At 35.8% G+C, this 61,457-nt stretch overlaps 2 protein-coding genes across 3 annotated transcripts in view; one reads left to right on the top strand and one right to left on the bottom strand.

Annotated features, from left to right (window-relative positions):
• The window catches only part of LOC121371764, a 47,255-nt gene extending 20,895 nt beyond the window's left edge, over positions 1 to 26,360 (top strand). The window contains exons 2-6 of the mRNA XM_041497896.1: positions 2,147 to 2,280; positions 3,171 to 3,227; positions 6,567 to 6,673; positions 10,382 to 10,547; positions 24,625 to 26,360. Coding sequence (XP_041353830.1) covers positions 2,147 to 2,280; positions 3,171 to 3,227; positions 6,567 to 6,673; positions 10,382 to 10,547; positions 24,625 to 24,729 — 569 coding nt within the window. The 3' untranslated portion in view covers positions 24,730 to 26,360. The remainder of the gene's footprint in view (positions 1 to 2,146; positions 2,281 to 3,170; positions 3,228 to 6,566; positions 6,674 to 10,381; positions 10,548 to 24,624) is intronic.
• Positions 26,361 to 33,182: 6,822 nt separating this feature from the next.
• LOC121371763 lies at positions 33,183 to 61,210 on the bottom strand. 2 transcript variants are annotated; one of them, XM_041497893.1, is made up of 4 exons: positions 61,055 to 61,210; positions 49,503 to 49,994; positions 47,611 to 47,954; positions 33,183 to 36,040 (listed from the first exon to the last, which is right to left on the bottom strand). In XM_041497893.1, exons 2-4 carry the CDS (start codon positions 49,987 to 49,989, stop codon positions 35,735 to 35,737), a joined length of 1,137 nt encoding a protein of 378 aa, XP_041353827.1. In that variant the 5' UTR covers positions 49,990 to 49,994; positions 61,055 to 61,210; the 3' UTR covers positions 33,183 to 35,734. The 2 variants fall into 2 exon arrangements, with proteins under 2 accessions (XP_041353827.1, XP_041353828.1); XM_041497894.1 differs by lacking the exon at positions 61,055 to 61,210 and adding an exon at positions 60,714 to 60,884.
• Positions 61,211 to 61,457: the final 247 nt, after the last annotated feature.

The raw sequence follows: 61,457 nt of genomic DNA, 5'->3' as shown, positions 1-61,457 counted from the left end.
CAACGGGAAACACCGACAACTCAGATTGATCATCCTGCCTCTGATACTGAACCTGTTTGTTGGAGATGTGGCTATCCCGGCCATTTATCTTATGGATGTCGTGTTAGATTGGATCATCGCAGACGTCCTTTAAACTATCACAGGCCTATGGGAAGGGGGCTTCCATAGGTGAATGTCAGCGCCCCACGGAGATTCCTGACGGTTTAGTTGGTGATCCCAATGAAGTATATATTCAGGTGGAGAATATTTCTGTTTGTGCTTTGTTGGACACTGGTGCTAATGTTTCAATCATGTCTAAATCGTTTTATGATCAAAACCTGTCACACATACCTCTAGAGCCTTTGGATAACTTGTTGAATATTGAAAGTGCTGGTGGTGATTTCTTACCATATTCAGGATTTGTGAAAGTTCACATTTCATTATCAGGCTGTGGAATAGATGATCAAGGAAAGTGTTGTTTACTCCTAGTCGTTCCTGACACAAGGTACAACGCAAGAGTTCCAGTTCTTCTAGGTACGAATATCTTATCTCGTTTCTTGGATGACTGCAGAACGACGAATGGGACCAGATTCTTACAGAAAGCAGATTTACACACACCTTGGTATTTAGCTTTCAGAAGTATTGAAATGAGACTCGGTTGGTGGCCAAAGAAATGTAACGCCTGAAACTTACTTGTAAGCGTTCTTCTACAGCTGCTGGCGAAAATGAAACGGTTCCCCCGACAACATAAATGTTCCCTTCATTCACATTAAAAAAATATAAACTAAACACGATTCGGACAATTCCTTCCAATATAACTAAATGATCCGTAAAAATACACACAGCAGCAGCTGGAGGAAATGGCGTCGCTTATCAAAATAACGTCATTTACCAAATACGTAAGTATGAAACGAAAAAACGATGTGCACACTTTTGTATAACCCACTACGCGGAGTCATACAGTGTAGACATCGGGGATGTTTTCGGTTGCATGAACCAAAAAATAATTGCGGTGAATTCTTAAATAAATAAATATACATATATAGATACATACATACATACATACATACATAGATACATACATACATACATATATCATTATATATATTAGTAGTAGTAGTAGTAGTAGTAGTATATTATCATCATCAATAAAATTAAATGTAAATTATGATGAATTTTTACAACAAAAACATGTAAAAAGCATATTTTGTTTCCACAATATATATGGACAAGCGTTTTGACAAGCATCAGTCTCAAAAAAATCTCAACGGAATTGTGTAAATGTGTAAAAAGACTTGAAATATTAAAACGTTAGTCAGGAAAGTTTTTAAATCTCTAAGTTACTTTTCAGTAAAATGTAAACTACAGTTATTATGTCTAATATTACAAATATGTATTTGATTGGACACAAAGTCATAATAATTTGTTCTTACGGATGTCAGGAATTGATTTTTTTTTATTGATTACATCAACTGCATACGGTATTTTTTCAAGAAGCATGTGATGTAAATTATACAGTAAAGTTAATTTTCTTCTGATTTTAATATAGTTCTCAAGTTGTTTCGTGTTTCTAATTGCAACATGGAGCAGAAAACATTGGCCTGTCCGGGTATAAAATGGGTAGCGTAGGCTGCTGTTGGAATAAAACATTTGCGAATTTGGTGGCACACTAATTATCACACACTGGTCTACAGTGTCAATAGTGGCTAAATATACAGTAACCATATCATGGGGAAATTGTTTATATCCTGACATAAAGTACCTATATATATATATATATATATATATATATATATATATATATATATATATATATATATATATATATATACATATATATATATATGGGCGCCTCCCATACACACACCTTTTAAAAATTCTAGTTTGTGTTTGCATTCTACATTAGCAAATGTTATTACAGAGTTTTGGAGCGTGATTGCATTCATTGGATATGATCTTCCATTACTATCAGTGAGAGGAAGTGTGTGTGCCGTAGTTCAAATTCCAATCTATGGAATGTTGTTGTACTGTTCAATTCAATTAATAAATGTTTCATTTCATGACTTTCATTTTCTCACTGTTACTGGTAGTCGACCTTGAAATGTATCGCTGCTTAAACTATGATAAGTGCGTTTAATCATTGGCAACATAATACTTGTTTTAACAGGAGTGGTGTACTGTGTTGTACTCAGTGAAATTTTGAAGACTGTTGAAAATTATATGAAGAATTCAAGATATAATGGAATCAGTGCAACGACGTTTTTCTACTACTTAAAATATATGTGGACGACTGGTCTGGTGGTAAGTCAACTGACGGTTTGCCTTTTTTCTGTATACTACATATTGACCACTAATAATAACGAAGTACATGTTTGCATTCATGTTCAATAGTCTACCTTCGCATTTCCAGCATTTGCCTTCATCAGTATATCAAACTGGGCATTGTAGAAGTACTGTTTGATAGTAATTTGTTAAAACACCCTTTAAATGCTATGCAAGCTGGCGTTGGATTAAATCTTAATAACAACTTTTTATACAAGTTTTATCATTAGTCATTATTCATGCCGATTCGCTGGGCTTCTTTCAAAGCTAATTTTTTTAATATAGGCCTGAGTGGTATTTGTCGGAGATTTATATATTTCCAACACTGCTAAACCCTGTTTCAGGTCAGAGGGATGTTAATAGAAAACTGCATACTTCGTCAACCATAATATTATAGCTGACTGTTAATATATGAAATAGTAAATTATTAATCATTTAATTTGTTCTGGCTGCCACGCTGTACAGTAACGAGTTGTGAAAAGTAAATGATTAATCATTTAATTTGTTCTGGCTGCCACGCTGTAGAGTAACGTGTTGTGAAAAGTAAATGATTAATCATTTAATTTGTTCTGGCTGCCACGCTGTACAGTAACGTGTTGTGAAAAGTAAATGATTAATCATTTAATGTGTTCTGGCTGCCACGCTGTACAGTAACGAGTTGTGAAAAGTAAATGATTAATCATTTAATTTGTACTGATTACACAGCATAAGAATATATTCGTTTTATTGATAACATTACATTCACATACTAATATTGTTTTTGGTTTTTACTTAAATATTGTCTGAATTATTTCATCACTTATTTATGTTTAAACATTTCTTTATTGGTACATGTAATAACATTTGTAAACTGATCTATGGTTTTTCAGTATGTTTTTCCTGCACTCGTTGGTTTGATTGGCAGTGGTCTGAAGTCGAAGGGTGTTGTAAGTAGTCCAGTCTTCAAATAAACAGCTGTAACTGAAAACCCCCCACAAAACACGCGCACACACGCACGCACACACACACACACACACACACACACACACACACACACACACACACACACATACATATATATATATATATATATATATATATATATATATATACACCAACAACAATGAGTGCTGGACTTATGTGGGAGGTAACATTATTTTATACAGAGTTTGCGAACTGTATTGTAATAATTAGTTCAGTCGGTTGAGTGCTCGCTTGAGGTGCTTGCGTCTCAGGATCGAAGCACCTCGGTGAATCCATTCAGCTGATTAGGTTTTTTCTTGTTCCAGCCAGTGTACCACAACTGGACAAAGGCCGTGGTATGTGTGCTCCTGTCTGTGAGAAAGTGCATATAAAAAATCGCTTGCTGCATTAAAAAAAATGTAGCGGGTTTCCTTTGATAACTACGAGTCAGAATTACCAAATGTTTGACATCCAATAGCCGATGATTAATTAAGGTGCTCCAGTGGTGTCGTTAATTTTTTATTATTAGTATTGTACTAAGGACAAGCTTTTACGAACAAAAGCAACTTTCAGTATACTTTATTGATTTACTTATTTTATTTTGTTTACAGTAAAGCACATTTGTTTAACGATTCTTCAGCTCATTGTTCAAATAATGTGGTCATTCTATCACCTTTGTCTACAGAAGGTAAAAACAAATCCTTTGCTCCCACTACAATTTTTTCTTATTGTCCGAACCAAATTGTTAACAGCTACGAAAAATTACTCTCCTACCTTTAATTGCCGTTGGATTTTCTCCAAAGTTTGTCCAGACACAAATCTTGAAAAAAAACAATACAATGACACAGATTCCACATACCAGATGATAACCATGTCACCTATATCAACTTCGCTGAGAGCGCATAGGGAAAAAAGCATGTACTTTTATATCAGCTGCCATTTTGACTTTTTATGGAATATTCTTCAAGAGGGGTGAAAGGATAGGACTTAATCTAACAACCTCATAACATGTTATGATATAAAAGCAAACGTGATGACGTCACATTATATTTTATTTTTTTATTATTATTATTATTATTTTAATGATACCACTAGAGATCATCGATTTCATATTAATTGTGTCACATTTTTTGGAGGCTTTCACCCCTCTTGAAGAGTATTCCATAAACAAGCAACATGGCAGACGGCAGAAAACTGCATACATGTATTTTTCCCTATGCAATCTCAGCAAAGACAATACATGTATCGGCGACATCGTTGCAGTCTCGTGTGTGGAATCTGTATATTTGTAGTGGGTTTTTTGCGATTTGTGTCTGGACAAACTGGAGGAAATCTAACGGCAATTAAAGGTAGGAGAGTAATTTTTTGTTGTTAACAATTTGGTTCGGACAATAAGTGGCAAATATCCATATAGTAATGAAGTTTGTTTGTTTTGTTTAAAAACACCACTAGAGCACATTGATTTAATGATCATCGGTTATTGGAAGTAAAACATTTTGACACAGTCATAGAGAAGAAACCCGCTAAATTTTTCTGTTAGTAGCAAGGGATGTTTTATATGCACCATCCCACAGACAGCATAGCACATACCACGGCCGTTGATATATCAGTCGTGGTGCACTGGATGAAGCAAGAAATAGCCCACTGACGGGGATCGATCCCAGACCGACCACGCAGATATTCGAATACTTGAAAATACTATTCGAATAATTCGAATTGCAAATTAAGGTCGACGACAGTCACTTTTCGAACCCTTCTTTTGGGTCCGTACACAATAAATATTGCATATCTTACCGTAATTTCACTTGATATCCATATTTAGGAAAAGGTACAATTTTTTAATCACAAGATTTTCTTTCAACACATTCAGCTGCATTAGTAATGTTCAAACAAAAAAAATTCAATAGCAATTTTGCATTAGAATTTTTCCAGCATTCTTAAAACGGAAAAGTCATGTACCCAGTGTATGGTTATTGTAAGGCGATTCAAAGTGACGTCATTGGAATACTGACGTCATTCAAATTCAAAATTAGCTATAATATTACAATGCTTCGCCACATTAAAATAAAAACTGGTCTACTAACCTTGACCCCCAAGCGGACAATGTTGTTTACAGGTCACAGGCACTTGACACATATTAGTATATACATGAATAAAATTAATAAATTTCTTGTATATCAGTAAATTTTATATATTTCCGCAATATTTTGCTCATATTCTCTTCATACATGACACATTTATTGCCACTTAACGTGTATTTATATATATATACCAAAAATTTCGATCCCTACTTGACAATTATTGTATAAATCAATGTAATATATTTGAAGATGAGTATACCAAATTGAAATGTGTATAATGTTGATTTATCTAAATTTCCACAATAATTGAATTTACTGTCTTAATGCATGGCAACTTTATTGTCATTAACCAGTAATTACATATACCAATAATTCCAAAACATATCTTTTGTATAGTAGGGATCGAAATGTTTGGTGCATGTAAATACACGTTAAGTGGCAATAAATTTGTTATGTATGAAGACAGTATAAGCAAAATGTTGGGAAAATATATAAAGTTTACCGATATACAACAAATTTTGAATTTCATTCATGTATACCAATATGTGTCAAGTGTCTGTGTTACAGGTTGGTATTTTGTTATTTTTCATAATTCTGGACAAAATATTAATTTTAAGTTTCAAAAGATGAAAGAAATAAAAAGTACCTTTTGTCAAATATATCATATCAAAAAATTACCGTTGAATATGTTTTATTTACTGTGTACGAAGCCAAAACAAGGGTGCGAAAAGTCACTATGAGTATTCCCCAACTTAAAATACAGCAATAAAAATATTATGTATCAAATATGTAAGTATTAGATTTTAACGTTGGTGGTTTTCGAGGGGTAATAAACTAGTGGGGGTTTATCCATTACTGAAAGGTAATGGACAAATTTTCAATGGTTTAACAGTGCAGGCAGGTGTATTTTACTACTACTACTACTGCTACTACTGCTACTACTACTACTACTACTACTACTACTACTACTAATAATAATAATAAAAACAACATCAATAATAATAATGATAATGAAAACGAGTTTACCACGCTGAGTATAAAATATGCAGTCATTGCTCTAAACAACACTGAAATATGCCTATTTTGTCTGTGAGAAAATTACATGTAGAATCTCCTTGTGTTGATGAACCTCTATCCTAAACCTGTCTAAGTTAGCGTGTTTCAACAATAATCATACGAACATGAACTATCATCATCACTGAGCTAACATCAAGCTAAAGTCATCTGTATTTTTTATTTCAGCTCATTGGCTACATGATTGTTGGTATCCTGTCTCTGTTGATCATGGGCGGCGTAAACATCATGCACATAATTGCCACGATAATTGGACAATCTGCTTGTGAATGGAGGTTCTTGTTTTTCTTTCATAATTAATGCTGTGTTCGGGTGTGCTCGAAAATTGATATATACGAGTTGTAAACTCATCATCCAGGCGCATTACACCGTGTGACAAATACATAGTTAACATAGTAGAACAACGCATTAACGTTGCAATATCTACAGCTAACAAAGAACAGCGGGGACGTAATCCAAAATGGATAGAAAGTATCGAGAAGAAACATCAGTTTTTACAAAACTCTAGATAAGTCTTAAATAAATATAGCAAGGTTTTTAAATAATGGTACATTATACAAAACAGCATAACTTTAACTTCCATTTAGAAATGGTGGATTAATTAGTGTTATAATATTTTGGTATATATTTTCTTCTGATGTTTTCAGTATTATGATTGTTACAGTTAAGATATATAGTGGTATTCTTCTCCGATATGTGTATTGCAGAGTTTACGTAATCTATTTTCTTTACTCAAACCATCTACCGGTTTCGATTGGTGATCTTAAATTTGAAGTAAGCACCTTTGTTACAATCCTATTTTGATCCAGTAGTCTAAAAAAAATAATTTCAAAGCCAAATGTGGTTCAAAATAATGGATAAAACAAAGAGCCTGTTTTAGTATGCTGGTAACAGTATAAACATATACGACTCATACACATTTAGTTAAACATTCCTAAAATATAATTATCAAAAATAACGTTTAATAGCATCTCGTGAACGTATTCCCACAGAAAAAAGTTAAAGAATAAAAATACCAACTTTAATTAACTTGCCACTTGCAAGGAATATGTGATTTTGGCATAATTTCTGAAATAAAATATTGATTATATTTTAACTAATGTCTATACTATAATAATATACATTAAATGTGCGTATTTTCGTTTATTTGCGTTTTTGCTATAATATATTCTATAATATTTTGTTGAGAACATTATATATATTAAAAAACACCTTTAAAACCGAGACCCAAAGTTTTGCCAATTTTCATATTGACCCTCAATTACTTGTAAAACAATTCTTAACCTTTAATTTCTTACCCATAATAAGACTAAATAAAAACTATCACAGGACAGAGCTCATTGGAATAAACACAGCTTTGATGGCATGCATTCATGAATCACCATCAAAACTGTGATTATATCAGTGCGAGTTCAGCCAGACCGACCAGAAAAAAACCGTCCGCTAGACTGGTTTATGCACTTGACGGTAAACCAAGTGATCGCGAATGGTGAACATTCCCAGCCCCACCGGTGACACCCGCCATGAGTACTGCCACCACAGCTGTCAAGTGTTTATGGGTGTGCATGCAAGTCACAACCTAGGACTTTGGCTTTGGCTTGGTGATTTTAGAACGTCTCCTAGAGAGCTTGTACAATAATGCACACAAACGTTGTTGGGGTTTTTTGTTGAAAATGTTACGTTTAATTCCTATTCAATACTTGATTTCTTTACATTACGCGTGCAAACAAACCCAAACCCCGACATATTTTATATACAATTCATCATCTAAAATGCACGAAGTTGACTATTTCCATTTGACAAAAATATCTGTATGTTCTGAATGCAGGTTCTTTCTTCTATAAATATCTAAGGCTATTTGCATAACAAAAGCATCACACTATAGTGTGTTTCAAACTAATGTTCTTTTCCACCTTCCTAGCGGAATATATTGTAGTATGACCTATATTTATAAAATAATTTGGAAACAAGTCAATAAACAATTCAGGTGCGGATTCAGGCGGGGAGTCCAGGTGACCCCCCCCCCCCCCCCTCCCAACTTATCCCATCCACCTGTTCAGAAACAACAACGGGTTTTCTGTCCCCGCTATTAAAAAGCCTCTGCATCCGCGCCTGCTATGTCATTAATGTAATGTTCTGATACAAAAATAAATAAGTTTGGGTGTTATTGGGGATAAAACACTGTAAAGTAACTATAAGATAGGTTGATACATTTTGACTGTTAGGTTGTATGTCCATGAATAATATATAATATAATATCTAAGTAAGGAAATGTTTTATTTAACGACGCACTCAACACATTTTATTTATTTTTTATGGCGTCGTACATATGGTTAAGGACCACACAGATATTGAGGGAGGAAACCCGCTGTCGGCACTTCATTGGCTACTCTTTTTGATTAGCAGCAAGGAATCATTTATATGCACCATCCCATAGACAGGATAGCACATACCACGGCCTTTGATGTACCAGTCGTGGTACACTGGCTGGAGCGAGAAATAGCCCAATGAGCCCACCGACGGGGATCGAGCCCAAATCGACCGCGAATCAAGCAAGCGCTTTACTACTGGGCTACGTCCCGCCCCCTTATTATTTATTAATGCACGTTCCCTTTGGTGAGGGGGGTTGGGGTGAGGTCTTAATCTCGTGATGTTCATTGTAACATATTGCACATACACGTAGCCAAAACATTGTGTACCCGCGATTGGTTGGTGGAGGCGTGACCCTCTGCCCAATCCCACACCACCTCTGGCTTCGTATGTAGGTCTATTTTATATGGTTTTATATTGATTGTCCGTGTTTTGTAATATACGTGTATATTTGTTCAATTGATAGGTTGTTTGATAGTGACTAATAACATCTTTATCAAACAAATCGATGAGTTTTTGGTCAGGTTCTTTGACAATGCACTCTGTGCTCGGATTGGTAGCGTTTAAATATTTTTATACTTCTTTTCACTGTTGAAACCGAAACTTTAAGTGCAGCGGCAACTCGTTCGACAATTCGATAAGGGGCATATCTAGGTCTACCACGCTGATATTCGTCTTCAAAATAATCAAAAACTGTCTTAATACAAGCTTTTACATCAACTGAAATGCTTTTCGATTTATCCATATTTTACTCAAATAACAATAATGTATGGAATGTCCAGTATACATTTTCTGTGAACTTATATATCCTTCTATACTTGTATTTCATATGGTTTATAAAATTCTACAACTGCTTGAGCAATCATAGATTGTACTTCGAAAATAATGTGTTATTGACCATCGACTTGATATTTACCAGCAATATTATCGTATTTTGGACATTCAGGGCCGTTTCTAGGGGATGGGCAAGTGGTGGAACTCCGACAAGTAGTCGTCAGAGGAACCGCTACATTTTTCCTAATGCAGCAAAGGACTTTTAATATATATGCCACGACCGTATACCAGTTGTGGTGCACTGGTTGAACGAGAAAAAAAATTCAGTTGAATGGAACCACCGTGGTGGTTCGATCCTGTGACGTAAGCACCTCAAGCGACCCCCCCCCCCCCCCCCCCCAACCGACCGAGCTAAATCCTGCCCCATATATACATAAAACACTTAGAATGCGGATGTACAGTTACATGTAACTTTATTCACCCTGATCATACAGATGAAACATATTGGAGAAAAACCTTTGCATGGTGTTTTCTTTATAACTTGGATTATTTGTTTGTTTGTTTGTTTGTGTGTGTGTGATTGTTTTTAAACATTTTGACTTGAGGACTACACATATTTCATTTTTACCAGTATTATTAAATAGTAGTGAAATGCTACTGATATTGTAAAATAGTAGTTGTATAAATGTATAATGAAATACTACAGGTATTATTAATATTAGTTTGAGAAATCCTACAGTTGATAAAGAAAAAAGGGTTCATGTTTTCATTATTAGCAAGTTTGTGGTTATTGCTGTTTTGACATAAAATGCTTTGAGTGATCGTTTATTGATTTGCAGTTACTACTTCAATACACCTTCGTCGATTGAATTGGAAAATTGTAGAACTTATGTAGCACTCCAGTTGAAGTATTCCATAGCACTGATAGTGGTTAACGCGATTGGCTGGTTTGTGGAGTTGACGACGATCATCATGGCGGGTATTTATGCCTGTTGTTCGTCTGAGGTAAGTGAGTTCAAGGCGGTGGGATACGGGTTGGGTGCGGGTGGGGAAGTGGTAAACAATAAAATCACAGTAATATAGGTTTTTCTAGTGTGTGAGAGGGAGTCTCCATTAGCTTTTAACGTACAGTCCAATATTAAAGGACACTTTTTTCAATTGATTACGTAGCTGAAATTTGAGATATATGATGGGTAAGTAGACTGAATAATTGATCAAGCACAGTATTCGAGAGTAAAACATTCTTTATCCATCTCGAATGCAGAATATAAAATTTACAAATAGCCGTCCAAGGCACCAAAAAGCCTCTAAAAATATTTTTCAAGCATGTTTTGTTAGCAATTGGTATCCATGCTTAATAACGTCTATATAGGTTATAACTCATAAGATGTGTGATGAGGGTAAATATCCACACGATTTTCCCCTTTAAACGTCATTTTTCGTTAATTTATAGGGACAGACCCTAGTTTTTAAACACTAAGGCATATTTTTCACCTAGACTCTAGTTTCAGCCCGTACAAATGGGCATTAAGTTTGGTTAATTTACAAACCTGTAACAAATTTGGATACAACAGAGTGAAGCAAGATTTTGTGACGTTGAAATACCCTTACAAATAGAACAAAACGCGACTCCATAACCGTTACTTCTCAGACGTACGTGTGTTTTTTAAAATATAAAGCATGCATTCTGTGGTATTAGAAACACCAGGACGACCAGAAACACTCGGCTGTACCATAACGGATAATCTAAACAATAAAATATAAGTAATGTTTGATTTCAGTGATCATAAACGGATCTAATAGTGAACAATATGTCTTAGTGTTAAAAACTAGGGTATGTCGCTTTAAGGTTGAAAAGTAAATGTTAAACTTTTTCCGTCTGAAGGCATCCTGGCCACCGTGGACAATGACAACAAATCACAACCGTAGTTATGAACATGGTCTAGTGGTCAGATTATAGACATATTCAAGGCACATTATTTAACGCGAACGTCTTTCTGCTCGCGTGTTGGATAATCGATTTTAAATACATGCGAACTGCTAAAGATTTACGTCGTGAACCGATACATTCTAAAATTAAAAGTTTACAAACTTCATGATTGCCAGAATTTTATTCACTATTTAAATATAATCCATGTAACCAAACAATCAGTAACCTTGGTAAAAACCACACGAGCCTTCTTCTGGTTACCAAATATTCTGAAATAATGTTATTGTCCCCTGCTAATACTGGAGTCATTGGTTCAAATCCCACAATACGCTGGTTCGGATGTTTCTCAGTTACCATCTGCCTGACATACTCATGCTCTCTTACGATATCAGTCTATTCTAGCTCAATTACTCCAGACGCCACGTCATTGTGCCGCATGAACACATGCACGTGCTTTTGAACTGGTATGTAGCTCAATGCTAGAGCTTCCATCTAAGGTGCGATCTGTCCAAGAATGGACCCCTGTTCAGTTCAACTATTGTTATTTCCCGTTACAACCATGGACGTCATTTGAGGAAGAAAAGTGGAGGGGGCCGGGGGGGCGTTTATGATAAATATTTTTGTTGAGCAACCGCCGTTCACCCAGAACAAACAGATGTTTTTGGTGCATTCTTGGGCAAAATCTGGTAAAAATTATAGAAACTTAAAGAAAATCCTCTGAAATGGCTGCAAAATGGTATTTTAGAGCCTGTAGATTTCAAAATGTACTGAACACATTCCCCCCCCCGGCCCCTAATGTCTTGCGCCTTCCATGCTCGTTCATTTCAAGAATTCATCTGCGTCCCCTTCCCCTAAAAACACAAAACAAATAATAATTTTAAAAATCAAAAAAAAAAAATCCTAGCTACGGACCTGCATTCTGGTCGTGATAATGTGTTATGTATACTAAAATACATTGTAAATACTGAAAATTAACATTTTACTAAAAAAATATTTACTTTGCTAAGATTTATGTATACGAAGATGATCGTTTCATTTCCATTTAAATGTAGCATTAGATATTATTATAATTGTGACGCAAACGATCTTCCATTTGTAATGACTAACCGGTATTTTTAATACATGTGCTCAATGTCGGTTTCCACGTAAAGCATATATCATTTGTATAGATTACAGTGGTTAACAACCTATCATGCTACCGTTTTATTTGGAGCTTTACGCATTTTAATTAGACCAACTCGTGTTGTAGGCATATATAAGAACATAATGAACATAATGAGCAAAACGTGTGTGTGTGTAAAGGGGGGGGGGGGGGGGGAATATTCTCCCGTCCCCCACCAAATGACACCAATGTTTATCGGCTATTGGATGTCAAACATAATATGATCATTATAGTTTAATTTCCAGTTTTCAACATTATTAAAGAATTATAATGTCGGTTTGTATAACAACTCGGAACATGGCGAACACATGCGCTTGTGAAAGTTTATTTCAACACAACAGTTTGACTTTGTTCAGTCTCGTCTTTAACTACAGGACATAGACATAGACCTATTTAGGACGCAAATTGAAAAATTGTTGTGGGGGGAGCATGTCCTGACATTCCCCATCATTACACACCTGAATTCACCGGTCTTGTCAGTTTCCACCGGCGAATGGAATACGACTTTTATGTCAACGAGTGCTGTGTGAAAATATGGTTTTCACACATCACGAGTTGACATAAAAATTGTGTTCGAAAAAAAACACCATGAAATGGTCTATTTATTATATACATCTTTCCTAATTTCAGACAATATCGTTCGGTTTTTGTTATAGTGGCAGATAACAACAAATTGTGCACTTTTGGTTAAAAGCATGAAACTTTGCACATATATACCCATTAGAAGCATTTTCAGATATGGACCTAAGTCGGCAGCGCCCCCTGGTGGTCAGGGAGGATCTATAAATGTCTCCCACCTCCTTTTAGTTGGGCAGCTAATATCCAATATTTGACTAACTGTGCACTTTTTGTTAAAAGCATGAAATTTGGCACATATATACTTTCACCCATTACAAACATTTTCAGATAATATACCCAAGTCAGCAGCATCCCCTTGTGGCCAGGGAGGATCTACAAATGTCCCCCACCCCCTTTTAGTTGGGAAGCTGAAAACAAAGTGTGCACTTTTCGTAATAGCATGAAAATTGGCAAATACATACCTTGACCCATTACAAACATATTCAGATATGGACCCAAGTCAGCAGCGACCCCTGTTGGACAGAAAGGATCTAGGAGAGGTTAGGGGGCTTGGTACAAGGGTGAGCATTATTTTGGCGATGTGTGTACGGTTGTCGACTATACCTGAGCACAGAAAGATCCTTGCAAAGTGGCAGTGCAGATAAAAAGAGGAGTAGCGATGAGAAAGATAGAAATGGTTAAAAAGGTCATGCGTATTATACTATAGATTCCAGATTAAAAGAGGAGTAGTGATGAGAAAGATAGAAATTGTTGAAAAGGTCATGTGTATTATACTATATATTCCAGATTAAAAGACGAGTAGCGATGAGAAAGATAGAAATTGTTGAAAAGGTCATGTGTATTATACTATAGATTCCAGATTAAAAGCCAACTAGTTATGAGTAGGGCATCCTGGGTGGGTGAAATGGTTTCCACTGTCTCCCATTTTGGCAGTACAGCACCTTCTTTGCTCTGTCAACATGTTCTAGGTTATTGGTCTTAACTCCATCCCTGACTTGTTTTACATTTCCAAAGGAAGCAAAAGTACTGCAGGCCCGTAGGCTTTTTTTTCAATATGCCCCCGGACTCCCCTAAGCAACTTCGTGCCTCACCATAAGCCTAAACGACCCCCACTCTCAAAATCCTGGCTACGGGCCTGTAGTGTCACATCATATATATATATCATAGTGTCTGCTTTTTCAAACACCTTCCCTCGCTTTTCTTTTGAATTTTTATCTTTTTTGCTGCTTGTGATATGTGTCCCATACCACATTAACTATTTTAGAATATTTGGGTTTTTTTACAAATACATTGATGGCATTTTGATCAAATATCAGGTTGCTGACAGGAACAAGATTCCAGGAAACTGACTTTTACATTATCCAACCATCAAGCAGGAACATTTTGCATTCCTAACCACCACAGTTGCCACTATAGACTACCATGAAGACAAGGAAATAATGGTATTATAGTTATTCTTCAAGGAGCTGAGCATTCAATGCCACCATGTAACCACGAGGAAACAGACATTAGGCTTTTAATTCATGTTCAGGATGCTATTCTGAACGGTTTTGTCAACAGTCTGGTGTGCGCTGTTGAAACACGTGTGCTTATCATTCTAACTGGCAAGTTCCATCATTTGATTACCTTGAATCAAAATGTGAGTATTTGGGTTGCCTTTGGTACAGGAAAATAATTTCTATTTTATACATCAGTGGCACATATAACGTCTTGAGTAAAAATACATTCCTGACCCTACCTCTAAGAGTGACACTACCTCTGTTTTCTTTGAAAAAGTTTCAATGACAGCCTGTGGTGAAACAAACTGCTACCTTGGTGTAACACGTACCTTTATGTGCATGGTGCTCAACCCTTACACATTCATAGATAAAGATGCCTAATGCTTCCAGCTACTGGGATGCTTCACAGACGAGTGACCTAAAACATGTTGACAAAGCAAGGAAGGTGATGCACTGCTAAAAGGGGAAGACAATAGAAACCACACCACACACCCAGGATGCCTTACTGCAGCACTCAACATGGGTTGCATACCAAGCTGGTATCAAGTGATTGTGTTTAAGTGACTGTGGCAGTTGCCAGCGTTTAAATTCATGGTTTTGACATTAATTTCCCTGTGAGGGCCAATAAAATCTATGATAATGTTAGTCAGCAGGATACTGACACAAAACAACTTTAATTAGCATACACTCTCAAGCTCCCCACTATACCAAAGTATTTGATCTTGTGTAATACCCCTTCCATACTCGACCAACTCCTCTTGAGGAATAGTAATAGGAAGATTTTTTCTGCATGCTGCACTGACATTGTTTAACCATGATGACCAAGCAACGGAAATGCTGAACTCTCGGAATAAAATAGTTAACATCTTGACAAACAAAATAGCAAATACTTTAGCTTGACTGTTTTGTTTCTTTGAATACTATGCTTTGATGTTTTTGAAGCATTTAGATCAACTTTCTTGTGACAAGCAAAATATGCTTGTGCATTCGAGATAAAGAGACAGTGAGGCGGAGATATACAGTGGTTGTACACAGGTACATGGACTTTGTTACGTGTGATATACTGTAATAAATACAAAGATGGTGAAAAAGAGTGAAGTATGTGGACCTGTGTATATCTACCGAAGTGTACCTTTGTTTGCCTTCACTTCTGGAACTTTGTACTACGAATTCTGCTAATTCACCAAACATGGCACTCTGCCGACACATACGTACTTAGTATATGGTTCCCAATAGTGCATACATTGCATACCACTTGAAACCAGAACACGTATTTGAGGTTGTGCTTATTGGTCAGCATTTTGAAGCAGTGTTCCCATTAGCATATTAAAACGTTTCAGAACCGTTTTGGAAATGTTTTAACAACAAAAATGTTTGGTCGTTCCTATACAGTGCCATTATAACGTTGTGAAAACATTTCAACCAAAAAGCGTCTGGATAATTTTCACACCGTTTCAGCTAAAACGGATAGACTGGAACAGTTTAGGTATTAAATGTGAACGCTTTATTGTGTTTTAACTAAGGCGTTTGCATCTTGGAATCAAATATGACGTAATACTAACAACGTATTGGGTGTGAACGTTAAAACGCTTTCAAAACGATATAAACTCATGAAATAGTTGGGAACGTTTTAGAAGTGGTTTTAATGGGAGCTCATCTTAATATACTGAAACACAATGAAAACGGAAAAACAACTTTTCATTGCAAATAACGACAAACTATTAATGAATTGATGAATAATGTAATACGACATTAATTACTGGTATTCATGAGATACATTCACATGGAAACATGGCCAGTTATCATCAGTAATCGAGTTGCATTCGTAATCGAAAAGTTCAACACACACACACACACACACACACACACACACACACTCCCCCCGCCATATCAAGGTCAGTATCTGGTGTGTCCACCATTGGCCCGTGAGCATGCGTGAAGGATTGGCACAAACATCTCAAATAAGCAACAGGAATGTTCCTCCACTCCTCCTGCAACGCCCGTGCAAGCTCAGCGACGTTACGCGTTGGTGGCTGGCGGTGACGTACACGACGTCCTAACTCATCCCACATGTGTTCAATTGGGTTCAAATCCGGTGAAACGACGGGCCAGTTCAAAACGGTGATACCGGCTTGTTGCAGGAATGCCTGGGTAATTCTTGCAGTATGTGGACGGGCATTGTCTTGTTGAAACAGAAGGGGACCTCCTGGTCTTCGGTGACGGCGCAAAAGTGGCTGGAGAACTGGACCCATATTCACAAAAAGGTGTAAATTTACGTCTACGACTAGCACTTACGTCTGCCGTAGATTTACGTTTACGTGCAAGAAGCACCTTATTCTCAAAGACGGTCGTAAATGTAAACGTAACTTAGTTTGACGTAAATCCACGATTTAACACTCTCACCGGACAAATTTAAAAAAACAAACATTAAAAACGATGGCTACCGAGTAAATAACAAATGCGCAAAACGCAATTTCGTTTGTCTTCTGCTAAACAATAAAATCGCGAACGGCAAACCATGACATTTTGGTATTGGTGAGGGTCCGCGTTTTGGTACGAACTTGAGGATATTTCTTAAAAAGGAAAAGATAATTCAGGAGAAATTGGCCGAGTCAAAAACATCCGTTCGATCACCAACAAAAATATGTTAAATCCGTGGGCGTTCGCCATCGCAAACTGCTTCAATTATTGAAACTGCTGCCAGTTTTCGTAAATAATAGTAAATAACGGCGATCGTGCTTGATTTATTATATGAACACGACTTACGTGCAGCGTTAGTTGTAACTGGAGGCACTTTTATATTTACGTCAAACTTTACACGTAACTTACATTTTCGTTGTTTCGTGAATAGCTCTTCAGTCGTAGATTTACGTTTACGTGTAAAACTAGGCTTACGGTGTTTTGTGAATATGGGTCCTGGTCTTAGAATAACGTCAACATAACGCTGAGCTGTAAGGGCATCGTGGACAATGATGAGATCACTCCTGAAATCACAGTTGATTGCCCCCCATACCATCAAACAACCGCCGCTAAACCGATCATGTTCCCTCACACATCCGTCAGCGTACGTTCATGGAGTATCCTGTACACACGTGCTCTTCCATCGGCAAAGGAGACAGAGAAACGGGACTCATCTCACAAAACAATGTTCCAGTAAAAGGCTGGTGGATGATTACCATTCTGGAGAGCAAACTGTACTTTCGCAGAACGATGTCGTGGTGTCATGATGTTACCGTTGTACGGGCGTCTGCATCTGAGTCCAGCCGTTCTGAGTCGACGGATGACCGTCATCGGATGGATAGGCCTTCCATGACGTCCTATCGTGTTGCTTGCTGTCATCGTAGCAGTTCTGAACCGGTCACGGTGGTGTCGTCGAATCTGCCGATCTTGGCGTGGGGTCGTAACGGGACGTTGACCAGGTCGAGGTCGGTCACGGACACTCCCGATCTGTTGATGACGTTCAACAAGTCGTGCAATAGTTGATGGATGGACTCTGAAGGTCCTAGCAACTTGGCTTTGCGAAGTCCCCCCTTGAACCATACCCAACGCTCGCTCCCTTTGTTCTCTGAGTTGTGGCATTCTTAATGTGACGAGAAATATGACACCGTTACGTGACTTTTTAGTTGGTATCAATAAATCACAAAATTGGGGTCAGAGGTCACAGCTTGGGTGAAAACACATGAGAAGTTGCTCTCCCACAAAAGTCTGTTTTTGCTAAGAACAAACTATATTATAAAGACAATTTATATATGAGAAGACTCGTGTTCCTAGCTGGAATTTGGTGAGAGAACTCTTATTTTTGAAAATAACTTTATTTCCTTGGTTTTATTCATCTTCTACATGCTTGCTTTGTACATATATACAGTCATGTATTAATCAGTGTTACAGCCCCCAAACCAAACCCTTGATCATTGAGTAGTGTTCACCCAATCAACTAGATGTCTCACTGTGGTTGACAATGTGCTGTACAAGGATAGCTTGGTCTACAAGAGTATGAGTTCAGTTAATGACCGAAAACGAATGATAAGCAGTGATTCATGTGAGTCGCCACCAAATGCAGATACAAGACAAACTCAAGAACTTAAAGTCAGACAAGACAAAACAAAACAAAAATCGCATATATTAGCTACTTCATTGACAAGTACTCAAAAAGATATGGATCCAGTGCTAGCTGAATTACACAAAATAACTGAGCAACAAGCTGAAATAAACAAACAACTTGACCTTACAATAACTAAAAATGATTTACAAACCAGTCTTGCTCAAATAAAACAGGACATACTTTCAACGCTTCAAGAAAAACTTGATAAACTGGAAGAAAAACTTTTTCAGGTACAGCTCAATAACGATCAACTAAAAAAGGATAATGCAAAGTTGAAAAAAGAAAACGTGGAACTAAAAGAAGAAAAAAAAGCCGCTAACCTATCAGCAGGTATAGCGCTTATCCGAATAAACAACATGGAGCGGCATACGCGTAAAGACAGTATTCGTTTGTTCGGATTGAAAGATGACAACAAGGACGAAAACGTTACAGAAACAATTTTTAAAAAAACGTGAAAGTGTTGGAAATAATTGGTATGAACATTGCAGAGGCAGACATTAGAATTGCACACAGACTAGGCCCCTTTAATCAGTCTCAGTGTAGACCGATTATTGTAAAATTTGTGTTGAGAACGCAGAAATTAGAAGCCTTGAGAAATAGGAAAAAATTAAAAGGTACTGGTATAGGGCTGAGCGAAGATCTGACTAAAGAAAACTATCAAAAACTGCTGAAAGTAAAATCTCACGAAAACATAGAAAGTGCATGGACAAAAGACGGAGTGATCTTTGCAAAACTAAAATCGGAGGAAAGAGTAAAAAAGATACTGGAAATGAATGATTGTTTTTGTAAACGCCATGTATTCCCGGACTACCTATCGCAGAAGACTAGCTAGCTTAGTTCTTTATTCACCAATATATATATATATAAATAATTGACACTTTGTGTGTATGTTTGTAGGCCTGTGTTTTCGTGTACATATCGATGTGTGTGTGTGTGTGTGTGTGTGCATGTTCATGGGTGAATGCTCGTAAGATAATTGTGTGTACTGATGTTACTATACTGTTATATCTGTGTATACGCGGACTTGGGTGTGTATGTATGCGTCCGCACCCGCACCTATACCTTTGCAGGGTATACTAGTTATATACCCATGTGCACTTGTCTATCTTTATAATTATGTGTGTGTGGGGGGGGGGGGGGGGGGGGGGTGTTGTTGTTTTTTGCTTTTTTTATGTATTGGCATGTGCATTGTGGGGGGGTGGGGGTGAGTGTGTGTGTGCACGTACATGCATGCGAGTGTTAATGTGACCTTTTGGGTCAATATAATGGAGGTAATCCCATCAGCTAAAAGAAAAACTAATTTATATACTTTTTGCACAAAATATACTTAATCTGTTAATATCAGCCTCAAAAGGGAACATTGATACATGTATATATGTAAATGGAGAAAGTCGGATATGGTGATGGTTCCGTATAATAACTTAAATTACTGTTTTTATCCGATAGTATTAGGACCATCTCCATTATTATCTTTATTAATATTATTACTACTGAAAACGGTCTTGCATCTGCTTATAGCTATTAATGGATATGTGGTGACTGTTGACTTCTTTTTTTGTAATTTTTTTATTTGCTGTCAATATGATCAAGGGTTAGGAGACTCTTTAAATGGCCTACATGGTTATTTTAATGTTTAATTTACTTCTTTGTCCTTTACTTTTCATTCCCTCTCTCTCTTATTTGTGATTCCCTTTTTTACAAAACTTTCTCTCGCTAAATCTCTGCCTTGTTCAAAAGCAAGAGGGTATAAACGGTACTTATTTCATTTCTGTCCTCTGAAATTGTCATTTTCAAGCAAGCTAGATACAACATCATTAAAATATATATACAATCATATTAACCAAAATGTAACATGGCATATTTACAAATCATGACATTGAACTGTCAGGGACTCGGAGATCCTGAGAAACGAAAAGATGTTTTGAACTATCTAAAATGCAAACACTTTGATATTTACTGCTTACAAGATACACACTTTACTCAGGATTTAAAACCTTATATAGAAGCTCAATGGGGATACAACTGTCTGTTTAACTCTTTCAATGGTAAAGCTAGGGGAGTTGCAGTAATGTTAAATAATACATTCGAATAAAAAATACATAAAATAAAAACAGAAAATTCAGGAAACTTTATAGTACTGGATATAACGGTGAACAAAGAGCGAATAAAACTTATTAATATATATGGACCAAATAACAATAACCCGGACTTCTTTTCTAAGATTTTACTAAATATAGAAGAATTTGATAATGAGTATTATATAATATGTGGTGATTTCAATTTAGTACTTAATCAAGATCTTGATACGAAAAACTATTTACATTGTAATCATCCCAAAGCACGTGAAAAACTCCTAGAAAATATAGAAGCATTTGATTTGAAAGACCCTTTTAGGGATTTATATCTAATGCTAAGACGATATACTTGGAGAAAATCAAACCCATTAAAATTGGCAAGACTAGATTTTTTTTCTCATTTCAAATAATTTAATACCACATGTTGTAAAGGTTTTAACTGACAATAGCTACAGGTCAGACCACTCCGGTGTAATATTGTATTTGAAACTAAATACAATCCAAAAAGGTAAAGGGTTATGGAAATTTAACAATTCACTATTGACGGACAAAGATTATGTAAAAATTATTAAGGATGTAATAAATAATATAATTTCGCAATATGCTGTTTTAATTTATAATGCAGATAACTTAAACTCTATTCCAAAAGACGAAATACAGTTTGTAATAAATGAGCAACTTTTTCTTGAAACACTGCTGATGGAAATTAGAGGGAAAACAATATCCTTTTCGGCGTTTAAAAAGAAGAAAAATAATGAGTTAGAAACTAAACTTTGTGAAGATATAAAAGAATTAGAAGACAATGATAACACTAACTTTAAAGTATTAGAAGAAAGAAAACATGAATTAACAGAGCTAAGAAAAGAAAAACTCAAAGGACATTATATCCGAGCACGGGCAAAATGGATCGAAGACGGGGAAAAACCAACTAAATATTTTTGTAACATGGAGTCTAGAAATTACCATAACAAGCTAATATCAAGATTAGAATTAAGTAATGGAACAGTAATAACAGACCAAAAAGATATTCTAACCGAAACTAAGTGTTTTTATCAAAAACTATATTCTGCGTCATCGGAACAACTACACACTTTGTTTATCTTTCCTCTTTTTTTCCCCATTCATTCCATCTGTCCATTCTCTATCCCCTGGCCCCCTCAGATCAAAACCATTATTGTATTCATATTTATGTATTGTTTTTAACAAATTCAAATGTATGTAACTAGAAGGTATGAATATATACATATATTTTTGTAAGGCAATGATTCAAGGCTCCCCAATCTTGACACTGTCAACTGATCTGGGGGCAATAAACTCATTAATAAAAAGTTAAAAAATTAAAAAACAAAAACAATTCACAAAATTAACTACACGTAAATTTACATTAACTTAGTTAACTTTTGAAGGAGGTATATAATATTTTATTTAACAAAGCACTTAATGCAATTTAAATAAGGTTATTATATATGGCGTCGGACATATGGTTACGGATCACACAGATAATGAGAGAAGAAACCCGCTGTCGTCATGCGAAGAGTTACATTTTCCAATTAGAAGCAAGGGATCTTTTGTGTATAAATGGATGTTTAATGACACCTCGGCACACAACAAAAATACAGATTGGCCACGGATATTTTATAACCATCACCATACAGACAAGATAGTACATTCCACGGCCTTTGTTACATCAGCTGTGAAGTACTGGCAGGAATGACAAATAGCCTAATGGGCTCACCGATGGGAATTGATCCTAGGCCGACCGCGCAAGATGTGAGCGATTTACCAATGTAGATTCCGCCCCTAGTTAACTTTGAATACACATGTATATGTAAGGTAACTATTTTGGCGGATCGCCCTATATAAGACATGCATTGTACAGGTAGGCATGTTTACAGTGGATGGGGGATAAGGGAAGAGTGTTTAAAATACATTTCAAACGAACGGAACTTTTGTTTTCTTTCTTTTTTCCCAATTATTTTGCTGTTGTTTGGTTCAGGAATTAATTTGCTTAGTATTGCAATTTCATTTTCCAAATTTCTTCTTTTTAATTCTTTAAAAAAAAAAACATTTCAGTAGTGATGTTTGTCAGTACCGTAACGGAGGTCAGTACCGTAACGTCTATCTCAGTACAGTAACAGGGAATAAAATCATTCATGTGTGCTCCAAATTTTATTCATAAAGTACTGATGCAACATCTCGTTTCAAAAGAAATACTTTAATCAACGGTGAAAATGTTCTACTGCATCAAAACTACCTAAAAAAAAATCTTTTAAAAGTGTCACTTTAAATTTCATATTTTTTATTAAAGCCATTAGAAGACCAAACAAGAAGCTCATCTTGTAGAAAACCTTTCAAGATTAGTTAGGGATAAACAGTTTTGAAGATGTATGTTTTGTTATTAATTTGTTATTAATTTACAATCATGTTATGCTACTGACAAAATGAGCGGGTTTCAACAAAGTCATTTATTTCTTTTTTAAAGAAAAGTGTGCTGCTAAAACTGACACATATGATCCCCTGGCGTTTATTCTATCAATTCATCCAATAATTTAAACAAAAATAGTAACTTGTTATATTTGAAAATACAAACCTGAATTTGTGACTAATCTGATAATAACCCATATATAAATAATTCCATTTTATAAATACTGTTTTGTAATAGGCGTCTGGATTGGTTAAAATGCTATCACGTGTTGAAAAAAAAAAAACGTTCATTCTTCCATGAACGTGAAAACTGCACTTTTTTGGTAAACAAATAACAATTGAATGTTATTACTGGAACTACTTTTTATCAACCACGGAATCCCTGAGGATGCCATCGTTTCTATTTTTATCCCAATATCGTCTGCACTGTGAGTGACAGTGACAAACTGACAGACGACAATCACAGTCTGCCAGCCACCGCAATTCAGTTTTTAAACGATTCCGGTTTTGAACTGAGGTACATAATGTATATGGCAGGCCACAAAAACGAAGCTTCTATTAGAAGTTATAGCAGAGAATGCTCAACATATCAGAAGAGAGACATGAGCGCAGCTCTGTCACATTTGACAAAAACACATTCGACAACTTACACGAGTGAAAACACATACTTTCGTGCACAATTACGCGACATGTCCTTTCCGAGAATAATATCACACAATCACTAACTTCCTCTGAAATCCACACAAACAGTAACACTGAAACCACTTTATTCCTTTCAAGTCGGTCTTCACATTCACATTTCACCAATTTAATTTTTGACAACTGCAATTTTAATAAAGTAATTGATAAATCTTCTAAATAATTTTGACGCTCTCCCTTTATGTTAATTAGTTCAAAATTCATACTTTTACTGCTTTACAACAAATCTTCCATAAAGTATATAGATCGTTCAATTCTTAATTATCGTTTGAATTTTTTTTTTAAACTGTTTGCGTTATCAGTTGATGTTCGGTTATTTTAAATTTTATTTTTTTTAACCACATTTGATTCAGAAAATAAAAAATTATAAAACCTTATGTAAATCATTATAATGAATCGGAGATTTGACGGAAAAAAATAAATGTAATTTTCTAAGGAAATTCCCTTATTTGTGTATTAATACAGTTGTTAATTATTGTGGAATAGAGTTCGATTGGGGCTTTTAATATAGTTTTGTATAATGCCAATATTAATGCAAACGGTTTTGGTGTTTATTGTTAGCTCCAGATGATATTTTTGGCTCATATCTGCATATCTTAATCATCGTTTCAGACGACTCCAGGCGTCATATTCCAGCCAGTTGCTGCCACTCATCACATTGAGATGTCTTCTGTTACCATCGACACTCCCACGGCGACTGTTAGTACCATTTCGTGAAAGGAATTAATGTAGCAGTGATGAAATTAAATTTTGAACTTGAATTAGAAGCAATATTTTCATACCGTTCAACTGTACTGCTTTTACTGGACTTGTCATACATGTATTAATATTTAGTCAAATTTAATTTCTTTATTTCTTTTTCTTCTTCTTTTTTTTTTTTTTTTTTTTTTTTTTCTTTTTTTTTTTTTTTTTTTTTTTTTTCTTTTGTCGTCTGCTTTAAGATTAATTAATATGTGTTTCACTTCATATGTAAGCGTACGAGCAAATTCTCAAATTCGGGCAAAAGAAATAGCGATATTCGGGATTTTTTTCCTTTTTAAAAAAAAAATTTTTATACTGTCCCCAGATATTCTTGACAGTGTCGGAGTTTAGCAGCCCGAGCTCACTGACTTATAGAAACCTTTTCACCTTGTAGTTCCAAAATTCTACCCACAATATTAGTTGTAATCCATGTAAAATGCGTAGTTATTCGTTTGCTACTCTATATGGTATGTACTACTAAATCAAATCCCACAGACACCAAGAGTAACATGTGTGGCTGCATGCAGTGTATCAATCGACATATACACCATAGATACTACAATGCCTCACCATTGAAGAAAAACAATCTGGGGTTAAGCTGCTCATTTCACATATAATTTGACGACCCTAGTTCCGCACAAAAAGTGTCATGCTATTTTTAATAGGACCCTGTACACCTTTCACGCACAATGGTATTTGGTGCACTGACACTAGTCCAAATTAAATTACAGGAATTTACTGGCCAGATGAACCAATATTTTATCACAAATAACACTGTCACCATTTATCACCAATGGCAGGCCTTGTGGCACTAATTGCGCTATCAAAACATACGTGCACCTCGAACTTTGACCCAGTCGTATGTTATTTGGTGTAGTACTGCCATATAGCACTCTAGCAGTAAAGCTAATATGAATAAATATTGTTATCCAGGGCCCAATTTCACAAAACATCGTAAGCCTAGTTTTGTAGGTAAACGTAAATTTACGACAAAACCACAATTCTGATTACTTTTATAGTACAACAAATATAGTTGGAAATACACATCATTAATTTCTTTTCCTCCTTAAAATGCTCCATATTCCGTATTGATGTAATTGTCTGCTTGAAATAGATGCCAAACACGTGTAAATATATGCTCGGTAAAACTGTTAGTCGCAGACGTAAACTTTTAGTTTAATTCAGACGAAAATCATCCTGCCTCCACCCTGTTACAAACATGGAAGCCCATACGCCTATGTATATGATTTTATTTTTGTAGTATTTTTACAGAAATTATTGCTCATGCTATTTAGAAGTGTATTTAAATGGATGGGCTGGAACTTACATTGCAACATACAATGTGACTTCCAGCTATAAATAGCGTCACCCAAAGGTTTTACGTCACTTGATCACCGATTGCTCAAAATGTAAGGTTATCTTCATTTTTGATTCCGAGTATTATGTGTGTGTGTGGGGGGGTTCCAATATTTTAAATACACAGTAATATTATCTAGGGTTTAATTTAGCAATAATTATTTGTTTATACTACTGGTGACTAATATTTGTAATTTTATATATTTGGTTATAAAATTTGTTTACGTTATTAGAATAAATACGTAGCGGTTTATATTTGTTTATCATTTATGTTTTTTGAGAAACTAGCTTTAAATAAGTCGGTTTCGCTACAGTATACATGAAAACAAATCCAAATCCCAGCATATTTACATCAATTATATCATTCAAACTGTAGTAACAAATACAGTTAGCATTCTTGAGACAATCAGTTATGGAGTGTTATAATCGACCACCACATCAATAGAGCCCAGCCGATGGTCGCAAAGACTAAACACGTAGTAGAGGTAGTATTGCACCCGGTAAGAGGGTAGCTGCGGGGTCCGTGGGCATAAACGTCAGGGTGACAAGTGAGGTGGCTGAGGAGAAACTAGTTTTAACAGGGTCGTAGATCCCCAAGGGCGGAGGAAGCCTCTGCTGCAGAATATTAGGGGCAGTTCAGTGGTGGATAGTTTCCTTGATATTGCCATAGCTGCAGACGGTAGATGTAAAGGCAGATGAGGTTGCACCTACAGTCTACGAGGAAGCAGAAAGCGGAGGGTGCTGTAGCTTCAGAGCTAGTCAGTGTTGTGGTCTGTGTGCACATATCCTTGGTGCCAGTACTGGATGAGTAGTGTTGGGTGGAGTCCAGACTAGATACCTAGGAAAAAGTTATTGTTCTAGCAGATAATATATGGGGTTGAAAGTAAAACGAAAGACCATTCGGTCAACATGGCGGGTCGTGAGTTATGAATGGAGTGGGACCATTCTCGACCCGGTCCGGTTGACCTTGGGTAGGAGGGGCTTTAAGAGTCAAGTGTATGTGACACCCACCAAGGATGATGTATTGTTGAGTTTAAATATTTCTGGGTTTGTAGGCAGATCGAGAGTGGAGTTGAGCCACAAGAATAGCTTTTGTTGTAGTGATATATTGTACTATTGAGATTATGTATGGGCTTATGCTTAAACCACAAACATTTAAGCTGTTTTAGAGAAAAGTAGAGTTCTTTGGCAGGGTAATTGGTGTAGACGGGATGGAGATTCTGATAACGGAAAAAGATGAGTGGGATCATTTAAGTAACTGAGATTCTGTGAGTATGGATGTATGTTTAAATCTCAAACATTTCAGCTGTTTTAGACAAAATTAGAGTTCCTTGGAGTAGTAGGTGGGTCTGTTGAGCACCATGTATGCAAATCAGCTAGGTCACGTGACCGTTTCTGATTAGCTAACCTCTAAGGGTGGGGTGTGGCCTAATGACGTTACAGCGTGGTGACGCTGACCTCTAGGCGTGGCTTCGGTGCTAACTAGGTTAATGACTTTGGCAGCTGTTAGCGTCATGACCTCGGTGACCTGGGTTAATCGGTTTGGCAGCTGCTGTCAGTGGTCTATACATGAAACGGAAATCGTTAATGGTCTGTAGAGTGGCTTATGGAGGGGTTGTCTGATTGTCAAGGAAACCTGGAGTAGATCGGTGGAGCGGGAGATGAAGGCTCTTGAGTGAAGTTGGGGCCAGGTGACGAAGCTTGCAACGGACAGACAACATTGGCGTTCTTTGGTGTCGGCCTTGTGTGACCGCACACGAAGAGGATTAAGTAAGTAAGTAAGTAAGTATCTGATTGTGTAGCTTTTGGTGTACAGGAAACAGATGGGGCGGAGCCATTCAGTCACGTCAAAGCCACACAGAGCAACGTCAGAGCCATTCAAAGCCACGTCAGAGCCACACAGAGCCACCCCAGAGACACCTCAGAGTCATTCAGAGTCACCACAGCCACACAGAGTCATGCCAGAGCCACTCCAGAGTCACACAGAGTCACTCCAGAGCCATTCAGAACCATGTCAGAGCCATCGTTCTAAAATACTTATAAATCCATTACATTTAATCTATTTGCTTCAGTACCTTTGATAAAATGGGTGATGTTAGAAAAGACTGTCCAGTACCTGAATGCACACAAAAAAAGGTTTGCTGAGACTTCCAACTCATTTATCTCAAGTCCACAAGTTGTTGGTCAGAGAATAACCAATTAATACAAGTGAGTGAAGCCTACTATCCCCAGTCGGCCATTACCTGGAGTCCTAAACCTGTGATGGGTCTTACACGCCCTTGGTTGTAGACTCAAAGTTTAGTTCCATTTGATCCTGTGGACCCAGGGGTGCTGGAAAGACTATATGGGTGTACAGACCTTTGCAAATTTTAAATGGTATGAATGGAAAAGACTGGCGTTTGTCTTCATCCCGGATTGCCCGCGTCAGATGAAGTAGAAGAATTTGCTGCTGGTGAACATGGACTGATTGTGCTAGATGAGTTAATGCGAAAAGTGTTAGAACACAAAGACATGGAATTGTTATTTACCCAGAAGTGCCATCACAAAAAAACTGAGCGTTATATTTATTACCCAGAATATTTATGCTCAAGGGAAGTCTGCCAGAACCATTGCAATCAATACGTGGTACCTCGTGTTGTTCAAGAATGTACGATATATATCACAAATAATGACATTGGGACGTCAACTATATCAAGGTCGAGCGAGGATATTGATAGAATCTTACAGAGATGTCATGAAAGAAAGAAAGAAATGTTTTATTTAACGACGCACTCAACACATTTTATTTACGGTTATACGGCGTCAGATATATGGTTAAGGACCACATTGAGAGAGAAAATCCGCTGTCGTCACTTCATGGGCTACTCTCTCCGATTAGCAGCAAGGGATCTTTTATATGCACCATCGGTACGGTTATAGAATATGTCCGCCACCTAAGTACAACCATTTACTATACACTAAATAACGAATATGTGATTTTCGATAATTTTAATTACTCTGATGATTACTAAAATAAAGCCAATAGCCTGTTCAGACATTTGTACATGTTTTTAGCCATCATAATGTTTCCGAATCGGTCATTTTCAGGCCTCAGACCACAATTAATTTCGTTATATGTTTCTATGTAGCCTTAGTGGCTATAACATTTTTATTAATATCAGCAGGCCCGTGGCTTTTTGTATGTACCTTTGCCTGCCTGGGGGACACATACCCTGAAAATAACAACCCCTGTTGTCCAGCTCTTTCTCCCAGCATATTGGTTTAATCAAACACACCCTCTAAACCAGGCCGGAGTATACCCATCTTACACAAAAAGCACTACTTTTGCATGGGCCGGAATTACCACAAGTCTTCAATATCAACAAGTTACACATGTTTACAAACTACATGCTCTCCCCTGTCACTTCAGTCAAACAGTTGCCACTTCATAGCTGTCTGCCATGAAATAATCACAGTCAAACAGCAGACTACTTGCGCGGTCAAATTTCCGGACTTTGGACAACCAAATGGGAAAATAACTGTAATCTGAGGCCTATCAGTCAATTTTTTCCCAAAAAAACTGGCCCACTCTAATGCATTCCAATGATATACATATTAAAGCAATGCTTAGTAAGTATCGGGATGTCACCTTTAAAATGAGAGTATATAGAGGCTGTGTTAAAACACCTACCACAGTGCCTTGCCATGGCCAATTTTAGCAATGGAAACTTGAGGGACACCAACTTCAAAATGTAACAACTTTATCAAATGTTGGAATTCTTTCATCCAATAAACAGCTATTTTTTCTTCTACATATGTTCTATCTACACAGTGTTGTCTTGGAAAGATTTTGAAATATTTAAAGAAAACAAAATCAATCATTAGATTTTACTTAATTTTTAATGAAATATTAAACTTAAATTCAAATTTTTGACAAAAATTAAAATACTTATCTGTAAAATTTTGCATTTTAGATATCATAATTGGAGGCTCATTAAAGATATGGTGACTGAATTCATGGTACCTTATTAGAAATATGTCAGAGGGATGGTGAAAGTCACAAAATTGGGGCCATTTGCAGCAAATTTTTATACACTAATTTGAGGGAAAATTAGACATGATAGGCCTCAGATTCAATTTTGACCTGCTATATTGACTGAAACAGCCCATATAAATGCATATTAATATGAATATGCCCAACAGATGTTACTTAGGTATACACCATAATATGTTGTTTTGTTGATGACAACTTTGAAAATGAAGATTTTGGCACAAAATTCTGATATGAGAAGATAACTGTAATCTGAGGCCTTTTACATCAAGTCAACCGCCATTTTGATTGTCGACTTCTTACAAATGCTACGCTATTCCGTGACCTGTCTATTGTTACAGAGGAGTGTTGATAGCCTACATGTCTACAAAGTGATTAGGGTTAGCAAGGGGGGCTGGGGGGGGGCTGCCCCCCCCCCCCCCCCCGTAAGTCTTAATATCCATAGTCACGAGTTAACTTCTGTTTTATTTTATTTTAGGAACTTCGCGTTATTTTGTGTTTTATTTCAGGAGCGGTAAGGGTTACGGTCGATTGGTTAGGGTTTTCTGTTTCATTTTGTTCTGCACCATCCCACAGACAGGGTAGTACATATCACGGCCTTTGATATACCAGTCGTGGTGCACTAGCTGGAACGAAAATAGCCCAATGGGCCCACCGACGGGGATCGATCCCAGATCGACCGTGCATCATGTGACCGCTTTGCTACTGGGCTACGTCTCGTCCCGAGATGTCATGAAGACTCCTTACAATTATTTGGTGATAGATATGATTCCAAGGTTTATGATAGACACCAATTTTTCTCAACGAAGATGCAGTAATTTATGTCCAAAAAGTATAAACAGAGCGAAACACTTCATAGCGTGTCAAAATGTCTCACGTCATCAAGGAGAACCTGTCATTTCTCCAGTTCCTGATCTGTGGAAAATCGTAAAAACAGAGGTCACTGCTTTTGAAGAATACTACCAATGATCAGTTAAAACGTTTGACAGTCATTATTGCCAACGTGTTACGTGAAAATATCCCTCCCCAAAAAGGCATTTAATAACTTGAACAAATACAAAAAGTATTACGTGTGACAAGACAATTTTGACCAAAAAACCCCAGAAAAAACTATTACAAACGGGCTTGATAGATCTCGTTTTAAAGAGTATAGCACCTCTATTAAAATTATAATGCAGCACTTGTCAAAAAACATTCTGATACCCGTGGGAAAATATGAACGTCTCATGAAGACCTATCAACCCAGTCGACCTGCAGAGATTCAAGATGGAGGGGGTCTTGAATGGATGGATTCAGAAGTGATTCTTGGCACTTTACCTAAACCTTACAGTCAGAGGGGTCGTAGACTACTGCAACACTTTCAGGATCATCCAGAAAAAACCCCAAACACTTTCTTGGAATCGGAAACGTCAACTGGTTTACAAAGAATCAAATCATTAACGATATTGCAAATCTGTTAAAGGATTCGCAATACCTAAACAAGCGTTTTCAACCCCAGGGGTACAGTGAATTACATGAGGCCTTGAAAGACATTAATGTACTAAAAGGACTAACTGGAAATTCACAGCGCTTGAATGACATGCAGTCGGAAGACATCACTACAAGGACACTCCCAAATGTTTTCCTACCAAAAAGAGAAACAAGACGACCTCCTGATAAACCCGTTAAAATAAGAAAAGGTTTAAATGGATGCCATTGTAAAGTTGTTAAATGTGGTGTGTGCTCCTTAACCTACATGTAGCAATTTTTCATTTTTGGATTTGGAAGTAAGTAGCCTAGACTGCTGCTCAATAAAGCAGTCCACAAATTAGAATGTCCGTTGTCCAGTGACAAATTCACGATACAAGTGATGAAAATAATTTGAGAAAACAACACTGTTTCCGATTTTGCTATTCGCTTTCCTAAAAAGTCCAAGTGACACGAGAGCTTTGTCGTGTCAAAGGTTCTGTCTCCACCACATCATTCATCGTTTTGCTTATTCAACGTGCTGTGATTTCCTTTTATACCGTCTACCTTAACACTTCAGTTTCTAGAATCCACGAATTGTACTTATTGGGCCAGTGCAACCATTTCACCAACACCTCTTTCTTTTTGTTTCCAGTTCTCTTTTTCACAATGTCTTGAAGTCGATTCTTGGTCACCTGTTGCAGCTCTGGGGCATAAAAGGTACCTTCAATAGGATCTCCACCCCAGTCGGTAATCTTGTACAGGTGTTTATCTTGAGACCAATAGCTCGATAAATGGTAAAAATTTCACCTGACCATTTTTTCTTGATATTCTCGATCGAAACTACCACGGAGATGATTGATTCTTTTTCACCCAGTTTGAAAATAAACTTCTTTTTTTCCTTTTCTACATGTTTCTTAGATTTGATACGAAACTGTAAAAATCTTATCTCTTTCTCATTCTTTTGATTGACAGTACTCGGTGTTTGACCCAACATGCGATGTTTGGTATGATTATAACTATATACAATACGATCCAGGACATCCATGTACTTGTAAGTAACGTTTTTCACCATATATCGGTAAAGTCGCATTTTAATTGTTTTGATGACCCATTCAGCATAACGCGCTTTGATTTTATTGAGAGAGAAGATTTGTGCTATATTTTGGGATTTTAAATATGTTTTGACCAAATGATTTTTGTATTCTGGCCCTGAATCGGACTGAAATAGTGATGGTTTGCTTGACTCACCACACCAGCAATGTATTTGTCTATACTGACATAGAGGTTAGCTCCAATATGACAAAACAATTTCGCACACAGTTCCAGCCACTGCTCGAGATTTTGAGCAATGGTAAAATAAACAGTCATCTTTATTTTCATGTTTAGGTCTTAGGTCCCATGTGTTAATGTCCTATAATAAACGGACGTGGAATAGAGAGTAGGATGATCTTCGATCTCGCTTTGTCCACATGATCGCGTGCGGGCTTTTCAATTGTTTTATTCGGTTTAGTTTCACCCTCAAAGCTCAGGTCATATGGGTAGCTTATCAAGTATTTTTTCGTTTCTCGTTTTAACAAACAACAAAACAACACAATCCCTTTTGAATTTTATGCCACCGAAGAAATAGCATACATTCGTTAGGAAACACGTATATTAAGTCAATAAGTATTAATTCTAACTATTAAAAATACTAAATATAAATTTAAATGTCTATTATATGCCATAACATACATGAACAAAAATAAATAGTTGAAAGGAATTCAAAGACAGCAATAGGCGTATTGTTTTAGGAAACTGTAGCAGCAGAAAACGGAGATCAAATTATTGTTATTTTTGTATTATCTCTAGAAGATTTTTTTTAATATTTAATTATTTTTTTAATATGTAAACATCAGTTTGCAACATAACAAACATGGAAATTAACACAAATTAAATATATTTTTGATTGGGTTTCACTTTTGGCTTTTTTTGGTTTCTTTATAAATATTTTAAATTTCAAAAAATAAAAACTTACGAACCTAACTCAAACATTTATGAAATATGGCATTTTGTTCATTTAAAATAATTTCAACTGTACTCATACTCCAAATATGTATACTATAAATATAGATGGATCAGGAAATAATTTCAGTAAAACAAAGAACATTTTTCAACAAGGCGCCATTTCACAAAATGTCATATTATTACAAGTAAAATAATTTGTGTATGTCAGTAGATGTACGTATCGTCTTAAAACTTGTTTCACACTAAAATAAATTTCTGCATCATTTTTAATTAAGGAAAATAGTTATTATTTATATATGGCCAAAATAATTCGTCATTTTTTGTAATATTTTATACCCGTCCCATTAAAGCTAATTGGTTATGTGATGGCTGCTACAATATTTACGCCAATATCTTATTAATGAATATTAACGTCAAATAGGGATGCAAAAAGGGACGGATATTGCGATTACTAAGCATTATAAGTTTAACGTTAAAATTACGTGAATGCCATGCACTATCACTAGCTATTACTACTATGTCTCTAATTCGACAAATTCTCACTACCTATTACATACTAAAATATAATAATGGATATTCACTGTATATTTATATATGCTCAGATATATTTATGAAACGGGAGATGAAAACGCTTATCACAAATCATGCATGGCACTAACTTTAAAATATCTGCGATAAACAAATATACATAAAACATACACCCCAAAATCTTTTATTTGTTTAAATCGCGACAGATGATCTTTCACAATGCATGTGTGACCTTCCCTTTACTAATGTCTATTACTATCTATCTTAACGTTCACTGTAGTATTGAACACTCATCATATTTTCCTACCGGTCACCCGCATACAACGGTAGTTTAACTAACACACGCAGATAAACACACGCACGCACGCGCGCGCGCGCGTGCATACACATTCTTACAGATTTATGGAATATTGAAATACATGATTGTTTGTCTTTTGAAAAAGATATCACACAGTTGCGAGAGGTATATAGTAGTATAATGTACATTGAAAGACTAAAGCACTTTAATAAAACATTTAGGAGAAGAAAGATAAAGAACTGCACCGTCACCCACGAGTTGGAGGAATTTACAACAAAAGAAATCGAAACCAAACACCTCCATGCGCTAACTCCCCACATCCCCAATCTTTGCGCCGATATTGGTTTCCGTTGTTTTTGTCAACCACATTCCAGCGTTAGGAGTCTACTAAAAGACGATTGGTCTCCAAAAACTCACTAGGTGAACAGCCATAACAAAATATTTTCGACTAAGCCGCTAATAATATTTTGATGAACCGATACACTTGGCATTATTTTTAACAAATAACACTACCCGTCTACATTCTGGCGGGGAACTCACAAGTCGATTCAGTAAAGATGAATTATTATGTTCCTACCAGTACACTGTTTACAGAAGGTGTTGTTAGGATTTACAGATTCTTAAAAAAGTAATTTAATACTTTTTTAATAACACTTTACTGCAAATTACAGTAATGTTTTTAAAGCAGCAACAGAGTCCTTTTTTACGATAGCATGTATAAGAGATAAACGCCATTGAACTGAGCTGTAAAGGCGTTCTTTACTGGACTATAATTGATCATTTCTGTAAGAAAGAATTTTAACCAGTAAAATCAAATCTGTTGCGAATTTCGGATTGAATATTTATATTTTATATTTAATATCTATCCCTAAAACACCATATTGCTGTAAATAGTACACAAATCCTATAAACACAACTATTAGTGAGCCCTGTCTGCCAATACATATAACGACGCCTTTAACCCGGGTAATTAAACACCTTTTCTCACACCTAAACTCCTGTCGTCCCCTGCAGGTTATCTGTTAACACAAACCAACACACACTTTTAAACTAGTAATCAAATACCGATTCCACCCAGCACTTGTAGACATTATGCGTGTATGCTATGAATACCCACCGATTACAAATATTAAATAATCTCAATCCACTAAAACCGGTATTGGTGGATTTGTTTTTTGTTACGCGATGCCCATTCCAGAATAAGGTTCTGCCCGCTTCCCTATATTCTAGTTATTGTTTCTTCATTCTTTTCTGGAAACGTCTGATAACTGCATTGGTTGTTGCCGTTTTTAGTGTTTTGGTAAAAATGTTCTTTCTTAGAAAAGTTTTTCGATTTGTTGGACTAGGTTGTGTAGCTGATAATATATCGCTTCATTCCGTAATTCCCGCAAAACTTGCCGACTCCTGGGAAGTGAATCGATATTGAGTCCACCGTCCCTCAGATAGTTCAAGATGTGCCGGAAATGTGTTCCATCGCGGTCAATAAAAACGGAGCCGTCTTCCTCTCGCTTCAGTTCATGGCGACCGCTAAACATGGCCGCCAGCATAGAATCCGGGTCACGGGTCAAGGTCAACACTGACGTCGTGTAGACGTGACCTCCAACGTCAAGCTTGATGCGACCCTACAAAACAGAACGACAAAAAAACTACATCAGTCATTTATATTTATTTTACACATTATGATTCACCAACGATAAAATTACATAAATTTGCGCAAAAGACCCCCAAAATATCCTTCGCCAGACATTTAGAGACAAAGAGACCTAAACAACAAATTGTTGTCGAGGACTCTGGTTCATAGACATTACATATGCAAGTACGAAAACATTCTCAAAATTACATATGAATTAAACGGGTAAAAATTAGCAAGCGTCTCAGAAATTAAAGAAGTTAACAACAATAAAGAATTAAACACAAGGGTTTTGAGCCTTATAGGCCTACTGCAAATTGCTTGTGTATGGATCGACTCATCAACATTGTGTGCCACACTTAATTTTGTTATAAATCTTGAAAATGTACCCAGCTATTCGGATGAATCTAAATATCAAATAGGCTTGAAAAAAATGGAACCATCACCAAGTATATTAGGTAGTACTATACCAATTAATTTCCGGCTGGGTCGAAGTTCGAGGTGCACCGAACTTTTGATAGAGAAGTTAACACCACAAGTCCTGTGATTGGTTATAAATGTGAGTGTGTTGGTTGCAAAAAAAATCTGGGCTAAAAATTTATACAATTTTAATTAATCTAGTACGACTGTGTCAAGTAGCCTTGTGCTTGGAACATGTATGGGGTACATGTAAAAAAAAAGTTCTAAAATTTTGTGAGAAACTAGGGGTGTTGTAAAAACATCTGGTTATACCGAAAATGAGCCATGAAAGGTACCATTTTCTGCAGTTAATACTTTGAGGTAGGGGTTGTAGTACTGATATTTATGGGTCATAGTTTGGTTGATATATTGCATATAGTGTTTTTAAACACAAACGTTAACATGGTCGCCTATGGGATTTGAATTGGTATAGTCCAACCTATAGTTAATGGCGCCAGGATTTAAAAACAACAAAAAATGCGCATGAGTAAGGGAGATAATTGTGGAACAGTATGGCGAACCTCGGTCCGCCTCTGTATGATCGCCATCCCAGTACTGCTCAAACCCGGAGCGAGATAACGGCCCAAAAAGCCATTAACTTTTGTTTTAGATAGGCAACCCAGATAACTGAGGTGCGTACAAGAGACAGCGACCTTGAACCTTAAATACATGTAATTGCCACGGAATAAAAAAAAAAGCTAATAGCCATGACTTCTTGTTGATAAGACGAACTAATATGATTAATAACATTTCTAAATTCCAACCTTACATTTTGGGACATTACTAATACTCCCAAATTGCACAGAAAGAACCAAATTCTCTCATATCTCTCATTATGGCATCGGATAAAACAATGCATTATCTTCTTTGTTTTACAAAGCCCAAGAAACCAACACCATCAAATTATGGTGTTTTAGGTCATTCTGGGAAATCAGCTAGTCAGTATTAAAAATTAAATCACATTGTACAGTACTTTGGCGTGATTCGAACCTGTGGCACCCATTCACATACCTAACAGCGACCGTAATCTTTCGGCCACTGCAACATCATCAACAAAACATTATTTACAATACAATAAAATGTCAAATTTGCTAGTCAGTTTTGCATATTCAACATTATTTGATTCAGAATTCTCCTCCACTGGTTACTATGCAATTATGTATATATAAGCATTTTATCACAACTCATTTTCAATCTGAATCGCTGGTGACTTGCTTTGTTACCATATAGTGCAGGAAATGTTAAATAATAGAATATTGAAAGACGATAGACAAGCGAGCTACCATTAAATTAACATATTATTAAACGAAAAATACCACCCTTTCGATACGTCGTTTGTTTCGAGTATTTTCGTGTTCGGGGTCTACATCAAAAAAACGTCTCGAACGTAGTACGGCGAGTTAAGAAAAATGCGACATAAAACAGTCAAGATGGCAGCTTCCCAAATAGACAAAGGCCTAAACTAGCAGGCTGAAATGAAAAGAGCTGAAACAAAAAGAGCATGTACGACAAAGATAACATGGCATACCATTAACAGTATTGAGCGGTCAACAATATCTTCTTAAAACAAACTAAAAATTCAAATTGTATATGTCGATGTTGTCTGGAATGTTTACTGTTTTAAAAACTTGTAAATTGAATTTCAAATGCAGATAAAGATAATTAATTTAAAAAAAACAAAAACAAAAAACAAGAAGCGTCAATGTATAAACAAAAAACAAAAGCAAAACAAAATAAACAAAACAAAACAAAACAAAAAAACAAAATAAAGAACAAAAAAAAGAATAAAAGTATCTTAGCAAACACATTCTAAACGGTAACCAAGATATTGATTGAAGCATATTTTATTGCATAACACACACACACACATACACATACACACACACACACACACACACACACACACACACACACACACACACACACACACACACACAAAAGGATTGGGCACAAGTTAACCAAGAAATCTTCATTGATAAGCGGCATGATAAAAACTAATTCAGCAGTCGCAAATATAATTTATAAAACAATTAAAAATACCGAAATATAAGATTAATAACAATAACAACAATAAACTAATAAATAATAAAATAAAATTCAAATGTAAAAATAAAAATAAAAATGAAATGAAATAAAATAAGGTAAAATATAAATTTAAAGTATATTAAAATAACCCAGGAAAAAACATACATCTGTGGAAATGTGTCGGATACCGGCACTGCTTACCATAGGTCAAGCCGGGATGTTCGGATCGAGAGAAAAAAACAGTTTTGCTTGACGTACTGGTTAGGGACACAAACTTACTTTACTGTTCTTGGGAAAGTCGTCAGCATTCATCTCGTAAAAATTCCATAAATGTCTGGTTCTTACTAAAATTCAGATACTGTATTAATAGGTCATGTATTTCTTTTCTTGCTGTTGTTATTATCATGTTTCTGTATGATTCTTATATGGAAAATAAATTACTGATCAACAATTCTTGCCAATTTTTGTTACGGATGTTTTTTTTTTTTTAATACAATATTAAATTTAATCTTCACAATAGTTCATTTAATTCAATAACCACAGTTTATTTTATTTTTTTTATAATGTTTTAAAGGGACATTCCTGAGTTTGCTACATTGTAAGATGTTTCCGACTAATAAAATATTTCTTCGATTAAACTTGCATATTAAATATATTTCTTTTTAAAAATATCATTGTCTGGATATTTAATGTGTTTCTGGTCTTCTTAATATTTGTAAGAAGCCCAAACTGGATTTTGTCTTCAAATAATTTCGTACGTACAAAAAAATATATTTTAGGAAATAAAATGAAATTTAACCTAGTACAAATATTAGAACGATCAGAAACGTTTAATATACAGCCACTAATATATTGTGCCAAAAAAATATTTGATATGTAATTACAATCGTTAATAAAGTCTCTGTTAGTCGATAACGTCTTAAAAATTGCAGCAAACTCAGGAATGTCCCTTTAAGATCGCAAAAACAAACCGTCATGACCTTGTATTCATTGTTGTAGTTAAGACCCGTGATTATAAAACGTCTGGACTTTGGCTTTAGACCAACACAAACAAACTTTAGTCTTATCTCACTTTGTCAGTGTGAACACAAGTCTAAACACTTTACTAACCAGAGCCCTTGGATACCACACTATGATGACCCTTTTGCAAGTCTAAACACTTTACTAACCAGAGCCCTTGGATACCACACTATGATGACCCTTTTGCAAGTCTAAACACTTTACTAACCAGAGCCCTTGGATACCACACTATGATGACCCTTTTGCAAGTCTAAACACTTTACTAACCAGAGCCCTTGGATACCACACTATGATGACCCTTTTGCAAGTCTAAACACTTTACTAACCAGAGCCCTTGGATACCACACTATGATGACCCTTTTGCAAGGGGCGGGATCTAGCTCAGTCAGTAAAGTGCTCGCCCGAGGTGCTTGCATCGTAAGATCGAATCACTCAGTGTACTCATTCTCGGTTTTCCCGTCCCAACCAGTGCAACACGACTGGTATATTAAAGGCCGTAGTATGTGCAGTGCTGTCTGTGGGATGGTGCTACTAATAGAAAAATGTAACGGGTTTATGAGGACTACGAGTAAAAAATGTTTGACTTGGAATAGTCGATGCTTAATAATAAATCAGTGTGCTCTAGCTGTTGTTAAACAAAGCAAACTGTAATGACCTTTTTGCAGTGTGACTTTTGTTCTCTAGCTCGAATGACGTATTAACCATTGAAAATGATCAGTATTGTCCTAGATATTCTGATGCCACAGTTTGGTCATTTTGGAGTTCTATCCTGGCATCAAACGTGCATGATGAGTGTTAAACATTCAACAAGGAGAAATCCGACACTCCTATCCGAAACACAGTTTCCGACAGGGGTTACACATTTCTTCTTGTCGAATTTGGCGCAGATTCCATTGGTCAGTAATCATAATGCATAAGTGATCTGATCATAAGCTGGAACAAAACCTCAAATTCGGGCAAAAATATAGATATATATTTCGGCGAAATGAGCTTGCCTAAAACCTTTTCTCCATGTATTTCCATCATTCTACCCACAATATTAGTTGTAGTCCATGTAAAAATGCGTAGTGAATCGTTTGAAACCTTATAAAGCTGTTTGCTACTAATACTATGAATAAATGTTGTTATTCAGATTCGGGCATTTTCATTAAATTTGGGCAAAAATCCCCTACAAAAATGGAAGCTCACATGCCTATGGATCGGATATCGATTTCAGAGTCCATTTCAATATGGCAACTTTTTAATGTTTGTTATACCGGTTACTTGTATAGCAACAGGTTATCATAATGTTAATGAAGTTTTGAAGTTTTCATTATAAGAATGTTTAATAATCAAATGCAATACGAAAAAGCACGGTTGGATACAATTTGATTAGCACTTTAGCACTCTCATCAGGGTGCTGATACGGGTGATGCGCGGTATAATATGGTATATATACCGATATATCTTATGTAGAAGCTACGTAATTCGATCCACCCTACCTGTACCGACGCACTTCCAACTTCAATAAACGTCAATTCTCGGTTCTTTGGTTTGATTGGTACTCTCAACATCTCGGTTCACAGTTGTCAAAGAAAGTGACTAACGCGTCTAAATGAACTTTGGTCAACAAGTGACACTTGTTTCGTGGTTTAAACAATAAACGTCAATATCCATCATGTTTGTTTGTTTTTGTGGGGGGCGGGGGGGTTGGGGGGGGGGGGGGGGGGGTTTGGGGGGTTGTTGTAGTTTTTGGGGGTTTTTTGGGGAGAAGATGGTTTAAATAATAAACGACAATATCTATGTTTTTGTTATTGATGATTTACATAATATACAACAATATCTGTCATGTTTTTGTTGTTAGTGGTTTAAATAATATACAACAATATCTGTCATGTTTTTGTTGTTGATGGTTTAAATAATAAACATCAATATCTGTCATATTTTTGTTGTTGGCGATTTAAATAATAAATGTCAATATATCGTGTTTTTCGTTGTTGGTGGTGTAGTTTTCGTTGTTGCGTTGTTGTTTTCTTTCTTTTTCTGTTTTTTTTTTTTCTTCCGTTTTTTTTCGGGGGGAGGGGTCTCTCTTTTTCTCTACTTTTAGAAGCCTGCCTTATAATTCAACGTTCATCAAGATAAACTTCCGCTATACAATCGACGTTTATCTTGATAATTAAGTTTTTGTTTAAGGACACCACTAGAGCACATTGATTTATCAATCATCGGCTATTGGATGTCAAACATGTGGTCATTTTGACAATCACAGAGATGAAACCCGCTACATTTTTCCCGTTAGTAGCAAGGGATCTTTTATATGCACCATCCCACAGACAGGATAGCACATACCACGGCCTTTGAAATACCAGTCGTGGTGCACTGGCTAGAGCAAGAAATTGATAATTAAGCTACAATATCAAAATGTTCACAATACCAATCACTTTTTGATACGCATGACTTGTTGAAATCTTCACTGTTATTCTGCTCCGAAATGTGTTCTAAATATAGTATCGTTTCCTCGGTATAATAATGACCTGTAAAATTGCTTGACCTGTTTTAGTCCAGATTTTTTTCAGTAGTCATTGCCCAACATCTACTTTATTAACTATGAAATTTGTTAATTGTGTGGCATGGATTTTCTGTTTATAAACATAGTTAAAATCGATCAAAGTGCGGGGCGGGGCTAGAACAAATAAAGAGGCCAACACATGATCAGCTTTTAGGATGAATGTTTTTACAATCATCTAATAACTTTAAAACGCCTTATACAGCAAGACCTGGGATTCTGAGAGTAGACAAGTTCAAGAAACGGTTCAGATTTTACTAGTTCTTGGAATTCATCGTTGTTACTTACACAAACATGGGTGTTTTAGACGCGTCGACGTGATCCCCACTTTTGATTGCGAACTCCATCATGACATCGTCCCATGGAGAACCCAGGCGCGGATATCTATAGTTGTTTTTGTTTTGGGTTTTTTGGGAGGGGTTATGGTGTATGCATACACATATACACACGCAAATACATGCACGCATATATAAATGTCGAACCGCGAAAAGGCACAACTGTCACAATTATTTTGACTCATGATAACAGTACTTTAACACGACCTTTGTTAGTTTCAAATGACAAACGCTTTGTCAAAAGTAATATTTTGGAAGCTATAAATCATCAATTCTTATCGTTTCTTTGATTGGAAGACGATAACAAATATTTTAAGTTGTGAACGGATTTAACAACTAAAATCTGTTCTTGTGACAGGTGCTACGATGGAGCAGGATGTGTTCACCTTTTATCGAATATCTGGTATCATCACTAGTTTCTTTCAGTGATTATGAGCGCATACAATCATGAATTTATCAAAAGTTACCTTCGATTATCTGCATGGTGCAGATAAATATGGAACTGACGATAATTGTTTTTATTGTTCAGATTCTGTGGTGCATGTATTTTTTCATTTGAATGCATTGTCATCCCCCGTTTTAATAGGATAACAGACAGACCGAACGTAAGTATGTTTACCTCTATCAAGGCACGACCTATACGCGTTTTGCAGTAATCGTGTAACTATATTCTTAGCCTAAAGGCATTCACCACACAAAGAGAAACATTTTAAAAGAGAGCAATGCTTATTGATATTGTGTGACATCGTGTGACATCGTGACATTTTTCTTTTGCATTTCTAACCTCATTACAGTGTACAGAATTTCAGAGATGTAAATAAATCTGAATGACAAAACCGTTATCCATTATCAAGACCATATCTCTGCACAAGGCAAACTAGTAGTCGATTATATGAAGCTCTTTCTAGTGCCTCGTCTGTAGGAGGACTGCCACTCCCGAGGAGATCGTCTGCTGGACTGCTACTCACAGACGTGTTTACTAAATCAAACCTAGGACAGAAATGAATACAGCTGTGGTGCATGCACTCATGAATCACTGTCAAAACAGTAATGATATCAGGTGTTCGCGAAAGTTGAACATATCCTGCCCCACCAGTGGCACCTGTCATGAGTACTGCCACCACAGCTGTCAAGTCCGTCATTTCATCTAAAACGATATAACATATGTGCAAGTTTCACCAAAGAGAGGAAAAAGCATGCACAAATAAATTCGCTATTAGACGAATTTCTACTGTTCAAATCAGTGTGCTTCTCAAACTTTGAAAACCTCGAAATACTTTGCTATACAAAATGTATGGTGTGCCAGTGTTATAATTAGTGGTTGCCTTTTAAAAGGGTAAACCGGAAAACTGTCTGGGCATTTCACAACCAAATGAAACATAACGGTTTATTCATTTTAACAAATTCCAAGGGGACTATCGACCACTCACAGATCTTACCTGGAAACAAACACGTTTTAAAAATAATATAAAAATCGTTTAAAAGATCGCCTTTGAAACATTTATTACATGTTTGAGTATCCATTCTTCGAAAGACACAAAAATACCACAGTACTGCAACTTGATGAGGACAACCACATTTCACCGTAAAAAATCCCATACGAATCTCTGGTTCTGTTTTGAAGGAGATGGCCACTATTCACTAAACATTGTAGTAGTTGCCAAGGGCCTACTCCAGTAGGGTAATAAGCACTTCTTTGGTAAGGGGTATTCTACACGTGAAACCAAACTCAAACATTCAAAGACTAATAACAAATTACCCAGCAAGGGACACCTCATTATCTTTGTTTTTAACTGGTAACATAACAAACACATGACTTGCAGACTGGTTTCTTCTTCAAAGGCTGTTGTTTTAATCCTACAGCTACTGGAAGGAAAATCACATAAACCTGGTTCCTCTGCGAGTAAACGTTACCCATTTCCTGATGTTTGACCTGCACATTTGCGACCCAAATAAACACCTCACTGACCTGTTGCTCACTTGGGTTGGAAAGTGTGTTATTTTACATTTCTTGATGTTTGACCTGCACATTTGCGACCCAAATAAACACCTCACTGACCTGTTGCTCACTTGGGTTGGAAAGTGTGTTATTTTACATATGGCCTGATCATAACCGTATGTTTGAATCACTTCCCCAATATGTCAGATTTGTGTAACCTGTGTGGACCCAATCAATATATTCTTCAGAGCTACATCTTCAACACCACGGCTGATCATAACGATCGGACAAAATTTCATATTACCTGAAAAAGCTACAATTATTATCATAAAATGTTAAAATAAGTAAACTTTTTGCACATTATTTTAAATGAATATTAGCCCATACCTTCAAAATAAATACATATGGACTGAATACACATAAAACATGAACAATTAATATACTGTAATGTTTGTATTATCTTTTTTGGTTTTTAATAATTTGTAAAAATTTAAGCAACCCACGTTTTACTGCTAAATGGATTTACGTGTTAATGTTCTAGATATTGCAAGATCACTTCAATTTTCTTATAACCACTGAAAAAATTATTTTAAAATTCCACATTCTATGTTTATTAAACATTAAATTTCTTAGTCAAAACTATATGAAACATATTTTCAATGCAAATCTTTTTTCTTTTTAATCAAGAACTCTTTACTTAGTGCTTTTGCTAAAACTAATTTGATCTTGTCCCATATATCTAGAATGATAGTTTGTTTCGTCACATAACTAAGGTATGGTCACTTGACTTAGCCTTATGCATGTAGCCAAATTTCATCGTATGGCCTTCATGTGTAACTGACTTAATCATGGTCAATGAATTTAAGAGTATAGATTAAGTATGATCAATTTGTTATCTTGACAACACCACCAACAGTACACCAATGACATGATGAATTTATATATATGGTTACCTGCAGAAGATGGTGGGTAGTGGGATGTCAGCTCACCTTACCTTTAAAGGCAGCTCAAGTCTTTGTAAGTCAAACATATCCTGCAGGATATATCTCTAGATTAATACAACACAACAGTTTTAACACATTCATACACAGACCTATTGGGTTGCTTAGCTTTTTACAGTTTACATCTTAAATCACACTCAATACAAATCATTTAAAACAAATTTAACTGGTATTTTTCTGCTATGAGGACACAGATATGAGAAGGAAAAGTTACATTCTGTCTGTATTACTGCATCATACAAAAAAGTAGTATGGGTAATGTGTTGATAATCATGATGTCTCACATACATGTATGCACCTTTTTAACACAGTCTAACTTCAGTAGAAATATTTTATATTCTACTTTAGGTTACCGGTATAATATAAAGACAATTTATACAATTTGTTGTCTTTCTTGATACATGTACTAGGAACACTTCTTCTAAAAAAACCTGGCTAATAACCGGTCAGTAGTGGACAAAGAAAAAACAATTAATAACAATGATTCAAAGCTATTGTTCAACTGGTATTTCCGTTTAGATCATTTTAGTGACATATGTGGAATATGTATGTCAGTGGACGAACACTTATGAAATACTTTATTGATATTTATGACATAATATGAAAATGAACATTAACACCAAAAAAAAAGAAGACATTTGGAAATATAAAAAATGTATACCAAGACAGGGAACATATTTAACTCTCTTTTTTATCTCATAGCAGAAAAATATATGCCGGTAATAGCTTATGAATTTTTCAAAATATGAAATAATTATATGGAAAAATTTTTTAGATAGAAAAGGGACAAGTAATATAAATACATACTATTCATTTCATTCAAATACTTATTGTTTAAAAAATTTCAATTGTATGATTGATTATTTTGTTAATTATCATTAAAAGAATACATACATTTGCCATCTCCCAACCCCTATGTGGGTAATTTTAATTGATTTGTTTTAGCAACAAGTTAGAAAAAAAATGAACATCATGAAAAACAAAAATTAAAATAACATTTAAATAATAATTTATTAGTTAAGATACATTTTTAAACCGTTTTGTTAAGGGATTTTTTTTTACTGTAGATTGGCAGGGAGAAGACAATGAACAAAAACGTGTTACTATGAAACAGCTGCATGTTCCTAAATTATGGCAGTGTGCAAATACAGTCTTCATATGGTTTCAGCTTCTACTAGGAACCTAGTTATCTAACTGTTTTACTTATGATTGGCTTTCTACACAAAAATACTCTTTTTTAATTGCAAGCATAATGTAAACACTGAGGCATAGTACCCATTGATGTTAGTACCAAAATGCAATTCTCCATCACCTATGATTCCAAACACAATCATCGTAACAAAAGCAAAATGTAACATACCCAGTGTCATTTGTAATGTTACTGCTCTAAGAAAGCAGATATGAAAAATCACACAACTGCTTACTTCAGAAAATGACCATTGTGTTGCCTAACTTGCAATGATTCCACACCTTCAAGGTAAAAAAGCAAGCTTTGGAGGTGAATCCCGTCTCCAGATAAAACCATCATAAACATACATAACAAGACAAAAGCGGATACAATATTTTGCTTGCAAAAGAAAAGACATCTCTGTTTGTTTAACTGATATTTAAAACAGATTCCTATCTCTTGCGTATTAGGTAATTTTAGCTGCACGATGTTCGTCAGTGATGTGCTTCAAATGTTGAGCTGATCCCCGAGAAGTGACTGCACTGTGAAGACTGCCGCTTGCACTGCCAGGAAACCATAGCGGCCCTTTCAGGAATGATCACATATGGGTTAGGCAACACATCATCGTTTATTGCCTGAAGTTTCTACTCAAAGTGTTATTATTTATGAATAGTTTTACTAACAACATCTTTCAGCATATTATGAGTGTATCAAAACAGACCTCTGAAAAATTGCAAGAATAATATTTCCTTTTGCCCGCCACTTGCACAAAGATAGTTTTTTGTAACCCCATTTTTTTTTGCATGGATGAGATTTATATCGTCCTAACAGAGGGTACCTGAAAGGTTTGTGCACATGATTAAAAAGTATTCTCACCCTGACCCTGAAATAGTTTTTGGTATAAATGGATTATGCAAATTTCGAATTCTCAGAGGCCCATAGTAGCACAAGTGGTTAATTTATTGATATATTTCCATGAATGTTGTGCATTTCAAGTGATCATTTCTGAAAGTGCCGTTGCTCAACAAGCCAACAGAAAGAGTAACAGACTCAACAAGTAATGTGCCTACCTTCTGAATGTTATGAACCTCCTCCATGCGTGTGATCTCATCCCGCAGCTGCTGCCACTGCCGAGTTATCTCCTCCTTCTCTTTCTTCTTCTCGGCAGCCAGCAGCGAGCTCTCACTGTCCAGCCTGCTCTGCAGATCATTCAGTTTCTTTTCCTTGTCGGAGATCTCGGCCGCGCGGGTGGCCAGCTCCAGCCGCACCTTGGTGAGGTCATCACGGCTGCTGGCAACCTCGTTGTGGAGGGTGGTGATCTCCTTCACCTGCTCGATGAAAAACTTCTCCAGACCTTCAGACATGTTCTCATAATCATTCTGCAAGGCGCTCTGAATTTTCTGTAGCACTGAATCTGTGATAAGAGATTCAGATTGTGAATAAATATATCAATATAACATGTTGTTGGTTACTCAATTAGATAATGGTTTCGTGCTTTTCATTTTCCGGTTGTCAGTCAACAAACAAGGTGAAGAAAGGTCATCAAACATTTTGTAGCACCGAATCTGTGATAAGAGATTCAACTGATAAATAAATAAAACATGTTGATGATTACTCCATGACATGTATTTCAATATTTACTTTTTGAATATCAATTCAATAATGGTTTGGGGGGGGGGGGGGGGGGGGGGTCATGTTTTTTCTATTGTCAGTCAACAAACAAAGTTAAGAAAGGTTATCAAACATTGAAGACAACTACCAGACATGAAATATTATTTTTAGGCACATGTAGGCAGATAGAAAAAACATTTGAGCTAGCTGGTTAGTGTTATAATAATATATTATATTATGTATTGTCTAGCTGGGCAGGTGGCCAGCCACACTGTTTTCACCAATATAAATCAACCCAAGAGGGGGCCAGATTTCACATGTTAAAGATGCATCCTAGCAGATATGTAAGTGATTAATAACATTTATCTGCTAGTTTTATATAGTTTTCCCAACATTAACCAATCAAATGTGCACATCCATTATTCGAAATTAGAGATTTTAAAGTGACATTTACACCATCTGACCATAAATTGTCGAGAACAAATGTACATCAATGCTATTCTGTTCATTACACCAGAATTCACACCTTCTGACATTGACTGAGCAAATTAAAAACAAATGTGCATCCAATGTATGAAAACATATTATCTTTACAACATTACATAATCACAGATTCTGAAGCAGGTTGGCATCCTTGATCTCATAGTGAGCTGCCAGTGTCACATGATGTCCGAGTCACAAATGTCTGCTAATCTGTATATTTGAAAATAAGCTGGTAGTCATTCAGTTAAAAGATTAACTTTGAAAAATCAAGTCTTCTGTTTTCATGATTATTTTAAAATGTGCATAAGTATGCACCAATCATAGATGAATGGGGAATGATTAGACAGACAGTGGATACACCTTTCAAGTGCACATATTGATTGATAGCTTTAATAATTAGTGTTTCTTAAAACAGTTATTACATACACATTTATTTTAATACTTTATTTAAATGCTATTCAGTCTTCAGTTGTTATTACTCAGTATTTCTTTTACGTCATTATGGAAGGATATAACTCATGACTATAACAACAGACCCAAAGATGAACATGGTCATTGTAAATAGGTCATATTTATACATGTATTATCCTCGTAGACATATGTATGAACTTGAAAAATAAAAAGGTTTTTTTGGACTGCACAAATTTGAAGTCTAACGATATCGGTGCAATATGGTTAAACCTGCTATACAGACTAACCTGTATAATAACCAACCATTTGTTTAAAGTTCACACAATTCCTTTCTGTACTTAACTTGCACATAAAGATCACCTGTGTCAATAAAAAACCCAGAACATTTTAAACAATGATCACATGGCCTAGACATATCTGACTAGGATGCTTGTCACCTAAGATGCTCACTGCTCACCTAGTTTCGACTTTATGCTATTGTTCTGCGTTTTATTTGATGTATCTTTGTGATGGGCGTCACAAAAGTGAACTCCCGGTTGTTCCGAGTTCTGCATATAGTCACCACACAAAAAACACGCCTCCTTCATCTCTTCATCCACAACCATTGGTTGTGGAGCAGACCGTCCACCAATCATCCTCGATCGTGAGTGGAATGAATTATTATTGTTCTGTCTCCTAAAGTGGTGATTACCAAAATTACGATTTCTTGGAGCAGGAGCGTTCCAGGATATGTTGATGTGGAGGTTTTGTTGGAACTGTGGATAGTTGTGATGTCCACCAGAAATGCCTTGAAACCACGGACCAGCTTGGTGCGAGTGATTAAAGGGTGGGGGTCCAAAAGGAGCCTGTTGAGGAAAACGTCTGTCGTAGTAGATAGGTCCTCCTTGCAGACGACCGTGATTATAAACAAAAACTTGGCGTGCTCCCGGAATGGGTATACTCATACTGTCTGCAAAATACAAGATAATTAGAAATGTTAAAAGAATTACAGTCAACAAGTAGTGTCAGTCTATCGAACAGTAATAGCAAAAAAGGTTTGGTTTGTTTATCGACACCACTAGAGCACATTGATTTATTAATTATCGGTTACTGGATGTCAAATACACGTATTTAGTAATTTTGACAAATAGTCTTAGAGGAAACCCGCTAAATTTTTCCATTAGTAGCAAGGGATCTTTTATATCACCATCCCACAGACCGAATAGCACATACCATGACCTTTGATATACCAGCCGTGGTGCAGTAATACTAAAACATTTAGATTTTTATTTTTTTATTTTATGCCTCTGAAAATTAGCCAAATGATCCTTTCCAGGGGACAATATTTCAAAATCTTAGGTAACCAGAACTTGATTGATGTGATTTTCATCTAGGTAATCAACTGTTTGGTCACATGATTTATATAGTGAATAAAATTTGATGATGCTAAAGTTTCTAACTTCCAGTTTTAGAATGTAAAGGTTTACTAGGAAACACAGTTCGCATTAATTTAAACTTAACCATCGGGTGACCACGACAGTTCTTGTGAAATATTATGTCCTGGTTTCATTCATGTAATGCTCGCTCAAGTTTAGTTTTGAGCAACCTATTTTTCAATTGAGCATTAAATCTAGAATATGGTTTCCATAGCTGTAACGGATTATGCAAATGTTTTGTCTATAACCCATGAATGATTTTTACAACTGTTTAATTCTCAGATATCTCCATAGAATTTGAGCTGTGGTTTGCCAAATCATAAAACCCAATTCAAGGTTGAATTTGTTAACATATGTCATGATAAATTCATCTAGAAAAGCTGAATAAAAAATTAGCATGTCAAGTTATTTTGTTGTATATTGTTTCGCTAAAACAAACTGAATTTGGTTACACTTTCTAAAACTAACATCCCGTACTGCTAAAAATATATTTGGTTCAGTTTTAACATGGATCCATACAGTTCATATGTTGGATCAATGGGTTAATAGTACATGTACTATAGTTTGTCAACAGTTCATGTGCTGTTATGGGTAAAAACCCTCATAAAATAAACCGGAGATCATCTCCACAAATATTACTTGTCAAAGGTACATGCATTTTTAGAATTATAAAAACTTCATTAGATGGTTTTACAGACACCAGGCCCCATACTTATAAACCTTAAAGTCCAGACTTTAACGGCATGGCAACACCATTCAAATAGCATTATGTTAAAGTCTGGACTTTATAAGCACAGGCCCTGGATGACCAGAAACACTTTGGATGCACGAAAATGGACAATCTAAACAACAAAATGCAAGTAAATGTGTAATTTCAATTTTAAGAAGAAAAAAGTTCAATTACTATATATATAGTGAAAAATATGATCTGCCACTTTAACAGTTCTAGGATTTTTAGTTTGGGGGGGGGGAGGGGGGCAACTGAGTAGTTAATAGTCTAAAATGTCTTAAACGGTTAAGAAGATTAATTTTTAAAATAAAAATAAATTCCGGATTGCACCCCCCCCCCCCCCCCCCCCCCCCCCCACCCCACGCCCGCTAGCTACAGCCCTGCAAACTGACACTCAAGACTCAAGGTTCAGTTTACCAAAACTGAACAAGTGAATTTTTTCAACAAATAAATAAAATATTTGTCAAAAATATGTGTGTATATGGAGTGGGAGAAAAAAAAAGTATATTCAGCCCTCTGTTAACTTTTCCATCTAGGAGCCAGATAGCGCCTGCTTCAATTTTTTATATAGATAATAGTAGAGGCAAAATAATACAGTTCCATGATCAATTTACGGGGATAGACATAGACATGCCTGGTGTTTATGCCTGGTGTTCTGACACCTGACACCAATACATGTACTAGTAATTAATGTACAACATGGGATTGTGAACAGCTGTCACATGATAATAATCACATCTGTATCTGCTTCACACAGGGTTTATTTTTTTATATATATATATATATAGTTAGCAGGTCATGTGCCATCAGGCTTTAACTGATTTATGAATGATGAATGGTTGTTACCTGCAGTGTATTTCTATTAATTTAAATGCAAGAACGAATATTAACAAATACCTTAACTAAAACAGATAAATAATTTTTACCAATTCACATAAACAAAATATTATATCTTAACTTTAAAACATTGACAGGTAAAAAATAAATAATAATCATTAGATGCATTAGAATATCATTAGAATATCATTAGAATACAATGTGCATGTATTCAAGGAACGACAAATCCGCTGGCCCTCGGTCCTGGCAAGTGAATGTTTGGTTGGGGCTAGAGCAAATTATCACCTGTGTTACTATAATACACATCTTCTGGCAGGGCTAGTGACTTTCTCAAACATCTGTGACACAATTTTGTCGCACACTAATGCATTCATTGCACATTATGCCAAAGGTGCATTGGGCTCATTGTCAAGAAGTTAAACACCCATGCTCAGTGTATTAAAACATTTTGATTTACAATGCTCAGTCTATTCAAGGAATTGGATTGCCCAGGCGGCGGTTTGACATCTGCTATTGGATGTCAAACATTTGGTAATTCTGACTCGCAACCATCAGTGGAAATCTGATACATCTGTCATAATGCAGAAAGGGATATTTTATATGCACTTTCCCACAGACAGGAAAGCACATATCAGTTGAATGGATCCATTGAGGTGGTTTGATACTGCGATGCAAGCACCTCAGGCGAGCACTCAACTGTCTGAGCTAAATCTTGCCCCAGGTAGTTTGAAATTTACAACAGCTGATAAGAATCACCAGTCGCCAGCGTATTTTGACAGGTCTGTGTAAAACATTTGAAATTATTATCCATAAGGTTTAATATCAACAGATTTACACATAAAAAACTTACATTATTCTGCATTAACAAACAATGAAGTAGATCTCTGTATGTATTTAGTTATGACTGTTCCACAAATGTTTGAAATTTGTTATTTATTCTGCCTTTGTCAGTTCAAAAACAAGGAATGTTCCAGACAAGATCACATGGAGGGGGATTGGGGTTGCATACTCGGGACTATTGGCTGTCCATCAAAACATCGAAAGTGTGCAGTCTGGGTATGATCCAGGATTTTGTGATGCGAGTTCAATTTGAGTTTGTTGAAGGCAAATGAACCGATGTCCTCAAGGGAGCGAGATCTGTAGGGGTTTCGAAGGAATGCTTCCCAGACATTTTTTAAATAAAGATGCTAAGAGACATGTTTTCAAGGCAATTTAGTGTTGTATATTGTGGATCATGAATTTATGCACTAACTTTAATATATATATATGAGCCGTCACACGCGAAAACCTACAACTTAGCATGACGTCAGAAACCAAGTAAACGCGGCTCAAAGTAAAAGTTGAATTTAGAAGATGACATCTTCTTCTTTACATGAAGATCAGTTTGAAGTAAACATATATACTTGTATGTACAATAGTGTTTGGTTACTATTTTGTATTTTGTACCTAAGAACATTGGTTGAGATCGTTAGTGATACCATCAGTACTTTGATACACATTTACAAGCACAGGGAGAAGTCCTATATATCAATATGGTATGCAAGTATCTCACGTTTTTATAACGTACATGATTATATACATGTATAACATAAAGTTCAGCAACTTTTCCAGAAGTTATATACAATATTCATAAGTTAGACCAAACAACAAATTAGGATTGTATTGAGTTGCATGGGCCTACCACTCGGTTAGGCCTACCTGTTCTGTGGACTACAATCAACACCACTATTTCTACTCGTATTTCTATTTATAATCTAAATACTGAAAACTAAATCATTTCCTACAAAAAAAATATATATATCTGTAACAATACTACATTTTTAGTTATTTATTTTACCATCGTTTGCAAACAAATTTACTGTCGTCTGCACACACATTGTGGTACGGTAACAGAAATGTTTCATTTATATACCTTTATTACATGATGTCACTGTTCCAAATTACATAAGTTTTGCAGTAAAATTGTAAATAAATCTCATATTTCTATCTATAACAGGTCATTTACTGTCATTTTTTCTACCGGTTGTTTGAATACCATAACAGGTCATGATAATACTGACACATTTTATGGTTTTTAATCCAGGGATTTTCATAACTAATATATAAGACTGGAAAATCACCTGAGTATAATTTTGATTAGTACTTTAGTGTAGCATCCTTATAAAAGGTGATTTCATTGATGTGGATTTGAGCTAAGCTCATGGGGGCCATATTTGGGTAAATATTGCAAAAATGTCAATTGTTTTTTTTTTTTAGGGGGGTGTGTGTCAAAATGTATATTCTAATGTTCTTGCATGTAATATATAAATTGATCTGAGTGTCTTACACTAAGTTTCTCATTGTAAAAGGTCAAAATTCAAGGTCACAAGGTCAATATCCAAATTCACTCTAATTTCTGTGATTTTGTACATAATGAATTTTTTCTAATGTACAGTCATAGTGACATATAGTTTTCATGGTATTGTGAATATATAACATAGTATTCTACTATAAAAGTAGAATTTGTATCTGTCATTAATAATGTGTAGATCTTCATGCTGAAATATAGAGAAAAAAACAGGATTTCAACACTTCACTATGAAACAATTGCTGCCCACAGCAACAATTGATGAAAACTAATATTTTTAATGAACTAACTGGATAATTAGCTTCTTTGTATGTTCCCTATATCAGAACTACCAACAAGGCAATACATTACCATATAGTGGCTGTTTGTTTGATGGCCCATCTATTGTGTGGATGACCAAGGAGTAACCACGTGATATGAAGTTTTACTGGATGGTATGGTGCATCTATCTTTTGGTGTATTGTTTAGAGTTCATAAGTTACATTGGTCTAGTATAGCTTTTCATGGTGTAAATGACCCAAATTATCAAACTGACTTCAAACCAAGTTTGAAAAAATCTGTTACTAGACTTTAAGGTCTCACTACACAGATCATTTCAGGGTGAGAGTTCATTCATCACGGTCCACTATACTTCCTAATTGTGACACGTTATGGTTCACATATTCACTTCTAGGAAATGGTGAAGAATTAAAACAATATGTATGCTTAATGGTACACCTTCTGGCTGTATTTTTTGCCCATGTCATTTTGTAATATTGAGCATCGATCTTTTGGGACATGGGTGTATAGCGCAAGAGACGGCCGGAGTGAATCGGTTAATGAACCACCTGTTCGGACCGGTACTACAGTCCAATGCGGTCATATAGCAAAAAAACTGAGACGGAAATGTTCTCAATTTTGGAGTGAAAATAAATGCTTATATAATGTATGTTCACAATGGTGTATGTTGTTAGTGCTAATGAGAACCCATTCTATTGGCAATTTTCATTTGAAGTTGGGCAATTTAACATGGTTTCAATGGAAGATGACATCTGTGTAGTGAGACCTAAGGAGTTTTTCTTTCCTTACAGATGTATTTTTAATTTTACAGGAGCCTGAAGTAGGCCTTCTCTTTGAGGCAAATTTTGGAATTCAAAATAGAAGACCAAGACTAAGAACAGTGGAAACAGAAGAAACAGTATCTGTATTAGATGATGAGCGGGACGTAGTCCAGTGGTAAAGGGCCTGCTTGATGCACGGTAGGTCTGGGATCGATCCCCGTCGGTGGAGCCATTAGGCTATTTCTCGTCCCATCCAGTGCACAACGACTGGCATATCAAAGGCTGTGGTATGTGCTATCCTGTCTGTGGGATGGTGCATACAAAACATCAATTGCTACTAATAGAAAAAATGCAGCGGATTTCTTCTATAAGACTATAGGTCAATATTACCAAATATATCAAGCTATCGTTAATACACTCTATGACAACAAGCAAGAAACATACGTTGGTTTGACCGAGAACACATTTAAGACGAGATATACCGCGCACACGAGCAGTTTTCAAAACGCAACACAGAAGAACGCAACAGCGCTAAGTCAGTACATTTGGACACTGAAGGATAGATTCACCCCATACACCATTAAGTGGAAAGTGGAAAATTTTATCAAAAGCAAAGCCATACTCTCCAGCGAGCAAAAGATGTAACCTCTGCCTGAAGGAAAAACTGTTCATAATGTATAAACCTGAAACCAGCACACTAAACTCCAAGAATGAACTCGTATCAGCATGTCGACACAGACGCAAATACCTTCTGTGCACATACCAAACATCACCTATAGACCTGCATAGTGACGTAACCTCGACGTCACAGAGTCCATTACGTCATCAGCTTTCCATTGATGGTGTAATTAAATCTACATCTGATGAGTGAGAGCAATTCAACTCTCTCACGAAACAAGCCTGTCATGTAGAGATAAACATACACTTTTAATGATATAATATATATATATATATATATATATATATATATATATTATCCATGTGAATGCCTACTTGATTTCTGCTTTAATTTACATGTTTTGAGAGTGCCCTTTTAATGACTTTTTATTTTTTATTTTAATTTATCATCCACGATACAAACTATCCTGAAAACATGTCACACAGCATATTTATTTCAAACATTTCCAGGAAGCATGCCCCTGAAACCCCTATACATCTCACTTCCCTTCAGGGGCATAGCAAACTTAAAACTGCCCTTATTAGAATACTGTAAACCCCTTAAATATGGGGAAAATGAATCCTGTAAGCACTGGTTTAAGAACTTTTATTATAAAACTACTGGTTTATACTCTGTGAACATCACAGCAATATTTACATGCAGAACTTTGATATATGGTTCAAGTTTCTGGATTTTATATAATTTTGACATTAAAAATTATTTCAATTATTGAAATTTAACCTGAGCACTCTGCCGTTCGAGAGCTAAATGGACATTTTGATGGTTATAATAGCTCTCTGCCATTTAGAGATAACTATAATAAAGACGTGATCTTTTTTCCTCCAATTGAGTAAACAAAAATTTCCACTGTAATATAACAACCCCTACAACTGCCCACGGCAATGCTGTGGAGATTGCCACTGAGTTTTTCATTCTATGCGGCATTTTTTTTTGCCATGGACTATATTGGGGGGTTTTTTTCAAGATGTATTTTTTCCTTATTGTTAAAAATAAAATATACTTTGAGAACTGAAAACGTATTAAAAGTAAATATTAAAACAGTAACTGAACCGTTATTACTAAGTATCTGAATCCATGTAAATTATCAGCATTAAGCGAGTATCAACTAGGACATTGAACTGTTCATAGCACGAGTATTGCAGGGACCACTGGATTGCAGGGAGGTGACAGCTTATACACTCTTGAACCATGGCTATGGTGCATTACGGGTGGGGGGTTTCAGTAAAATGTTTAATATACACTTCTACAAGTCACTTGAAGTGTTATGGTCAGTCTGATGATAAGATATTTGTAGAAATACATACATGTATATAGAGAGAGGTCATTTCGATAGTTTAATCAAAATTTCTCTGTCATTTATATTGGAAAAATATGCTACCTTTTTCTGATGCAGAGTGGCCTAATCAAAAAAAACAAAAAAAACTTTACCTATTTACTTGGGTTTGAAAGGGGGCTTTTGGTCTTGGTGACAGATTTCCTAACAGAAATTATGCTGTTATTAAAGAAAATTATTTTAATTCTATATCACATGTAATATAATGAAAATATAAAGATTGAATTGGCACGTCACTGCAGACTGACTACGCTGCAACCCCATTGTTCTTGAACATGCATGTGTTAACTGTTATGTCACTTTTAATCAAAAGAATACCGCCACTGGTATGAATAAATATTATAGCATATTGGCAAACAACACAAATAACAAACTAATCATTCAAATTTACTTACAATACAGAGGCCTAATTCACAAAGATCTCTTATGCTCTGTTAGACAACAAAGCATCCTCTTTGCAAATCTTTTAGCATTGCACTGCGAGATCGCAAAGTTGCGAGAGTTTAGTGAATTAGGCCCCCGAGTTGCAAACATGTTAACGGAAAAATTGCCGTGGACACTATTTTTCCATGGCAAATTATTTGCCGTGGTCATTTTCTTAATTGCAGGGGTTGAACAACTATCCTATGTTTGATATTAAATAACTTTGCATTGCTGATTTTCGAGTTTGCAGGTAACAAATATTTCATATATTAATCAATAATACACACACTACTGGAATATTTGTCAGCACCTATATAGGCCTATTTCACCGAAACATTGTTGAAAGGGGGTGCTGTCAAGTTTCTCCCTGTAGAATGTGTATTACTGGTTAATATGTGAAATATTTAATGTCAGCGAACTCGACAATTATCAAAGAAATGGTATAAAACATCAAACATAGGATTATATTTTTATATTAGAGCAGGAATCTTTGCTTACTTGTGAACCTACTCGATTGTGGGCAAAATCCCTGGGGGTTCTTTTTCTTCTTCTTTTTTTTTGGGGGGGGGGGGGGGGGGTGTATCTCTGATGGCAAAATAGAGCTCAAAACATATTGAAGACATTGCATGTATTTTAAAATCTAGAAGTCTTCAGCTTATTAGAATGGACTGGATATGCCATAATTATCTAGTAAAGCTTCTATTTGACAATTGTTATTCAATGTTATGATAAAAAGGAATCATATTTAATTAGCTTACATTATTCTGGGACAAAATTAAAATCTATCTTATAGTTTTAACTCACACTAACGTAAGCGCGCATGCACATATATACAAATAACAATGATCTGTTCCATTACTACAGTTCAGGGGTCTAATTCACTAACTCTCACAACTTTGCGATCTCGCAGTGCAATGCTAAAATACTTGCAAAGAGGATACTTTGTTGTTTAGCAGAGACTGAGAGAGCTTTGTGAATTAGGCCCCAGGGCTTATTCCAAAGGTCAGTTAACTGACTGTCATTGTCGATATTGTTTTATTAAATAAGAACATATCAGATCTAAAGTCTTGAAATCAAGACTTACATAATGACATAACTGTCCAAATATTACTGTAATAAACAATCAGTACACCATTATGCTATGTAATATAATAATTAAGTACATCGTATATTTTGGTAAAATGTTGAGTTTTTTTAACAGATTTATTTTTCTTTTGATATTTATTTTATTAGTAGCCTACTAATGTAGCATGTACAATATCCAAATTAAACGCACATGTGTGCGTGCTTCGTCCATTCCCGAGGAAATTTGATACTGGAGATTGGACCCCTTCTTGCATTGCCACAAAGAGGACTGCCACCCCAAGACTAGGTTTATATACTAAAGCATGTGCAGTTCTACCTTTAATCTCTTTGTATTGCATTATTTGTTTTTACTTCAGAGACAATGCAAGTCAAGCTGTATACCTCGGTTGTTCTAGCATTTTGTTTTCATCCCTGTATTAAAAATGAGATTTAATCATCATAATTTAATGGTAATTTGTAAAGAATTCTTTTTATTTATACTGGATTTCTTTTTTGTTTTGTTTTTTTTAAATGATATTTGAGTTGGTATGGGTTTAAAACTTGATAACATGTTTTTATATGAATTTTAACTGTATTCATTATGAAGTTACATATATATGCCCATTCATCGGTTTCCTTTTGAAGGAAACAGACTATATACGGTGAGCACATGATTATTATTCAACAAAGAATATTCTAGTTTTGATTTTGGCTGTGAATTTAAATTACAATGTGAATTTGAGAAGGGCCAGTAAGATTTGTTTTCAACTGGCCCTGCTGGCAACCATGGTTTTTATGTTAATTTTCAAGCCTGATGTAACTTCCCAAATAGTACTCAGGCTAACTGAATTATAGTCCATCCCATCCTCCTACAAAAAACAGATTTTGTTAATAATTTCAGTTTGGTTTGATGTAAGAAAAACAAAAAAAGTATTTTGAAAATAACACAAAATAATCTGCTCAAAAATAAATAACTTGTAGTAAATTTCATTGTATGAAAAAAAGGAATTCCCTGTGGGATGGACTATAATGCAATAAGACTTCATTCCAGCTATACAATATTGAAGTGTACACTAAAGGGTTGTTAGTAAATTCGTACTTGGTCATTTCGTACAATAGTCAGTTCGTACTTAATTTGGTCATTTCGTACCCTGGTCATTTCGTACCATCGCAAAATGTCATTTTGTACCATAATTGAAAGTCATTTCGTACCATAATTGAAAGTCATTTCGTACCATAAGATAAATGTGTAATGTTAGACATACTATCACCCTGGTAATGTCTTTTACAAAATAACATTACATTACAAATGTCTATATGATGCAAACACCACCTGCAACTGAATAAAAATAATACTAGTAATAAAGATGCAAATAAATAATATCCGGCCATTTTGTACCATAATCAGCTGGTAGCTGAAAAATTATTATTAGTAATATATTTGCTTGCTATATATACTGGTTCGAAATGACTTGGGTACGAAATGACCAGGATACAAAATGACTTTTCACAATGGTACGAAATGATTAGGGTACGAAATGACTAGGCAGTATGGTACGAAATGGATGGTATGAAATGACTATGGTACGAAGTGACTATGATTCCACTGAAGGAATTACTGATAAAAAGTGGCAGATTTCAATGAAAATATTTCACCTCACCGCAACAAATTTAATGTGCGTGCACCCACGCACACATCTGTATGAATCATACAGCTCAATGCAAATCTGCCTGAAGTAGGAGCATAGTGTAGCAGACAACATGTCATAAGTTACAACACATACCACATAGTGACATACCATATTTCGCTTACGTACTCGCTACGCCTGTAATATAGTTAAAGTCACCTTCACGTTATTGTTTATTACTTAGTGCGAGATATATTATTGCAAACTAGTCTACGTCGACATCTTTGTAACGTATCATGTCGTATGCGTGTGAAAATTGTTGTCATATCCCTTATTTAGCAGCCTGCTGACGGTGATAAAAATATGCAGCCTTCCCACCAATCAGCAGCCAGTCTACCAGCTGACTGCAGCAAAACGTCAACACAGCCATGAGCTCCTAGGCTATTTGGCAGATGTAAACAAACCAAATCGGAGGGCAGTAGCAGCAAATTTTTAATAAATATTCAACTTACGATTAACCAGAAATAAGTAGGATTACTCGATAATGAGTAATCGTTGAGGTCCGATGAATTCAAACCCCAAAATGGCTTTAAAACGCCAAAAACGAAACCTCCCTCTTTCATCCGCTAAGCTGACAACACAATTGACCTTCAACTACGTCACTTCATTATTGTGGAAATTAATGTCCGCTTATGTTCGGATTATTCCGTTTGAAGTCGTGTATATGTGTCGTCCCCTCTGGCGGATACGAGGGGGCGCTAACTAGGTTTTTCCCCATCCCTATTCCGATGTCCAATGGATTTAACAAATACTACATGCACCTATTTGCTATTTTATTTACAACCATTTAATCAGCAATAAAACATTATTCGTGTATCATTTCCCATTTTGCCGGAAATGGAGAGGTGGAGGTTG

This window comes from Gigantopelta aegis, chromosome 4 (genome assembly GCF_016097555.1).
Source record: "Gigantopelta aegis isolate Gae_Host chromosome 4, Gae_host_genome, whole genome shotgun sequence".
Taxonomy (NCBI): domain Eukaryota; kingdom Metazoa; phylum Mollusca; class Gastropoda; order Neomphalida; family Peltospiridae; genus Gigantopelta; species Gigantopelta aegis.
This window is presented reverse-complemented; position numbering and strand designations above follow the sequence as displayed.

Coding starts and splice junctions, on each gene's coding strand:
- LOC121371763 (XM_041497893.1), bottom strand. CDS start 49,989: ATGAGTATACCCATTCCGGGAGCACGCCAAGTTTTTGTTTATAATCAC. Junction 47,955..49,502: donor TAGCATAAAGTCGAAACTAG/GTGAGCAGTGAG, acceptor CTCTTATCACAG/ATTCAGTGCTACAGAAAATT. Junction 36,041..47,610: donor AGGTTCATAACATTCAGAAG/GTAGGCACATTA, acceptor TCTGTTTTGTAG/GGTCGCATCAAGCTTGACGT.